At 45.0% G+C, this 72089-nt stretch overlaps 2 protein-coding genes and 1 pseudogene across 4 annotated transcripts; 1 reads left to right on the top strand and 2 right to left on the bottom strand.

Annotated features, from left to right (window-relative positions):
- The first annotated feature begins 6628 nt into the window (after positions 1-6628).
- Positions 6629-16559, top strand: ZBTB5 (zinc finger and BTB domain containing 5). 3 transcript variants are annotated; one of them, XM_088460100.1, is made up of 2 exons: positions 6629-6933; positions 14132-16559. In XM_088460100.1, exon 2 carries the CDS (start codon positions 14136-14138, stop codon positions 16236-16238), a length of 2103 nt encoding a protein of 700 aa, XP_088316226.1. In that variant the 5' UTR covers positions 6629-6933; positions 14132-14135; the 3' UTR covers positions 16239-16559. The 3 variants fall into 3 exon arrangements, with proteins under 3 accessions (XP_088316226.1, XP_088316224.1, XP_088316225.1); XM_088460098.1 differs by having other exon boundaries at positions 6629-6965; XM_088460099.1 differs by having other exon boundaries at positions 6630-6839.
- Positions 16560-34362: 17803 nt separating this feature from the next.
- On the bottom strand, positions 34363-68248 carry LOC148454917 (glyoxylate reductase/hydroxypyruvate reductase-like). The gene is made up of 9 exons (XM_088460056.1): positions 68065-68248; positions 51050-51180; positions 50730-50802; positions 50473-50589; positions 49194-49282; positions 38233-38337; positions 38006-38141; positions 36432-36562; positions 34363-34568 (listed from the first exon to the last, which is right to left on the bottom strand). Exons 1-9 carry the CDS (start codon positions 68151-68153, stop codon positions 34447-34449), a joined length of 993 nt encoding a protein of 330 aa, XP_088316182.1. The 5' UTR covers positions 68154-68248; the 3' UTR covers positions 34363-34446.
- Positions 63062-63180, bottom strand: LOC148454918 (5S ribosomal RNA; annotated as a pseudogene).
- Positions 68249-72089: the final 3841 nt, after the last annotated feature.

Below are 72089 nucleotides of genomic sequence, written 5' to 3'. Positions count from 1 at the left end.
CTGATAATGCTTTGGCTCCGGAGCACCGGTGAGAGGGTCTCCGGGCTGTGGCATTACAACCCGGCCGTTTTGGGTCTGGTGCTGGTTTTAAATATAGGGTGGACCCTACGCAATTTTTACCCCCCTATATTTAAAACCAGGGCAGCCTGGTGTTGGTTTCTAAATTATGGTAGAACCCTACACATTTTGTTCCCCGTAGTTTTAGAAACCAGGACAGGCTGGCAAGCCTTTGGCTGGTTAGGCTTTTGGGGGGGGGGGGGACCCTATGTCATTTTTTTTCCGATTTTTACATTTATTTTCTATATTGACAGGCACAAACATACATGGATACAGCGATCTGTGTATGTTTCTGCCAAACTCTCAGATCACAGGCAGGTGTATTTTTTTCACAAGTTTTTACAGGAGAGTTTTCCCATCTCATGAGAGTTAAGAAACTCTCTGCTTGGTAAATTCCAGAATCCTATCTTCACCAGTGAAAAGGTTCTCGAGTTTTGCCGATGGTGAATTGAAGAGAGTTTGCTAACTCTCCAGTATTTTCCCGTAGCAAAGGAGATCTCTCTCCCGAGTTTGACATTAGTAAATTTGAGAGTGGGAAAAAATGCCCAAACTCTCCTGAGTTTGCAAACTCTCCCAAACTCTCAGCTTAGTAAATTTATCCCCTGGAGATGAAGCAGCGGAGGTACTGCTCCAGGGACTGATTGGCCCGCTCCGTCTGTCCGTTGGACTGTGGATGGTACCCTGATGACAGACTGATATTGATACCCAGACCAGCACAAAAGCACCTCCAAAACCGAGCAACAAATTGGGTACTTCAATCTGAGACAATGGGGTATATTTACTAAAATGTGGATTTTTAGAAGTGGAGATGTTACCCATAGAAACCAATCAGATTCTAGCTATTATCTTGTAGATAATAGAAGGGCTAGATAAATGTTAAGTAGAATCTGATTGGTTGCTATGGGCAACATCTTCATTTCTAAAAACCCGCACTTTAGTAAATATACCCCAATGTCTGACAGAAGTCCATGAAGTCTGAAAACATGTTGAATAAAGAGTATCTGAAGACAATTTGCTTAGGGGAACAAAATGCACCATATTCGAGAATCGGTCCACAATGGTCCAGATGACCGAACAGCGAGAAGATGGCAGATCCACCACGAAATCAATAGCGATATGGGTCCAAGGCTTAGAAGGAGTAGGCAGAAGACATAACCGACCAGAAGGAGTAGTTTGGAGAACCTTGTTCCTGGAACAAATGTCACAAGCCGCTACAAATTCCCGAACATCCCGAGACATGGACTGCCACCAAATAGAACGAGATTAAAGTTCAAGAGTCCTGGTGATGCCTGGATGTCCAACAGCTTTGGACAAGTGGAAGTCATTCGGACTGTCTTACGAGACTTCTCAGGGACAAACAGCAATCCTGGAGGCTTTTCAGGAGGAGCTTCAGACTGACATTGCCTAAGGGAATCAGCCATGGTTCTAGTCAAGGCTAGATGAATCCAGGAGGTCGGAATGATGGTTTCTTCCATAAAACTAGGAGAATGAGTGATGGGAAAGCTACGTGACTGGGTATCCGCCTTCAAATTCTTGGAACCTGGTCGAAAGGAGATGACAGATTTGAAGCAGGTAAAGAACAGGGCCCATCGTGCGTGCCTAGCATTCAGCCTCTTGTCAGTCTCGATATAGGCCAGATTCTTGTGGTCCGTCAGGACAGAAACCACATAGTATTAATGCCGTTCAGTCACTAATTTGCGGTGCAAGTCGCTTTAGAAAGAATTGCTTTCCAGTCTAATCTGTGGTTCCAAAGCACAAAAGTTATTTATTTAAAAAGGGGTAACACGATGTAAGTTTAACAATTAGAGTAAAAAGCAATGAAATAAAGAATGAGTACAGCCGATACATACTGGTCCGCACTGGTCCCAGTATACAGTCATCAGTCCTGAAGTCTGCGGTCGCAAAGAAGATGTCTGTACACTAGGGTCAGGACAAAGCCTATATACCTTACAGGTTTCAGAGTTAACAAAGGGTCAAATTGACAGGTTTTCATTGGTTCTTGCTTCTGGTCAATCTGGTCATTGGTCAGTTCATATAGTATCATCAGGGGTATGGCTCAGTCTACCAAAAGTCACATTGTGTAGCTTCCCGCCGAAGACGCATGATGCGACTTCTTTGCCGATAGAAACGGATGTCTGCAAATAAACAGGGATTTAGTATGATACCAAACATGACATGTCCACTGTATTGTGAACCTTAGATCTCTTTTAAGTACATCTCACATCATAATTATTAGCTAACAATACCTTTAATAACTCTGGTTATTATCTATAATGTGGGGGAACCATTTTATACATATGCATTCGCATATGTGCGTCTGTGTATGTGTTTGTGAATGCATGTGTGCGGTCCCATTTGTGCGCATTGGATTGCACCGACGCAAAGTAGCGTCCATGTAACTCGTCATCAGACTATAGACGACTGTATAGTCAGATAATAATTGTAAAGCGATCATACCCAATTATTTGACTTTGACATACATTAAACCACAGTAATGCCCCTTATTCATTAAGCCACAGCAATGCTCCTTATAAATTTATGCTACAGTATGCCCCATATACATTATGCCACAGTAATGCCCCTTACACATTATGCCACAGTAAGGCCCCTTTTACATTATGCCACAGTAAGGCCCCTTACACATTATGCCCCCCCCTCCCCCTTCCCCTCCCCTAGTTGCTGCCCTGGCTATGCACATGATAATGTTGCAGAGTAGAAAAAAAGGCCAGCACATCCACAAAATAAACAAGCCAATTTATATCAATATAAACAGATCCATATAGTGCAAAAAGGATCGAGTGAAGTCAATTCAATATAGCAGCATATGACATACATGCCTACTCTCCCGAAAATCGAGAGACGCCACCACAACCCCGGAAGGGTATCCATATCTTCCGCAACCCACCCACTTTCTAGTGAAGTGGGCAGGATGGGGAGATTTTACCATGAATTTTCATGTCCGCGAGTAGGGGATGGGGCTAAAATGAAGTGAATCGCATCATTTAGCCCCGCCCCCTACCCGCAGACCCGCAAATCACGGCGTTTCCCTGTGGTGGGTCGGGGCTTAATTATGTATACACTCTGGACCTCATTCAGAGTCTCTCGCAAGATGCGATCGTTTGCTTGCAAAAAGGGGCCGGGTGTGCAAATCAAGCGACCGCTCTTTGCGCTGTAAGGACGCCCTCTATGTCTAAGTGAGTGACGGCAGTTAGTGTACGCTGGACTATAAAACCTCCCACCTGTCACTCGCAGCACACGTAATCTCCGGGAAGAGTCTGATTAATCGTGGACATCGAGGGCCATCGGAGCTGCTCGCAGCGCTTGGGGTTGACCTAACCTACCCCAAGCACTGCGAGCAGTTCAGGCTAAAAAACAACCAAGTCACGTGTGCAATGACGCTACTTTGCTAATTATGCACACCCATTAAACGCCGTTCTGACGGTCAGACACGCCTGCGTTCGCACATCCACACCCCCGTTCACAAGCACCTTCCCCTGTTACCACTCACAAACGGCACTATCTGTCACTCAAAGCAGTGACCTGAAAGTGGCTTGCGAGCTAATAAAATCAGATTGCAACGAATGACTTGCGCACGCGCACTGCGAATTATACGCATGCGCAGATGTGCGATTATCGCTCCCAGCGAGCGAGCGTGCCCTAGCGAGACACTCTGAATGAGGTCCCCTGTCCCCCAAAGAAGTCAACAGAAGCTCCTACCCGAGCTTCTCCCGGGGAGGAGATATATAAAGTCAGCAAGTATGGCATATGATAGTATGTCAAGTCCAGCATATGGCACATAGCAGCAATTTATCAGTAGTGGCAAAAGACCAATACTTATCGGCTTATTAACAGCAACTTTCCCTCATGGAAGCTGAATCAGCTCGACGGCTGTTTCGGTGTGTGTAACCATCATCGTCGTCAGGAGAATAGCATATATACAGTATGTGCTACTTATTCCGCTCTAGTAGAGAAGATACCAACCCAGCGAGTGATCACTGGGACCAGTGGTGGCTCCAGAGGTGGCTCCGCAGCGCAGTCCAAAATTCAAATAGGGGAGCCACACCACCTGCGTTTCCAAACACAGCCAAACATCGCCAGCTGGGAATCACTGGCAGTTAGTGTGGCTCCCCTATTTGAATGTTGCCCAACCTCTGGAGCCGCCACTGGCCGGGACTAGGAGAAGCAGATAGCGAGGTGCTCAAAAATTACGTCACACAGTCGCCCAGCAACACTAGCTGATTCAAGCACGCTGTCGTCTGGCAACCACTCACACGGCCGTGGTGCTAGATACCTGTGTCCCGGCAGCACCAATACCCCATTTAATGCCATGTTTTAGGGTGACTGCTTGTAGTATGCTGTCTAAGAAATACCAGGTCTTTACAGATCTTATAAAGGAGTTTTGCATTGTTTAAATTCTCGGAGTGCCGTTGTTTTCTTGAACCGCTGGACTGTATACACTGTAATGGAGATGTATAAGTGCAATTGGGCGCTCCCAAATGTAAGCAAGCCTTTAGGACAAAAAGGTTTCCCTGGTAAAAACTGATATAATTGTAGAAAAAAATGGGGGTTTTGTCCTAGGTGGGGCGCTACTTGGATGCTGTCACACTAAATAGTCAAAGAGGTCTCAAGATAAATACATGAAACAAAAACAGTACAAAACCATTAAGGACACAGGGGTCCAAACAATGAGGAGGATGATGATGTCACACTGAATGTTCGAGATTTGTACATGAAACAAGCATTATTGCACATGAAACAAAAACATTTATTGGGATAAATAAAAACCATATAGGACACAAGGGCCCAAACAATGAAGGTGATGGTATTAGATCTCAACCTTAGGTTGATAGCAATAAAATGAAACAGTTTCACATCGGGGATCAAATTCCCAAATCACAATGTTAAAATGGTAAATATAAATAAAAAGTAATTGCTGGTATGTGGATAGATGCATAAACTGAGGAGATCCTACCCGACAGGGAGTGGGGGAGCCAGCGGGTGTTGGCTGCAGGATCCCGGGTTGCCCTGCAGTGGCTCCAAGCGCTTAAACCCTGCCAGGGAGGAAGTCCTGTGATGAATGAAGAATCCTGAAGTTGGCACAGATGCAGATTTTCCGACGCGTTTCGTTGCCAATCGTCTCTTCTTCAAGGCTGTTGCTGCCACTGTGCCTGATGTCCCCTTTTATAGCGGTTAGTTTGATGAGGTGGGTGTGTTTAGGAAATTATTGCTTCACTTCCGGTCCACGGGCTTTAGGTGGACGTAGGTGATGTCATCATTCCTGGCCGGAAGTGTTCCGGTGGCCATCTTGGAGTAGGGCGATTCATAATAGAAGATTAGTGGACGCCATTTTGGAAGGGATTTCTTTCATGCTAAAAAGACCTATTTGAACTAGGGATGTGCAGGCTCGGATAGGTTCGAGTTTGCAAAAGTCCAGGAATGATGATGTTCGTCCATGTAAGATGACGTTTTGCCTCTTTCTGAGTTCCGTTTTTTTGGAGGGAAAAATCCGAACTCCACGTGCAAACTCGAACCTATCCGAGCCTGCACATCCCTAATTTGAACAGTCTGTTTTTGATGGAAAAAGGCGCCATATTGGTGTCCAGTTTTTTACTCTATATATTCCGACGGCCATCTTGATGAAGTCTCTTACTCTCAATAAGTGTGGTTACCGGAGGAAGTTGTTCCTTTCTTCCTTAATGGCAATCCTTAATAAAAATGAAGTACTTTATAAAAGAAGAATGAAGTGCATTGAAAAAACCTTATTCGATCTTGTTCCCTGTGGCTGACAGTCTAGGACTTGATATTGAAAAATAATGTTGTTATTTTCATTTTCTTTATTTTTGTAAGATATCTTCATTTTGCATACCTCCCAACATGACCCTCTCCAGGAGGGACACAATGCTCTGGTCCTGGACTTCCCTGGTAATTTATGATTGGTGTAGGCTCCAGAGGTGGGGCTGCAGCACAGTCCAATATTCAAATAGGGGAGTCACACCAACTGCCAGTGAGTCCCAGCCAGTGATGTTTGGCAGCGTGTGACATGACAGTTGGTGTGGCCCCCTATTTGAATTTTGAACTGTGCTGCAGCCTCACCTCTTACCAGGGAAGTCCAGGACCAGAGTATTGTGTCCCTCCTGGAGAGGGTCATGTTGGGAGGTATGATTTTGAGAGTGTTCAAATAATTGGATGGTTTTCCTCGTGTTGGATACCTCATGAGAAGTGTGACATCATCATCCTCATTGTTTGGACCCCTGTGTCCTTAATGTTTTTCTACTGTTTCTGTATACACTGTAAACCTCCATCAAATAAACATAAGAGAATGATTTCAGTAGTTTATAAGTGTATTCTATGTTTAAGTATGTAATTTACTTTAAAAAAAAAATAGAAACATCAGTTAACATCGATGTTCCAAAATCAATCTTTAGGACTAAACAATGTTTTGTATCCAATGTTAAAAAAATCGGTACTTCCAATGTTTTCTTTCGATGTCCCATCCCTACGAATCGCGACAGAACAGAGGGGAAGTGACCAATCAGGGCGCGGCGTCGCTCCGTGCTCCTGTCCTTGCTGCGGGGACCTTGCTATGGGAGGAGCCTGGCGGTCGCCCCCTCCCGTCTGCGCCGCCCCCTGTCTGCTGCTCTCCGCCCGGCCCAGATCTGCTCGTCACGTCCGGCAGCCGGAGAAGGAGGCCGAGCTGAGGCCAAGAGCACCAGCACCCGGGGGAGCTGCCAGACACAAAGAGACCGCTGTGTGACCGAGGCCCTGTGCCGGCGGCGACACAGGTGAGGAGAGACGTGACTGCCGAGCGCTGGAGTGACAGCTCCTTCTGGTCCTTCACACCGGGGAGCCGACACCACCCCCGGAGCCCTCCCCCCGGTGTGTTTACATCCCTCCCCACAAATGTACATGTATGTAACGCATGCTTCCTCACCCGTGTGTCAGTGCAGCCCCATCGCAGACCGTGAGCTCAGTAACACAGCGGCACAAAGCCTCGTAGATCAGATTCCTGCCGGCCCCGATCACTCCCCAGGGGCTGCTGTGTGACATGCATCACGTGTCGTCATGTGTTTGGGCTAAAACCTAATAAATCCACTTTAAACCGCTCACATTATTTCATTATGTTGTCACAGCATGATGCATGTAGTCAGGGTTGAGGAATAGGTCATGCTGCAGGTCACTGCCATGTACTATGTGCAGCCCTCGGGCGGGCAGGTAACAGCATATAACCAATGTCTCCCACGGTGAGAGCAGCAGCGACGGAGCTGGGGAGTCACCTCTTCTTTCTGCGGTGCCAGATCTCCAGGTTCCACACTTTGGTTTCAGTCATCCATCACTTTAAAAAGCAAAGTAATATTTCTTCCATGTGACTTTATATTTGCTGCATTTCATTGTCTGACGAGTGTAAAAGCCAGATTCCCCCCCCCCATACTAATGAATATGCCACTGGTATTCATCATTACTTAACCCCACCAGCTTGGTCCAGCGATGATCTCCCTCCTCAGCAGCATCTTCTCTTCTGTTGCTGGCAGCCTACCACTGCCAGGGGCGGGTTTCCGTGTCATGCGCATGACACTTTCACCCGGTAGGGACACGACAGTGCCTGGAAGGCTTTGCTGAAGCCGGATAGGTTGCTGCCAGGTTCCCGTTCCCATTGCCGGCACTGGGGACAGAATTTCTAGATGGTGAGAGTGATGCAGTGACAAGCAGCAGTAATCTAATGGCTGGTACGTGCACACTAGATGATATGTCGTCCGATCTGGCCGTATTGGACGACATATAGGGCACATCATCTAGTGTGTACCCTCAATTAATTGACTAAGCGCGCTCCTGCACATAGTCATCGACGGTTCGACACCATTAGCGAGGGCCATGCTGCCGAATGCCAGTGTTTGTTAAATATTGAAAACATGCCATAAACCCCTATAACGAGAGCTAAAGAAGTTATTTATCATTGAAAAATGGGTCCCGTATGTATAGGATTTAGTAGATATATTTAGTTTGGATCCGGCTGTGTTTGTGAGAGTATTTATTATTTACTAACAATTTCTTATATAGCGCAGCATATTCCGTTGCGCTTTACAATTGTAAACATTAATAGAACAAAACTGGGTAATAGACAGATATATAGGTAGGAAGGCCCTGCTCGCAAGCTTACAATCTATAGAGTAGTATGGATCCTGCTGTCTATGGGCATTTAGGATGAATCCAATTTTCACTCTCACCCCCAGTTGTTAAAACAATTTTTACTTATTCCCACAGCAAATTGCTGAATTGTGAATGTTTGAATTGTGAGTTACAACAGACTAAAAAAATGTAAAAATAAAGTAAATGAATTCAGCAAACCCATGGATCTGTTGTAAAGGTGTGAATAGACAACTAGTGCAAAATTTTAAAGGGTTATGGTCATTCAAATAATTTCCCTGTTTATACTTGTATATTGTAATAGGTTTAGATTCATGTAATCAATGTTACAAGCCTAAAACCTAAGGTTTGTTGTTAGTGATGTTTCCTGATCTATACACTCACTTGGCCTTTCCAGGCTACCTATTCTGCAGCCTAGGGGATTAGATGACCGTGACCATTATGCCTGCACTGTTGTTACAGGCTTCAATGGCTGTAGTCCAGGAGAATTAAAAACAAATCCAAAAATAAAAATGACCAATAACCACTCAATATTTTAAGATACTGTATATCCACTATGGTAGTGAAGAAGTCTAGCAGAACACATAACTGTTCATGTAGCTAATAAAGACATATAGGCGCTTCCCAGGCAGCCGTATCAGCACCTTAGTTAAGGAGCATTGTTTATTATGATCAAGGTGGTCAGTAACTACCATCCACTAGCATCAGCAGTAGCTACCTGTCTCCATACCTTCCTGATGGAGAGCATCAACCTTATACTCCGGTATAAAGAATTCCTATACAACACACTTGCAAGACAACATCTGCTAAAAAAAATAATTGGATGCTGAAAACATTGACAATATGTATGGAAACAATGGAACTTGTTAGACTCATAAGTCATGAAGGGAATTCCTAGTATATGATCAAATGTCACCTAGTGATCTACAAACATTTTCCAAAGGGTTTGAAAAAGCAATGTAACACTCAGTTGCTGATGTGCAAAAAGTTGCCTGGAGCGCATTGCTGAAAATTGGATGAACCTAGCAGCAGCAAGTGACAACAAGAAGCGTGATGGTGCACGGGGTAATGAGGCAGACTCGGGTACATCACAATCTAGCATAGAGACCACCAGCCTGCAGGAACAGCTGCTAGGAGAACTAGATTAAACAAAAAAATAAAACAAAGTGAAGACTTCTCAAAAACTTTTAGACCACTGGGGGAATGCAGTGGCAAGTGCCCGCTCAAGTGCTGTGGCCAGCCACAGATACTGCATTATGCGGTCTTAGATTTGCAGACACAGCATTGCCACGTAAGATGCACTGGCATCTGTGTTCTCAATGCCAATTGTACCACATAACGCAACACAACATACAAAAAGATAATCATACCATCCAAACTTATGTTTGGCTTGTCAAGCTGGTGAAAATATATTACCACTTTGACACTAGTTAAAAGCTATGGGGAGTAAGTTCAATCTGTGTGCTGTTTGTAATATATAAATTAAATAAACAATTGTAGTATACAGATATCTTACAATGGGTGTATTATGATATGTAAACTTTCATCATGTAGACAATGATGAAATGTCGACATGTTAGAATGCCATCATATCGTCCCTGGTAGCCCAGCGGTGCCTTACCTGCTTCCGACGGCTGCTAGTTAAGCGAGGCTTCCGGATCACGGCAGTCATGTGATCATGCAGCGTACCGGTTTGTATTTCACTCATAACCCTAACCTTCCCCTGCCACCCATAGCCTACCCCTAATGTCAACATCACATGTCAACATTCTGACAATGTTTACATTTTAACAATGTTGACATTGTGGTGTCGACATTATGAATGTTGACATTGCATGTGTCATCCTAATGACTACATCCCCCTTACAACTGGGAAAGAGCAAAAAAGTCACAAGTGAGATGTATAAAAATATAGTTTAACCCCTCCACTTTAAGGGGTCATTAAACATGAACACCCCCCATTAAATATTGTGCAGGGAATACCAAAGAATTGACACCACCATCAACAAATACTTGCTCCGCTGTTTCTCTGGAAGGAGACTACACATGAGCCAGTGAACAGCAGAAGGAATGAAGACTGGTCAGCTACTGTACCTCTTTGAACTCTCAAACCTTCCACTCCCACACCTCTCTGATTATTCTTCACAAACTAATGCTGAACATTGGAGCTCCTTTTCTATTGCTGTGGTACCTCAATTCCCCACAACACTATAGTGGAACCCAGCTGCAAGACCACATCTTGATCCCTAGGTTATTGGGCCATCACTTCAGAGTTGCTGAGATCAACTTGAGAAATCTGATTTTCATATGGACACTTGTAGGTCACTTGTAATCAACCTGTAACATTTGCTAATGGGAAACCTCCATAACCAGTTCTTACCAAATACTCATAGTTCTCTGTTTTAGAGTAGCCATACTTGCACTTAGATTTTAGTAAGCATTCTTTCAAGGCAACATCTCCAATGTCTAATTTTGAGTTAGGAAGTATGTTAAGTTCCTGGATTGCCAGGCTAAATGCAGCTTGTCTCTATGGTGGGGGTATTTGGAATTTCCACTTACATTCATGACATCCCATTGTGAAATTACTAGGGCAACCACAGAAGACTTGAAATGGTTACCATCTACCACTCTGCATTAATATATTTAGGTGAACTAGATCTTATGGTACATGGCTAGCTATTAATGTTGGCACTAGGAGACCTTTAGGCGCCTTCCAATGGTTAAAAACCTAGTACTTTATCTGTAATCTTCAGTAAATACAGATTTGGTATTCTACTACTCTGGAGAAAAGTAACTAATGTTAAATTAGTGAAAGTAAATAAGCCTGTTGCATGAAGGTAACATTTGCTAGATATGTGTTTACTTTTGCAGTATTTTTTTTCTTTTGATAAGAAAAAAAACATTTGTCCCAATGCACTGCCAAAATAATACCTTATCCATGTAGAATAAAATATAAAAAATGACTTGCTTAGCATTTATTTTATCTATACTAATATAAGAATAAAAACTGGGCTTCTATGCAAAGCAATACAGGTATAACACCTCAAATAAAGGAAAATGTTGGCAGAAGCGATTTAATCGTGGGCAACAGCTAGTTAGTAAATATTAAATAACGTGTAGCTGGGGTAAGAGAATAAATTACTGTGCAAGGCATTTTGGTTTGGTGTGAAGACCATCAGGATCCACATTGAGTTAAATTGTTTATACCATAACTTCCTGATTTGGGACCTCAGGCCACGTTAATTAATTGGTGGATCAACATACAGCCATGGCCAAAAGTTATGACAATGACTCAAGTATTGGTTGTCACAATAGTCTCCTGCTTCAGTTTTTATGATGGCAATTTGCATTTACTCCAGAATGTCATGAAGAGTGATCAGATGAATTGCAATTAATTGCAAAGTCCCTCTTTGCCATGACAATGAACTTATACCCAAAAACAACATACCACTGCATTTCAGCCCTGCCACAAAAGGACCAGCGGACAACAGTGATTCTCTCGTTAACATGGATGAGAGTGTTGACGATGACAAGGCTGGAGATCACTCTGTCATGCTGATTGAGTTAGAATAACAGACTGGAAGCTGTAAAAGGAGGGTGAAGCTTGAAATCATTGTTCTTCCTCTGTTAACCATGGTTACCTACAAGGAACACGTGCAATCATCATTGCTTTCCACAAAAAGGCCTTCACAGGCATGGATACTGCTGCTTGTAAGATTGCACCTAAATCAACCATTTACCGGATCATCAAGAACTCAAAGAGAGGTTCAATAGTTGTGAAGAAGGCTTCAGGGCGCTGAAGAACGTCCAGTAAGTGCCAGGACTGTCTACTAAATTTGATTCAGCTGCGGAATCGGGGCACCACCAGTGCAGAGCTTGCTCTGGAATGGAAGCAGGCAGGTATGAGCGCATCTTCACGCACAGTGAGGCAAAGACTTTTGGAGGATGGCCTGGTGTCAAGAAGGGCAGCAAAGAAGCCACTTCTCTCCAGCAAAAACATAAGGGACAGACTGATATTCTGCAAAATGTACAGGGATTGAACTGCTGAGGACTGAGCTACAGTTATTTTCTCTGATGAATCCCCTTTCAGATTGTTTGGGGCATTTAGAAAAACACTTGTCCGGAGAAGGAAAGGTGAGTGCTACCATCAGTCCTGTGTCATGCCAACAGTAAAGCATCCTGAGACCATTCATGTGTGGGGTTATTTCTCGGCCAAGGGAGTGGGCTCACTCACAATTTTTCCTAAGAACACAGCCATGAATAAAGAATGGTTACAAAACATCCTCCAAGAGCAACTTCTCCCAACCATCCAAGTACAGTTTGGTGATGAACAATGCCTTTTCCAGCATGATGGAGCACCTTGCCATAAGGCAAAAGTGATGACTAAGTGGCTCGGGGAACAAAACATCGAAATTTTGGGTCCATGGTCAGGAAACTCCCCAGACCTTAATCCCATTGCTTTGATTGACAGCATGCCAGGGCGAATTGCAGAGGTCTTGAAAAAGAAGGGTCAACACTGCAAATATTGACTCTTTGCATAGACTTAATGTACTTGTCAATAAAAGCCTTTGACACTTATGAAATGCTTGTAATTTTACTTCAGTATACCATAGTAACATCTGACAAAAAGGTCTAAAACCAATGAAGCAGCAAACTTTGTGAAAACCAATACTTGTGTCATTCTCAACTTTTGGCCATGGCTGTGCACATATTGTACTAAAGTAGTTTCTATATTACAGAAGACTGGGCCCCTCTGCATTATATACCTCCAGTTTCTGTTGCCATTTTGTCACTATTTCTTCAAAGACTATAATATAACCGTTAATTGAACTGAAAACCCATATCCAGATAATATAAGTACAAAGAAGTTATTGTAATACAATCTGTTTGCAGGCTGTTTTGCAATTTGCGCTTCAGTAGCATTGTACATGAGGTGCAAATAGCTGTTTCTATTGCAAAGCAAACATTTCATGGGTGTGGTGATGCTTGTTGGCTGGTGACATCCAAAATAAAAAATGTCCATACCACACATCACCGTCACATACTTAATAAGTTCATAACTAGCTGTTGTTACAATATACTTTCTTAGCCGCACAATAGGATAATCATATTTCAGACAAGTACAAAGCACTCCTTGCAGTGCAACATGGTATGTCCAAGTAAAGGCGTTAAGGTGGGTACACACTAGACCATATGTCATCCGATCCTGAAGATCGACATATTTGGTACATGGTCTAGTGTGTACCCATGATATGCGCACTCCTGCAGGTCGTTAGCGACATCGCCCAATCGGCCCTACTGCAGTGCTGACAGTGGATGTTGCTAACGATGGTCATGCTGCAGAAAGCAGCATGGCACGTCCCTCTCCCCATCAGACCTGGCATCGGCAAGTTTGTATGCACTTGTCGCACGCCGGGTCCCATCGCCGCTGATATCGCGCTGGGTACACATCGGCTAATGTGTACCCAGCTTAAGTTATTGGGCATTAAAGGTAACTTTCTCTAGTAATGATTCTTATTGCCGGCTGTATGGGATCATCATGTCACCTGTTGCTGGAACCTATTCTTGCATTGCCATCTGGAAGTTAGCCTGAACATTCAGATCAGTACAGTTTGGTATCGGTGATCTGACCTGATCACAAGGTGTGTGGAACCATTACACTAGCGTTATTTGAATAACGCATGCCTTATGATAATTGCTTTGGTGCTGCATACGTGTGACCTGGCTAATGGTAGTCGTGATTTGTTGGGACTAGCCAGCCAAAAAGAAAAGAGCCTTTATCCTGTGCAAGATCTGTATAGATGTGCTGCAAGTGTTTTTCAGTTACTGCTACTCTGTGTATTTTAGCATAAAAAATTACTGGAATTTTAATTTTTATACTGTTTTTTTTTTGTTATCATTTTGTACTAATGGCATATTCATTTCTTTTCAGGACCATGGACTTTCCGGGACACTTTGAGCAGACCTTTCAGCAGTTAAATTACCAGCGTCTCCAAGGCCAGCTCTGTGATTGTGTAATAGTAGTGGGCAGTCGACATTTCAAAGCTCATCGCTCTGTGCTAGCTGCATGCAGTACACATTTCCGAGCTTTATTTACTGGGGCAGACAGCGACCAGAGCATGAACATGATCCAGCTGGACAGTGAGGTGGTAACAGCTGAAGCCTTTGCTGCTCTTATTGATATGATGTATACTTCCACTCTTATGCTTGGAGAGAGCAATGTGATGGACGTGTTATTGGCAGCATCCCACCTCCACCTGAATTCTGTAGTGAAAGCATGTAAGCACTACCTGACTACAAGGACATTGCCCATGTCTTCACCCAATGACAGAGCTCAGGAGCAGAGTGCACGAATGCAGAGGTCATTCATGCTTCAGCAACTGGGATTAAGCATAGTGAGCTCTGCCTTGAATTCAAATCAGGGTAATGAGGAACAGCAGCAGAATTCAATGAATTTCTCAGCACGAAATAACATGGTGGAGCAAAGGGCCACCTTTCCAATAAGACGTCTCCACAAAAGAAAGCAGTCATGTGAAGAAAGGGCTAGGCAGCGCATGAGAACATCCATTGAACAGTGTCTCATAACAGATGTTACCAACGAAAGTGCACAATCCATCGGGAATTCTCGTGAAGAATATTTTTCTCCTGATTCACTAAAAATGTCAGACAACATTAAATCTGACTCTGCAACAGACAACCACGAGGAGAGCACACTCATGTTTGACCAGTCGTACAACACCCAAGAAGACACACAAGTACCCAGCCAGTCAGACAACAGTGGGGAAAACATTATTTCCATGACGTCTCAAGCGAACCCAGTTGAATCCAGTTATGGTCAAGACTCTGGTTGTGATAAGACAATGTATTCCTCTGAGACCCATGATATTACAATGGATGAAAAAGACCACATGAGAGTCATTGTTAAATCTGAGCCTCTGAGCTCCCCTGAACCTCAGGATGAGGTAAGTGATGTCACATCCCAAGCAGAAGGAAGTGAGCCGGTTGAAGTAGAAGGTGTTGCAAATGCAGAAAAGATTGAACTAAGTCCAGAAAGTAGTGACCGTAGCTTTTCGGACCCCCAGTCTAGTACAGACAGGGTAGGGGATATTCATATTTTAGACGTGACTGCCAATTTGGAGCACAAATCCTCTTTTAGCATTTCTAATTTTCTTAACAAGAACAGAAATGGCAACCTCAGCTTAAGTCAAAACAGTGACGATAGCATTCCAAATACAACCAGTGATTGTAGAATGGATGGGGAAGTGTCCTACCTAGTGAGCCCGGAGTCAGGACCCAGCAGTCACTTGTCTATGTCTCACATGGACAGTTCTTTTGGTGATGGTCCAGATTCTCAATTTGCTCGTCCTATGCAGGACATGAGTATACCCTGTGGTCAATCCCCAAATTATCGTGGAAATGATCCATTCGGAATGGAATTCTCTAGATCTGGGTCAGGGTTTTACTCTATGTCAAGATCTATCATGGGAAACACAAGGGGCAGAGCTTTTAACTTACCAAATTATCGTCGTATTGCCCCCAAAATGCCTATTGTAACATCTGTTTGCAGCACTAAGGTACAGGATAACTCCAGTTCCCAATATATGATGAATGGGGCAAGTTCATCTTATGAAAATGGAAACACATCTCAGCAAGGTCCACCACAGTTGACAAGGGCATCTGCAGATGTACTTTCAAAGTGCAAGAAAGCTTTATCGGAGCATAATGTGTTGGTGGTAGAGGGTGCCCGCAAATATGCCTGTAAAATATGCTGTAAAACTTTTCTGACTTTAACAGACTGTAAGAAGCACATCCGGGTACATACAGGTGAAAAGCCGTACGCCTGCCTGAATTGTGGAAAACGGTTTAGCCAATCCAGCCACTTATATAAACATTCCAAAACTACTTGCCTTAGGTGGCAAACTGGCAACCTTCCGAACTACGTTGCTTTAACATTAACACCACCTCACAAAAAGACTTCTCCAAGACAAACTAATATGTCATGTGATGTACAAGCATCTCCGTGTACTTTACTAAAGTAGGAAGACTCAGACTGTATGTGAATGAACAAGCAAATGACTTGCGGACTAAACTCTATCGTCTTGAAAAGAAAAAAGTACCTTTTAATTAAATATTTAACCTCTCTCTGTTTTGAGGTGCAAGTACTTAATTTGTTTATGTATGTTAATGTAAAATGAATACTAACATGCTGAATTTTGCCAGGCATTTCTGTACAGTTGTGTAATCATTGAATGCATTTTTATCCATTTTTGGTAAGTATTCCTCAAGTAACTTATTGAAAACAAAGTTTTTCAATTAACCAATATTTAAGTCTTGCCAATAAAGGATCTCCATTGCCAGTGTTCATGTTTACTGTTTTACAGATTTTGAGTGTTGACTTGTTGTTGTTTTTTTATTACTTGTATTTAACAACATTCACTTAATTTTTATAGAGTTGCTAAAACTTTAAAATAACTCGGCTATGATCAGCTGTCATTGATTTAGTTCCTAAACACGTTGGGATGACTGCTCATCAACACAACATGCATTACTTAGTGTAGTCTATTAATGGTCATACATTTCTAATGGCACTTCTGTACATAGAGCACTTAGGAGAGCTGTGGTAGGAGATAAAGTGAACGGAGATAAGGTACCAGCCAATCCGCTCTTAACTGCCGTCTCACAGGCTGTGTTTGAAAAATGACAGGCTGATTGGCTGGCACCTTATCACCATTCACTTTATCTCCTAACACAGCTTAGTAATTGGACCCCTTCAGGGGTCTATGTACTAATCGCAGCACTGCTGCGAATATTATGTACCTGATTCACCGTGGATATTTTAATTTTTGAATAAAAATATCCTGGCTATGTCCTACGTGGAACTCGCAGGGACAGCGGTTGCGGTAACTGCTGTCCCTGCGAGTTATATCCCCAGCATTTAGGAGAAGTTTCCACAGAAGTGAGAGACTTTTGCGGGGGAACCTGACACTTTGCATGCGCACAGCGTCAGCTTCCGGAACTGGCTGGAGGCGAGATCTAAAGACCTCTCTCCTGCACCTTGAACCCTCATAGGCTTACAGTAGTTTACATCATCTAAAGATGGTGTAAACTACCGGTGTTAAAGCTTAGTTTTTTTTTTTTTTGGTGTTTAGTACATTGGGGTGAGATCATAGTCCCCATTGATAATAATGGGGACTGCGATCTTTAGTGCTAATTATCACTTTGCCAGAGATTTCTGTGAAATCTCCTTCATAAGTGCTATTAATGGGTACACTACAGAAACTGCAGTTTGCCTAATTTTATGTAAAAAAAAACAGCTTGTTACACAGTTGTCGTCGCCGGCACTTTCCTGCAGCATACTTGTATAATATGCATGCACAGTACAGATCAAAGTGTACACAATTTACACTTTGTAAAATATTTTACAATCGGCTACGGGAAATTTATCAAGCAATGATCACTTTTTTTTTTTGTTTTAGTGAAAAGGTTAAAACTGCTGTCTTCCATTTATCAAAAAGGTTATTGCAGAGGAATAATTGATTAAAGCAAAATGGTTTACTGATGAGCAGATTGAGTGCATAGAATCTGTAATGGCCATGTGTGGCATCTCGGCCCATGCACACGCAAGTAACAACTCAGGCTCTGATTCTGAGATTTGCTGAAAATGTATCATAAGCTGGGCATACACTATACAATTTTCTGTCAGATATCTGTCCAATCTGGAATGAAAACCTGGTAATGTATGGGAGCAAATGACAGTTGATCATATAGTTTTAAACACTGAGATAAGGACAAAAAAATTGTTCAACTTGGTTACATTTGTGTGTTTTAACAAATTTGTCTGAACAACCATATTTGGCTATTTTCCAGTGTTTGTGAGCAAATGGACGATTGTCATTTGCTCCCATACATTACCAGGTTTTCATTCCAACAAGCCAACTTGGACAGATATCTGACATAAAATTGTATAGTGGATGCTCAGCTTTAGTCGCAATGCAATATGACTAGGTCGCACCAGCAGAGTGCTGAGTAATTTGAGATGAGACATCTGTATGTGACGGAATCTCTGAATCTGTACACGAAGTGCTACAATGTAGCGAACGCAGCCTTTTTCATTCAAAGTTCCATTGTGGTTCATATAAAGTCCTAGGGCCTGATTCAGAGCCGGACGCAATTAGCGCTCGCTCGTCCTGAAAATAGGGGTGGCTATTCAAATGAACCGTTCGCTGTTTGCGGCCTGTTCACGCCTCTAGGTCTGAACGAGCGAACAAAACTTGCGGTCGTTTTTTAGGAAACTACGCCCCCTGGCCGCTCGCATCCTACGTCATGTCCGCTATTTATTAGATTAATCGAGTACATCGAACAGGGTATGAACTGCTCGCTATTCTTGTGGTTGGTTTTTGCTACCACAATTTTGCGAGCAGTTCTGGCTTAAAAAAAACCCAGTGACGTGGTCAATGACGCTGCTGTTTTAAATATGCACGCCCTTAAAACGCCCGTTTTGACCTTTAAGCACGCCTGCGATCGGATCTCCACTCCCCGTTTTCAAGCACCTTCCCCTGTTACCATCCACATACGCCTCATCCTGTCACTCAAATTAGCAGGCATTCGCTATTTTGCGAGCACATGAATTTCGACCGCACTGACTGGTTCACGCATGCGTATAACGATCCGTACGCATGCGCAGTTGGGCAAACATTGCTCGGAGCGAACGAGCTGCCGCTTACGAGTGGCTCTGAATCAGGCCCCTAGTCTCACACAGATATACATGCATTTAAATCAGCAGTCTGCTCATGCGTCATAGTCACATTACCTTGTGACTTAGATGCTTTTTTTTTGCCCACAAAAAAGCATCTGCCACCCAACATTAGCAGAGTAGTATAGGAGTTGGTGGCTCACTCACGCCAGCCCAGTGGCGTAACTCCTGGAGACAATGGAGTCATTTGCCGCCGGGCGTCAGCCCTGAAGGGGGCACCTGGCTCCATTGTCCCCGGAAGCTGCATGGGGAAGGAGTGCTGCTGATCGGCGCTCCACCTCCATTGGCGTAACTACGGAGGGTGCAAGGGGTGCGGTCGCACCCCCTGCACCCTCCATTTGCCGGGCGCCCGCTGAGTGTGTTACCAGCGGGCGCCCGGCTCCTATTCAAACCCCCGGCGGAGCTCCCTCCGTCTTCCGGGTCCCGCAGTGTACTATGGGAGTGACGTCATAACGTCACTCCCATAGTGCCGGGGACGGAGCTCAGGAGTGAGCTCCGTCTTCCGGGTCCCGCAATGCACTATGGGAGTGACGTAATGACGTCACTCCCATAGTGCCGAGGAGCGGACGTCGGGGATGGACGGCAGCAGCACAGGAGCGGGGATAAAGGTAAGTGTTTGTTTGTTTTTTGTGTGTGTGTGTGTGCGCGCGCGCGGTGGGGGCCTCACTACTGGGGGCAACTACAGGGGCCTCACTACTGGAGGTTCTGCATAGGGGGACCATTACTGGGGAGCACTACATAGGCGGGCGCTGCTTAGGGGGACCACTACTGGGGGCATTATATAAAAGGAACTGCATAAGGGGGGCAGCTGGGGGGTGGTATATTTTAGTTTGGGGGGGGGGGGCACCAACATTTATCTTGCCTCCGGGCACCTGGGATGAAGTTACGTTACTGCGCCAGCCATATCGCACTGTGTGGCGTATTGAGGCTAGATGTATGAGGACACATCTGTAGGTATACAATAATCTGGCCGCTTTGGCAATTTTTGTCTAGTTGCTCCACTTATTGCAAAGTTTGTACGCCACACCTGGAGCTGACTGCAGAGAAAGTGATTGCAGTTCACAAACCTGTAAGATCGGCTCCTGACAGAGTGTTGCACAATGTTGATCGGTCACAATGAGCCCATGTCATGCAGCAAATGCAGTGTATATAGATGACAAACTGCATGTAAAAACATCACCTCACCCATCTTTAGAAATAGATAAGAACAATATTTGTGTAATGTGTATACAGGAAATCTGATGTTCTCTGGCTGGTTTCAGCAGTCAAGGGCAAAAAAAAAAAAATGGATCATCCCTCTTATTTTTCAGGTGTGTACCTTGTTTAATTATGAAAAGAACAGCTACGTTTTTCAGATTAAATACATTTTCCAATGTGTCAATGATACAACACAAATGCACGAAGTATTGATCCATTGTAGACCGCAATTGCTGTGTTTTATTATTTTTTAACAGGCTGTACCGAGACTTGTAGTTCAGATTGGGTAGGATGGCATTTGATCTTTACCCTAAAATGGCAAGTAATATAACTACAGATATGTCCTTACACATCTTTGCTGGAGTCACGCTAAAAAGACCCTCTTGGCGCGCCAGGCCCCGTGAGACAATAGCGCCGGGCGTCTTTTTTGATGAAAATATGTCTAAGCCACAATGCGATGTGACTAAGAAACCCCGGCAAACACAGCTGATTAATTTGATATGCGACACTTATATTTGTGTGCGACTGAGTCTCTGTATACAAAGTGCTACATATACAGACTCGGGTGCACACAGATATAAAAGTGTCACAAAAAGATGCTCAGCTCTAGCAGAGTAGCACAGGACCTGGCAGCTCACTCACGCCAGGCAAGTCGTGCTGCATGGCATATTGAGGCTAGATGTATGAGGACACATCTGTATATGCAAGGTAGTGCAATGTGCAAAATCCATCAAAATGAGAAACCAATGACTCAGTTGCACAACAATCATCAATAATAAATAATACTAAACATAGCTGAAAAGACAAGTCCATGATGCAAGACTTCCTACTTAGCAGCAGCACATGGCAGTGCAGACTGCTGGTCAGCCAAGAGGTAATGGTTACTCACACGTTCAACTAACTAGTTTTATGTTATTGCTGCAGCTGTGTCTTTACAGTACACTCATTATGGTTATAACAAGGTGGGTTAAAAGAAGTTGAAATATAACATTGTATGTAAAGTTGCATAAAAATATTATCCTACTAAATTAAAGTGTGAAAGGTTCAGCATCACCCAAGGTATTTTGATTTGAGAATGTAAATATAATTTAACTTCTGTTATAAATGATAAGTCGTATACAAAAAGATAAAGACAAAAAGGACTCCTTGTATGAGGCACACTCCTGATAAAAGAAAAAAGAAAACAAAAAGAGAATCCAATGTATAGAAAAGGAATTACATTAAAATATAACCTTTATTGATTCAATTCTAAAACCTAACACAGACCAATGGACAATAGTCAATCAGCAACCAATCAATACTGAGACAATATTAAACCTGCAGATTTATCTGCACATTAAATCTTATATACATGTACCAAAACCAGTCCATATAATATTCCCTGAGCCAATATTCTAGCTACAGCGGCTGGTTAATGAGGCATGAATTATAAGCATACATATTATTGAGTTGATAACATTCAATTGTTCATAGAGGTATGCATCCTCTTATACCTTGGCAAAAATATGACAAGACAAATAAGACAATACAGTGTAAACACAACATATTTAAAAAGCTGTACACCAAACCCATATATCACCTTATATTAATTCAATGGTATCGGACAATAAGAGGCGTCCCTCTATTTGGAAAGTATGGAGAATATACAGTAATATACAGTAATATCTATATAGATGTGAAAGGTAAAGTATGTGTACTTATGGGTCAGATTCTGCTGTTCCACGTCATATTAATATAGAGGACGTGGAATGAGTTTCACTGGCACCTGACACACGTGGAAACAGTGCAGCATGCTTCTACTGTTAGTGTCAAAATTACTGTGAGAAACCTGTTGCTCCAAGCAGCGCAGGAACTCACAGCATAGACATCTAATGAGAGAGCAGGGAAAAAGATTAAAGAACAATACCTGACAAGAATATTCTCCAAATGGGTGTATGGTGAAGGGGTCCTCAGTGCTCACTGGGATCCCCCAGCTGACAATCCGACGCGCGTTTCGCCGGAAGCGGGCTTTCTCAAAGAAGCTGTCTCAGTGTAAATAGACAGCCGAGTGTTATAGTCCCGGTTGTTGCATGATTGGTCTAATTCCCTAGACGGACAGTCAATAACAGCCAACCAGAGTTGCACTAGAATAGAAGGCGGGATTAAGTGCCGTCATTGTGTTGATATAGTAAAATCTATCCACATCCCTAATTACCACGTATCGACTGGTTAATAGAGTGTCATAGCCAGGGGGCGTGTTCACTAAACCAAAACAAAAACAAATCCCCACAGCATGTGCAGCCATCGGTCATGTAATAAAGAGAAAAAGGTATCAGTCAAACGGTTGAGTTTTCTTTCAACCAATGTATCTCCCCCCACATATCTCCAGTATCACATATGTCTCATACCATCTCCAAAATTCATAACAATGTCTATTCCCTATATAGTGTATAACTATTAATCTACACTCCAATATACTATTAAGAAATAGATTCTAATAATTATGGATACATGGTATAATGTAATAAAAAAAGGTGAATACACTAACAAATAAATAATACATGTGAAAACATAGAACAGTATTATACTGTCAATTAATAAATAGATAAATAATGAATAAATATGTAAATAAATAAATCATTATATAGACATATCATTAAATTATAATAGGAGTAAATTTAAATACAGGGGACGTGGTTAGTGTTGTAAAAAAAAATATAATTATAATACACCCATAATAACAATGTACATATATTATAATATTTAAGAAAAATTAATTCAAATAAATACAATATCATAAGAGCAAATTGATAAATAATAAATAAGGTGCCATCGTGATAACCCACCTAAAAATATATATTATAATGGATACAAATATATATCCTGTTGCATATTAAATGCCACATATTAAAATAACCAAATAACCATATACTCAATGGGGACATTTACAAAATTCCAGATAATCAATGATGATAATGATAATATTACAGATACAGAGTAATCAAATATAGTGCATTGATACAGTGAAATGGAATATATATACACATGCACACATACATGCACATGCATACATATGCAAGTGTACACATACATACATTACATACACATATTATATATATATATATATATATATACACACACACACACCTATATAAGTGCCAACTAAGTGATATTTAAAAATGACAAATAATTAAGATCATAGTTCAGTATGTGAAAGCTATAATAAAAATGTGAACGTGAAAAATCAAAGTGAATAATAATGTGATGCAAAAATGTGAGCAATTCAATAAACATAGAATGAATGTGTAAGCTCAAATCATAAAATACAGTGAAAAAAATTATTGTGATGTAATATTTATTGAAACAATATATAATATCCATACAAAGCAATATTTTCATATAAACTATCACCCTAGTGACTATTTAACATACATCCTCCAGGATAAGCTAGATAATATTATGAATAAATTGATGAATAATGACATATTGCAATATGCAATAATTAAGAGATTCGATTTAATAGAATGGATGAATTTAAGTATTCAAAAAGGGACTATAATTCATCATTTCATTCATCCCCCGTGCACTGACTGTATCCAGTCTAAACGTCCACTCACATTCCTTTTTCAAAAGTTCTTTCGTTAGATCCCCTTGTCTGGGACCAATAGAAATTTTTTCCAAACCAAAAGCTTTTAGGTCTTTCCAGGATCCATGACGACAAGAAAAATGCCTAGCTACTGTTGTTATCTTTTTCATTCTCTGTGAATCCCTGGCCACATTCTTTACGTTCCCAATATGTTCTAAAATACGCTGTTTTAGTGGTCTGGTCGTCATGCCGACATATCTTTTGTTACATGAACACTCAAGGCAGTATATTACAGCTGCCGTATTACAGTTGATGTAATGTTGAAAAAAGTGTTTTCTACCAAATCTGTCCACTATCTCCTTTTTATTATTCATCATATTGGGGCAAGCTTTACAATGTCCACATGCAAACGACCCTGTTATTTTTGGCTTTTTTAAGGGTTCCATATTGAAGTGGCTGCGGACACATATGTCCCTTAAATTTCTAGCTCTTCGCCAACTTATTTGGACTTTGGAGCCCAAACATTGTTGAAGATCAGGATCTAGCATCAATATATTCCAGTGCTTTTGAATAATAGCTCGTATAGATTGCCATTCCTGGCAGAAATTGCAGATAAATCAAATTTTATCAAGGATTTCCTCCTTATTATTAGTAGGAAAGATTAGTGTATCTCTGTCAATCCTAGAAACCAAGTGGTATGCTTTTTTAATAGACCTGTTACTATATCCCCTATTTTTCAATCTTAAGGCCAACTCTTCACTCTGTCTTTTAAATACTTGGTCATTGGAGCAATTCCTCCTTAGTCTCAGATATTCTCCCTTTGGCACATTAAAGATTGTTGGTGGGAAGTGACTGCTGTTGTGATATAACAGGCTATTAGTGGCAGTAGGTTTACGATAGAGATCTAACACTAAATTACCTTGATTATCAACAGATAATTTAAGATCCAGAAAAGTTATTGACTGTGCTGATCTCATATGTAAACCTGAGATTAAGGTCGTTCGTGTTCAGTTTTCTCATAAATTCATGAAAACTCACCTCTGGTCCGTTCCATATGACAAAAATTTCATCGATATATCGGATCCAGAGTGATATCGATGAATTAAATGATAAGTCTACTGAATTATCAGAAAGTAGGGATAATTTAGTTGATTGTCACTTCTTCCTGTTTGGGAACCGCAGGTCAAGAATGAAGCTTTGTAGGAAACTGGACAAATACAGGCAGCAGGGCTTGTACTTAATCTAGCTGAACATTTTTACCTGCAAATGTAATTTAGGACAAGGTTGCACACTTGGAGAACAAACTAATGAACGAATACTGTGGTCTTCCACACTCAATTTGGGCTTCACTTTGAAGACACAATTGGAAAAAATCTTCATCGCATTTCTACCCTCGAAGCACAAACAAGAGGGTTTGTTGACTACCAAAATCTAAAGCCCCCAGGATATCATTCTGAAATGTCACTTTCATCATGTCAATGAGCACATACTTAAATAAGAGCAATATATTCTCTGTAAGCATCTCAGGAACCGACTTACCAATATTCTGCAACAACTTGTCCGCCCAATGTCTTCATTCTTCTCTCCTGCTCCAGAAGTTCCACATCTTAATCATACATTAGCAACAACCCTTAATCAAGAAGCTGCAACTATCTGTTCCTAGCATTAGCCATGATCTCATCCATGGCACACACAGGTAACTCTCCTAATAAAGCAGAAAGTCAGTTCGCAAAAGTCTTGACCTTTTTGATTTCTTTCTTATCAATACTACTATTTAACACTCCAACAACAGTGCTTTGTACACTGGCGAAAATAAAATACACTTCCAATCTAATTTCTGCTAAGGCTTCTAAGCACAAACTAATTAATAAGTTACTTTGTATTTCAGTGTCATGTCTATATGGATGAAAACTATTCACTACTCCATTGCTTTAGTAGTGTTGTAGTGGATAAGAGGCGGTGAGGTAAATGGCTGGGGAGGCACTGGCTAGTATCAGAGCCAGACATGCAGATACATATATGAACCAGAGGGTGCATGTGAGTATTATACAAAGGTGCAGCAGTATATAGTGGAAATGTGGTGTTTCAATCAGGGATGTGCGGAAAAGGTAGACAGGGGAGGCAGTGCCTCACCTGCCATACACTTTTTACTCCAAAGTTTTGACTATAAAATTTTTAAAGAAAATATATATATGTTCTTTGTATAATTCTACATTTTTATAGTCAACTCTGGAGTATACCCAAGTATGACAGGAAAGGCTCTGCCTCACCTGACTGCACATCACTGATCCCTTATTGGCGGTAATCACATTTCCGGTAATTTTGTAAAAGGAATATCTGCCATACGTCACTTACCTTGAATAAAACTTCCTAGGGGTCAAACCAATTAAGTGCGACGGGTGTGATGAGCCGCTGCAACGGCACTGCATCTTGCACCCTTTGCTACCAGACCTGAGCCTAAAATCGCATGAATTAGCTCGGAGCCATATGGGGCTACAAGTAATATTGGCCGAATCCGGGCTGCCGTAAAGTGCGGCCACTCCCTCGATGACTCGCACATGCAAGATCATCGCATCTAACAGGATTGACCCCTTAGAGTGTCAAAACGCATAGGAAGTGTGACCAGGGGACTACAATATCGACCAAGGTACTGTATGCATTTTAGCCCAGTGTCGGTGATTATCCAGGTCCCATCTATCTTGCCTGGTAACTGCTGTGCGATTCATATCCACCTTTATCTGGTACAGAGATTATCCTTATTTGTTTTAGTTATTTTCATTGAGTTTTACCCATTATTATTATTAATTTGATATACTGCACCATGAATGTATCATTGTGTTTGGAGCTGCTATTCTTTATGCATTTTTGGATGGTTGGATAAAGATACATTTATATGCCGAATCCCAGTTCATGCCATCCCCAAGGTCTGCTTTCACATATTTGGCAGCTTTGGGCTATTTTCTGATATCACGGCTGTTTACATACACCATTACTCATCACTTTATGCACTAGTGGGGTGGATTCCATCAGTATTACGCTATTATTCCCCCTTTTTTTTTTTTTTTTTAATATGTTGCCTGATGATACACCGGAACAAGTAACCTTATGGAACGGAGATGCATTTGAGAATTAATTTTGCTATGACTGAGCCATATGTTGCAACATTTTATAGCGCTTATTTGGTCATTCCACTGTTTTGCGTATTGGAGTGTGGTGACTTATTGGATTGATATCATGCTGCTTTAAATTGTAAAAACCATAGATTTTGGTTACATCTTTTGTTTTTAACCATTGTAATATACCTTTCCTTTTCAGAACTTTTACCACCTTTATGGACCTACATAACTAAAGGTCTTTCTGTCATTTTGCCTTTGATATCCTCTTACCACCTCAAATTGTATCTTTCAAAAGCTGAACTATTTATCTTTCCACCACCTAACGCTATGCCTCAGGCTTGCTGCCCAGGTGTCATTTTTGAGTCAGAACTGCCCTTTAAGCAGCCTACACATGGTACGATCTGTACCACCAACGTCTTGAAAGATATCTTTCAGTGAAGTCATCCTGCCACATCTCTGAACAGGCAAAGATGACAATATCGTGCAAGTTGGCCTGCATGTACAGACAATCAGAGATATGGTTATTGTTCACTGCATAAAAATGAACTATACATCGTTGAATTATATGGTTATCGGTCATAGTTATCATACCATGTGTATGCACCTTTAGCCCCAATATACAATAGATTTCTAAATCCTCATACATGCATCTAGGAAATATTATATTATATATATATATATATATTTTTTTTTTCTTATTTTATACACACGCTGTTTGGGCCTGTCAGTTTTCCTGTTCATCATAATTCTCACTTGTAGCTTCCTCTTCTTTCATCCCCATGAGGCCATGGCCCTTTTTTGGGTGCGCTATCTTATGTCCCTATTTGAAAATTGGGGGGAGCACCAATGCTCCTTCTGGCACAGGGCACCAAAAAGTCTAGTTAAGGCTCTGATACACACACACATATATATATATATATATATATATATATATATATATATATGTGTGTGTGTATCAGAGCCTTAACTAGACTTTTTGGTGCCCTGTGCCAGAAGGAGCATTGGTGCTCCCCCCAATTTTCAAATAGGGACATAAGATAGCGCACCCAAAAAAGGGCCATGGCCTCATGGGGATGAAAGAAGAGGAAGCTACAAGTGAGAATTATGATGAACAGGAAAACTGACAGGCCCAAACAGCGTGTGTATAAAATAAGAAAATGTGTGTGTGTGTGTGTATATATATATATATATACATATATATACACATATATATACATATATATATATATATATATATACATATATATATATACACACACACACACATATATATATATATATACACACATACACACCTCAGGTCAGTAAGAATGATAAGTAGTTAGGTTATACCAACGTTTTGGAACTTTTAATGTTCCATCGTCAGGTGTCGATGGAACATTAAAAGTTCTGAAACGTTGATATAACCTACCTGCCTACTCATCGTTCTTACTGATCAGAGTGCCGCCGCCACAGAAGCATATTGTGGGTCTCCTACGTGTGATCCTAATCGGAGGGCACCGTTGTGCTTGGTCGTATTACTTGGAGAACCACCCTTTCTGGAATACTATACAGTATATATATCATTCGCATTGACCATCAAAGTTCTCATTTTACTGAGCTTCCCATAAACAGACTTTTATCCCTAGAATCTATTGTAAAACAGAGCAACTCATCTTCCTAACTGAACATTCTTCTACTGCTGCCCTGTAGTCACTATATTGGATGGCTGTACTTTAAAGAATTATAAAGGGGTGTGGCCTAACTGCCAAACAGGGTGGACGTGCTTCCCTGCAGCTCTCCAGATTCTCCCCTAAAGTAACCTGTTCCTGCTGACCCCCACTTTTCATTTGGGTCTTCTCCCCCTGCCTGGTCCCCCCGCTACCCTGCTGACACCCTATCCAGGCTCTGGAAGTGACTTACAGCTCCGGAGTCATTGAGGCCTACACCACCTTCAGAAGCACCGGCCTGGATTTTGGAGCTCTGCAGATCGGCGCTGACGCGGTTCCCGCCGGACATCACCACGACCTCCCTGTCTCCACCGTATCTTCACTGGCTGGCTGGGGACCCTGTAGAGGTGATATATACCCCTGGGGGACCCCTGGAGACATCCGCGCCCAGAGCCGCGAATCGTGGGCAGCTGCCATTTTGCGTGTGGGACACGCTGGGCTCCCTGCAGTCTCAGACCAGCCTGCCCTGGCTTCCTCCCTCCTGTCTTACCTGGTTCTCTGCTGCCGGCTGCTCTGTGCAGGTTACTGAAGACCTGCCCTCTATTACTTAAAGTCTGGGCCCCCTCTCTTCTGCTAACCTCTCCCCCTGGTCACCTTGGGCTGTTGCAGATTGCTGACAGCTGGAGCCCCTGACGTTCCTGCACGCTGTGGAACATCCATTACCTCAACCCACTGAGTACCTACCTGTCTCCTGCCTCTCCAGCTATTCCTGGGACTTGTGGTGCCACAACTCTGTTACATCACTCTGGGCTGATTGTGTGCCTCTGACCTGTACACTCCATCCTGTCAATTTTACCTAATTTGAACTTTCACCTTTGGGATCCCCGTCCTGCAGGCTACAATGTGTACTAACTGAAACCTCACACCCTCCCACCCCTAATAAATACACAGGGAGTTTTTTTTTTATTATTATTTTATTTATTTCTTTTTTATATATACCTACGTCCATAATGCCTAGAGGGAAGAAACCTTCTTCAGGTGACCTCACACAATACCTCATGAAACATAAGCACCTGCCTGACCCTAAGGAAGTCGTACCGGATTCGGCTCCTGACCACTCTAACTCAGAAGAAGACAACCTTTCTCCTATTACTTGTAGAGATTTCCTTATCCTGTTTAAAGAACTCAAAGATGTAAAAAAATCTGTTCAGACCCTCCATACCATGCAAGGAGAAACCTCCGCTATTGGTTCTAGAACAGACCAACTGGAACGTAGAGTCGAGGAGGTGGTTACATCACAACAGTCTTATGATGCCGATCTCACACAGCTACGCCATGATGTTGCCCAGCTCCAAGAAGACCAAGATAACAGAGCCCGACGTAACAATTTACGCATCAGAGGTATTCCTGAAGATATTGAACTCCCCCCATCTTGATCTGTCCCTCAAAGGCCTGTTTTTGCAGTTATCTCCTTCTACCCCGGAAGATCACCTGCTCCTCGACCGAGCCCATCCTGCACTCAAACCGCGCTCTCAATCTTCTTCTCAACCTCGAGATGTTATTCTACGTATGCATTACTTTACAGCCAAAGAGACTATAATGAGGGAGGCCCCACAAGCTCGCTTCGGTCACCTTCAGAGATGCAACTCTCCAGATTTTCCAGGATGTTTCCCCCTTGACCCTTGTTAAACGTAGAGATTTTAAACCTCTCACCAACCTGCTTCGTAGCCACAACATAAGATACCGTTCGGGCTACCCCTTCCGCATTTTAATATGGCATCAGAACCAGTTACATGTGGCTCGATCTCTCCTTGAAGCTCAACCTATTCTTTCAACATTGGGTATAGACGAAAGCTTGCCCCTACATCCTCCGCCCCTCTTCCCCAAAGACCTCGACAGACGACGACTCGACGCCCCCCTCCATTAGAATGGTCTACTGTTCCTGCATTCTCCAAATCTTCCACTCCGACCTCTGAAACCTGAGTCCCTCTGAAGGTTTACTGTTGTATTGTTTTTATGGTCTCATGGTGAGGCCCCTCAACTTTTGAGGACTCCCTCCATTATGGATACTTACTATTGATATCTCGCTCTATGTTCTTTGCAACTCAACTTGTTTGGCGTTTTTTTTTTTTCCCCTGTCTCTATAGAGGTTTATTTTAGTTATATCTTTCTGAGGTTATATTATAAGGATTATAGTATGTATCTTTATGCATATTCTGACTGTTCGTTCAGTACTACCCTACTGAGATTATGTTCAATTGTTTGTACATTTATATTTATATATGTGCAGACCTTGTCTATTCATATATGGCTAGGCCTTTTTTTTTTTTTCTGTATATTGTTTTACATGTTTTTTGAATTCCCTTCCCCCTTTTTTTCTTTTCCTTCCCTTTATTTATTTATTTTTTCTACTCCACCTGTAAGATACTGCATTTTTCTGTTTTTGCTTAGTATATTTAGGGTATATGGGAGGGTTCTACCTTCTCCCTATGCCATTATTGAATGTAAGCGGCTCACCCTTGCCGCGCCCCTCCAGGGTCTTGTACCCATTTGCTGACCTATGTGCTTTTGTAGTGCATAGTTCCCCTCCCCTTTGTCAGCACCCATGGCCTTGGACTTTTGTCCCACTTGGCCAACCTACCTCCCATTTCCCTCTCCGGTTTCCCTTTTTTCTCAAACGGGCCATTCCTCTTCTTCCTATATACTCAATGATGTGCTTTATGTCCCAAACCCTGCGATCATTTGGGATATCGGAAGACTTCCTGTCTGGTGTCATGGCCCTTTACTCTAACCCTTCCGCTACAGTCTCCATCAATGGCGTCCCATCCGACCGCTTCCCTATCTCAAATGGCACCAGACAGGGCTGCCCTTTGTCCCCTTTGATCTTTGCCCTGGTGATAGAACCTCTGGCATCCCTAATCCGATTGAATCCCAATATCCAGGGGTGCAGGTTGAGAATATCTCTTCCAAAGTTGCCCTTTTCGCTGAATATATTTTGCTCACACTCACCCAACCTCGGATTTCTTTACCCAACCTTTATCACCTACTAAACCGCTATAGTTACTCTCTGGGTATAAGATTAACTATTCTAAATCAGAAGCCATGCTCCTTCATATTCCTAATCGAGACGTGGATGCCATTAAATCCTCCTACAATTTTAAATGGCAACATAGGAAAATCAAATATCTTGTGATCTTCCTGACATCCCATTACGAATTATTATATAAGGAGAACTTTCCACAGCTTTTTACAAAGCTTCAGGCGGATCAGACTTCCTGGAAGCGGCTTATACTTTCATGGCTGGGCAGGATCATAGCAATCAAGATGAATGTTCTCCCTCAATGGCTCTACCTTTTCCAAACCCTCCCGGTGGCAGTTCCCCTTACTCTCCTTCACAATATTCAGAAATGTATTAACCAGTTTATTTGGAATGGCAAACCCCCTCGCTTATCTTCGACTATCCAAAAGAAACCTATTTCCAAAGGGGTAGAGGACTCCCTGATTTTAAACTCTACTACCTAGCCTCACATTTTTCTCAAATTGTTTCCTCCTACTCCCCTCGTGGAACGACCTCCTGGCTTGATATTGAATCCAATAATATCAATTCCCCAGACCTTTCTTCCCTGTGGGGCCTCCAGAGGAAACATCGTCCCCCCTCCTCCAACCACCAACAATGAAATTCCTTTTACGGATATGGGCTTTATACTCATTTAAATTTCTATCGCCACCCCTATGTCTCCTCTTACACCCATATGGCATAACCCCAATTTTCCCCCGAGTTTGCAGGTGGCCCGCATGAAGTCGTGGATACAGGCGTCCTTTAAATTTCCTGCTGATTTTAGTTCACAGGGGCTTTGGCTTTCCTTCTCAGACTTACAAGTACAATGTCCAGCCCAACCCCTAAATCCCTTTGAATATTTCCAAATACGGCATTTTTTAGGTTCCCTGCCACAAACCCTGCTTCTTCGCGACCTCACCCCATTTGAACGGCTCTGTAAACATTGCCCTATGTCTAAGGGAATGATCTCTCAAATCTACAATATCCCCATTGATGCGGTTCTCCCCACTAATAAATCCCCATGAATCCTCCTGGGAAGCAGACCTCGGCCCTCCACCTGACGTAGAGGCATGGGACGACACGAGACTGGCAATTGCTAAACCTCTATCTCTACCCGCCTTAAAGAAACTTCTTATAAATTATACTACCGCTGGTATTATACCCCGGTACGGCTCTCTCCATATGTATCCCTATGCTTCACCCCTCTGTTGGAGAAACTGTGGCCTTCAGGGAACCCTAGCCCATATCTGGTGGACATGCCCAGTCCTCGAACCCTTTTGGACCTTAGTCCATACTCTTGTGAATAATATATTTGACAACCCGATTGCGAAGGACCCATGGACCTTCCTTTTAAGTTTCCCCCCTCCTGATTTTAATAAGCGCTCTGTTAAATTGTTATCCCATATTTTAGTTGCTGCCAGGAGTTTGATTGCTCGCAACTGGAAGAACCCTCTTCCACCATCCCTCTCTGCCCTAAAGTTGCAAATCAGGCATATAGCAGAGATGGAAAATATCACTTACTATCTTCATGATAGAGGTCATATGTTCTCCCAAGTCTGGGCCCCATGGCTCTTATATGATGGCACCGCTCCACCTTTGATCTCCACACCAGCTACCCATATATGACTCATGCGCATTGGATGGCTCTCCTCCCTCTGCTCTGACCTCTAAGTGGCAAACTCCTCTAACTAGCTGAATACTTTTCTTGTACTTCAAGCGGCACTTTCTTCTTCTAACGCTTTCTGTCCAATATCTGGTATTCTTTACGATACCTTATTTCTCTTGGTAGTCCTGTTTCCCACCTCGTCCCCCTATGCCTTCCCCCCTTCTACCAATCCCCTTATATGTTTTGGTTTATTGCCAATAATTTGATTTAAAAATAGTTCATTTGTAAGGATTGTTCTGTTTATGTCTTCCATATCTGTTTTTGTGAGCTTCCTAAACAAAGAATTGAAAAAAAAAAAAAGTATAAAATACTTCTTACATATAAAACGATTAACAAAACTACACCAATTTACATCTCTCCATATCTTAATATCTCCCACTTCACCAAGATGTGCACTTCCCAACCTCACTAATTACTTGTTTTAATTCTCGATCACGGAATGTTTTCCAGACTGCAACTATTCTATGGCGTATTCGCCTAGTATTTCCTTCTGGTCTGCAAACCTTTCCTAAAAACTAGGCATGTGCAGGCTCTGATAGGTTCGAATTTTCCCGCCAAGTTCGGATCTCAGAAAGAGGCAAAACGTCATCTTTCATGGACAATCATCATCATTCCTGGACAAAAGTCCATGGAAGATTATGTTTGTCCTCTGAGACCCGATTTTTGGCTGGAAAAATCCAAACTTGGCGAAAAAATATGAACCTATCCAAGCCTGCACATCCCTACTAAAAACTCACCATTTTAGGCAAGCTTGTCAACCTTCTTAGGCAAGTCTACCCAATTACCACCCAAACTTATTACCTTTGTATCCTTATAGAACCTAGAGAGCATTGCTGTATGGCTGGACATATAACCCAATTTAACACTTTTTACCATTGAAATCTGGCTACCAATAAACAATCTATGACATTTACCATCCTGTATTAAACTGCTATGTATCTATAGATTGTAAGTGCGTGCGCAATCTTATCTTTTTGTCTGTTTTGATAATAAGTCTACTTTTATTACTGTTTGCTCTCAACTGTAAAGCACTACAGAGTATGATGGTGTTATATAAATAAGTTTCCATAAAAATAAATCACACAGAAAACTCCCCATTATTGAATAAAAGTACACTTTGTAGACAAATTCCTTGAGCTATGAAGAAAAAAGTTGCATCTAGTTATATTGCAGATTTAATATAGAACTACAAATTAATCTACATCTAGAGTACACGCATATTCATGGATTCCAAGTCATGTCCTCAGAGTGTGAGCTCACTGGGCATCTCCTCTCCGGCTAGGCCTCTCAGTAGATTATTTACTGCAAGCACAGACATGGCGTTTCTTGTACTATAGGTAGCACTTCCAATATGTGGTAAAATAACTGCAAGAAAATAATGAAGCAATGTTTCCAGCTGTTTTTTGTTGAAGTATTTTGAGGCAGTTTGACACATCCATAAATGCAAGACGACACATATTAAAAGTTAAATCTAAACCCAAACAATACATACACTATGGGGCCTATGTACTAAAGCTTGATGAGAGAGAAAATTGTGAGAGAAAATGTATCAGCTCCTAACACTCATTTTTCAAACACAGCCTATAAAATGTAAGTTAGAAGCTGATTGGTTGGTGATTTATCTCTCATCAAGCTTTGATACATAGGCCCCTATGTCTCTTAATTAAGAGACGTGTTTAGCACCACGATCTTACTGCTCAACTTTGATAAACAATTTTATTGCTCTATTGGGCAACCTGCTCCTTCTACCATCTAATGACCTTCCTGTGGCTTCTCTTGTATCTCCATTCTCCTCTTCACAGCCCTGCCCTACATAATGACGTGAGTGGGCAAGTCACTGGATCAGCACTCATCTCCTGAAGTATAATGTGCTGCTGTGAACATTCTAAAGCTCGATTTACCTACAGGTTACGCGATCCACATCCACACTTTAAAACTGGTCATATGCAAGTCGAGTAATATATGAAGATTGATAACAAAATTGTCTAGTCATACCTGCCTTAAAAATTAAAATTCAAAAGGGGCACAGTTATTAAAGTGGGGCAAAGGAGACTGCATACAATAGCCTCCATTCAGAGAAAGTGAGAGTGTGTATTTTACACTCATCTACAACATCTCAGACTATTAATGTTTGGGTTCAGTTTTTACCATTACCTGGGTCTGACCTTTCTATTCACAAAAAGGTATTGAATTCAGTACATCAGATAGCTTCAATTTTAATGATGGCAACTTGTGGGGGCTAGGATTGGCATAGTGTCTACATCAGTGCCAAGGGGGTGGAGCATGCGAGAGCACGGTGAAAATGTGCACTGTAAGCAAAAGTATGTAGAAAATCATTTTGCTATTAGCTCACCGGTATGTAACCACTATGGCAACATGGTCATTATGCCAACATTGAGAATGTCGATGTTAGGTTTAGTACTAGGGTTAGGCTGCTGTTAGGGTTTAAATACTGCAAAAATGCTATATTGACATTCTGAATGTCAACATTGCGTACCACACCCATCTCCCCTATAACAATGTGTCTATTATGCAAATCAGACTTCATAGACATATTTTTGTCACTTTATGGGGGGAATTCAGTTCAGCATGATGATGAATAGCCACGGGAGGGAGCTCTCGCAGCTATTCAATTCAAAGCACTGTGTGCCTTGTCGGGAAGCAGGGAAGTCAGAGCCTTTAGCCGCCCAAACAGCGCGGTGTATCGAATAGCTGTGGGAGCTCCCTCTCGCGACTATTCAACATCGCACTGAATTGAATTCCCCCCTAAGAGAGAGAAACAAAAAATGTAAGCTTTTTGGGAGCGTTTCAGTTATTTTTTAAGGCACTCTAATTAATAGTCATCCAATGTTGCAATTCAATGTTTTTGGGCCCCCATTAAATATTGAGCTTGTCGAATCTCATTAGGCCGTGGTTAGACGCATAAAACGTTTAAATTTCCGGTTATGTTGCCCAAACAGCAGTTTGGGCTCCTAAACCACGGACTTATCGCACATTTCTACTCTCCTCCTCAGGGGCTATTGCACCCGAATGGAGCAAAAATTTAATTGCTCCATTGGGCGCTCAGCGCTAACTGAATCGCCCCCATTATTGGTTTTATTGCACCAATATTTGGCATAAATAGGGAATTTGTTTTTAACTTGGACAAACTACTACATAATAACACTACTATAAATTCATAAAAAAATTAGATTTGATTAATATGGTGAAAAGCTATAAAATACATACCACAATTCTTCAGGCTGAGCAATGGGTGACTTGTGGGCAGGGGTTCAGGAGTAGTTACATCTAAACCAGCAGCTGCAATCTGCCCACTGACCAGAGCCTGGTACAAGTCTTCCTGGTTCACTACAGAGCCCCTGAAACGTATCAAGTGGTCAGTGTCAGTGTAGCCATGCAAAATAGTGGTTCAGGCAGACTATTTACAAAGCAAAACCATGTAACATTTCTACTATCTAATCAGCAAAAGTACACATTTATAATTTATATGGTTTTTTCTGGAAGAATCTAGGCCTCATGCTGCTTTACATAAAATACCGGCTAGGGTAATATTTGGTGTGTTTGCAATTGAGCATAGAGGAAGAAATAATATTGAAGTCAAGGACATGTGTCACAAATTTGTAAAGGAGGGAGTGGGATCCACATTGTTTAAACAAAAAGGCCATACGGGTTCCTTGGTGTGAGGTCCCATTTACAGAGCAGGGTCACCACAGAAGAAGGGGCAAGGGGCTGTGTGCAGCAGTAATAGGCTGCACAGCTCCTGTCTTTTGCCAGCACAATGAAACCACTGGGACCACCTGATTAAAGGAGTTTCAGTGAGGTCAAATACCAGCCGCTGCATACTGGTGGTGATTTAATAGCGTTACCAGGCAAATGCAAGTAGGCACCTGACAATGGGCTTTGAGATTTACTGTACATGGAGCCTTCTATGTTCAACATTAAACTCTACCACTAACAAATGTAAAATAATAGCAGTGTTTGTCCTTACATAATATACATTTCTGTATCACTAATACTGGATGTTTCATACAGCTGTGAATAAGTATATAAGACATTACTAGCAAATAGATATGGTAAGAGTGCTACTAATTTTCACACACAAAAATTATTAGCTCACCATTTGTGTAAGTTATGCCAGTAATTATACAATCTATGTAATAACTATACCAAGAATATACTTCTATTAGGACAGTAGACTACACTAAAAAGATGACATGTTATTGTTCATTAGTCTGGTCTGGCCATCTAGTACTGTGGTGGGTATGTACATTCATTTTGATTGTTGCAAAAGGTTACCCTTAAAAAGGTGAAATTAAATTTACTAGCCGTCCTCTGGCGATTTTCATGGATAATGTATTAAAGAAAGTCACTTTTGCTCACAAAATCCTTGTCTCTAGCTTTCCTTCAACTTCTCTCTTTAGCTCTTACAATGAATAAATTAAGTAACAAACATATGGTAGTGATTAGCTGATAAAAATCGGGGTTTACTCAAAGTTTGAAATAAATGCATTTTGATAACTTCTTCCAAGGCATACTAAACTAATGAACAGATTATATTAAGTTCATGCAGCCATTAAGTGAGAATCTCAGTCATATGTAGTGACCTGTTAGCCCAGCAGCACAGATGAAACGGAGAGCACAGATTGGTAAGTGCAACTAGCAGTGTAGTGTATAAAACACCTGATTGGATGGGAGCTACAGCCAATTAAATCATGATAAACAGCTATGTTTGCTTTTCAATTGTGAGATTCATTTAAAGCAGGTTCTAACACAAGCTGAACACTTCACAAATATTTACTTACCGACTTATGTTAATAAAAACAGAGGTTTTTTTCATTCTGCTAAAGAAATTCTTGTTGCAAAGCCCTTCAGTCTCAGGTGTTAGAGAGCAAGAGATGATAACAAAGTCAGAATCCTCTGTAAGTTTTTCACACGACACTAAAAGAAATAACGCAGCTAGATTGTTATTCCTCAATATAGCCATCATCAGTGGTGACTACATATGGAGGACAAAACACATCTGCAGTACCATATTCAGCATTAACCTCTGCAGCTTGCTCAGGCCTGGGCTGACGTCCTGTATATAAGAACTTTGATACACCAAAAGGTTTAAGGCGTTGGGCAATAGCCAATCCTGAGGAAAGTAAAAAATAAAAGTTTTATTCAACGGGGCTTTTAACATGAATTCCAATGAAGGGGATTGTATGAACAGCAACATATAGTCTTTGTCCTGCACATGTAACCTAGGTATAACATTTTAAACAGTGATAACGTAGAAGTTAAGCAGCAGAATGTAAAACAAGAGATATGGTAAGAACTTACCTTTGTTATCTCTGTTTCTACGAAGTCCATAGGGACCACAGGGTGACCTTGGGGGGTATAGCTGGATCCTCGGGCACCACGGAGTTAAAACTTTTAGCTGCTCCCAGGATGCACTTGGGTCCATCCTCCTCTATACCCCGCCCCCGAGCCACAGGCACCTCAGTTGGTAAGCAGCCAAGGCCGGAGGAGGAGGCGAAACAGAGAGAAGGAAGACTGAAACACACGAGAACCATACTCACAGAAATGGGAGACGGAAAACCGGTGACCAGTCACAGAGCCCATATGAAGCCAGGTGCGGGTGCCCTGTGGACCCTATGGACTTCGTAGAAACAGAGATAACAAAGGTAAGTTCTTACCATATCTCTTGTTTTCTACTTCAGGGTCCATAGGGGTCCACAGGGTGACCTTGGGGATGTCCCAAAGCAGTCCAACTAAGGGCGGGGACGCTCCTGTGCTGATAGGAGAACCCAGCGCCCAAAGGATGCATCCTGAGAGGCAAAGGTGTCAAACGCATAGAACCTCAAAAAGGTCTGAATGGAAGACCAGGTGGCCGCCTTACACAGCTGAACAGCAGAGGCGCCACGGCTAGCAGCCCAAGAAGGGCCCACAGACCGAGTGGAATGAGCCTTAACAGAGGCTGGAACAGGTAAACCCTCCTGCATATAAGCCTCAATAATAACAGAACGAAGCCAACGGGCTAGAGTCTGTTTGTTGGCAGGCCAACCCCTCTTGTGAAAACCAAAGAGGATAAACAAAGAATCCGACTTCCTCACAGAACTAGTCCGGTCCACATAAACCTGTCTAAGGAAGCCTCCCCAGCCGAAAGATCAGGCGACTCAAAGGCTGGTACAACAATTCCCTGATTAATGTGGAACCTGGAAACCACCTTAGGCAGGAAATCAGTACGAGTGCGAAGCACCGCTCTGTCCTGATGAAAAACCAGAAAAGGGGGACGACAGGAAAGCTCCCCCAAATCCGAAACCCTCCTGGCATAAGCAATTGCCAAGAGGAAAACCGTCTTAAAAGTTAGCCACTTGAGCTCCACTGACTCCAAGGGCTCAAAAGGAGGATCCTGTAAGGCCCGAAGAACCACCGCCAAATCCCACGGGGCCACAGGTGGCACAAAGGGAGGCTGGATTCTTAAAACACCCTGGAAAAAGGTGTGTACGTCCGGCATAGCAGCAATCCTGCGCTGGAACCACACCGACAGAGCAGACACGTGCACCTTCAGTGAGGAAAGACGTAATCCTAAGTCCAAACCCGACTGAAGGAAAGCCAGAATACGCGAAACCTGGAACACCTGGGGATCATATTTTCTGGCCTCGCACCACTGAAAGTAAGTGTGCCACACTCTGTGGTAGATCCTCGCGGAAGCAGGCTTGCGCGCCCTCAGCATGGTGGTAATAACGGAGCTAGAAAAGCCCCGAGACCTCAGAACGGCTGTCTCAAGAGCCACGCCGTCAAAGATAGTCGACCCAGATCCAGGTAAAGACAGGGCCCCGGAGACAACAGGTCCCGCCATTGAGGTAGGAGGTACGGAGCGTCGATGGACAGGCTCCGCAGATCGGAGTACCACGGCCTTCCGGGCCACCAGGATCAGTGTGCCTCCGTCCTGCTTGAACTTGCGCAGGACCAGAGGCAGCAGAGATATCGGAGGGAACAAGTAAGCCAGGTGAAACAGCCATTTCACTGACAGCGCGTCTATCAGACATGCGCCTGCGTCCCTTGTCCTTGACCCGTACACGGGCAGCTTGTGATTGTGACGGGACGCCATCAGGTCCAGCTCTGGCAGCCCCCACTTGTCCACGAGTAGTTGGAATACCTCTGGATGAAGCGACCATTCCCCGGGATGCACATCGTAACGGCTGAGGAAGTCTGCCTCCCAATTGAGGACTCCCGGGATGAAGACTGCCGAGAGAGCTGGAAGATAGCGCTCCGTCCAAGCCAGGACGCGGGACACCTCCGACATCGCAGCTCGACTGCGAGTCCCTTCCTGGTGATTGATGTACGCCACCGTGGTGGCGTTGTCGGACTGCACCTGAACGGCCCTTCCGTGAAGAGAGGTGCCGGACGACTGCAGGGCTATGTACACTGCCCGCAGTTCCAGGATGTTGATGGGAAGAATCGCTTCCTCCGCCGACCAACGACCCTGAAGTGACAAGGAGCCTGTCACCGCCCCCCAACCCCGGAGACTGGCATCTGTCGTTAGCAGAACCCATTCCGGGATCCAAAAGGGGCGCTCATCGAGGAGATGAGCCGTCTGTAGCCACCAGGCCAGGGACAGACGCACCTCCGAGGACAACACCAGCATCTGAGAGCGGATCCTGTGTGGCAATCCGTTCCATTCTGAAAGTATCACCTGACATGGAACTGGGCAAACTCCACCATGTCGAATGCCGACACCATGGACCCCAAAACTCTCATCGCTGAGTGCACCGACACTCTGCCACTGCTCAGACAACTGTGAATCCGCAGCTGTAAGGAGGAGACCTTCTCTGGAGTCAGAAAAATCCGTTGCTGACGAGAGTCCAGCAGGGCCCCCAAATGAACCATCCGCTGTGATGGGATGAGGGAGGACTTCTTCCAGTTGATCAACCACCCGTGCGCCTGTAGACAAGCGACCGTCAGGTGGAGATGCTGGATCAGTACCTCCGGGGAGCTTGCCAGCAAGAGGAGGTCGTCTAGATAGGGTAGCAACCGTATCCCCTGGCTCCGAAGGTGAGCCGCCATCACCTTGGTAAAAACCCTTGGTGCCGTGGAGAGGCCAAAGGGTAGAGCCCCGAATTGGTAGTGGTTGTGGAGAATAGCAAACCACAGAAACCGTTGGTGCGGTGTTGCTATAGGCACATGGAGGTAGGCGTCCTGGATATCCAGGGAGACCATATAATCCCCCGGTTCCATCGCCAGAATGATGGAACGCAAAGTTTCCATCCTGAATTTGGGAACCCTGAGAAACCTGTTCAGGGACTTCAAATTGAGGATGGGGCGATGAGAGCCATTGGGTTTCTGCACCAGAAACAGCATAGAGTAATACCCCATCCCACGTTGAGATTGTGGTACGGGTATAATGACCCCCGCCGTCAGCAAGGCCTCTATGGCTTCCTGAACCTGCAAGGCCTTGGTTTTTTCCTGAGGACTTGTGCAAAAAAACTGGCGAGGCGGCCTGTGCCGAAAAGACAGGGCATACCCCTGGGAGACCACTTCTCGCAGCCAGGCATCCGTGGTGGTATTGTGCCAGCACTGGGCGAATTGTATAAGTCGGCCTCCCACTCTGGGGTCCCCCAGAGGGAGGCCCGTCCCATCATGCAGAAGGCTTATCTTCTTGCTTGGAAGAAGGGCGCCTAGCACTCCAGGCTTGCTTCTTTGGCTTTGAGGCGGTCTTGGTTGCGGACTGCCTCGGGAAGGACTGACCCTTTGCCTTGCCCTGAACCCGAAAGGAGCAAAAGGCCGAGCTCCGGACCTTAGCAGGTGTCGTAGCTGAAGGGAGTTAGGCTGACTTGGATTTTGCCAGGGTATCTACTATTTTGTCCAGGTCCGGACTAAATAGTAACTCTCCATTAAAAGGTAAGGCCTCCAAGCCTTTCTTTGAATCAGCGTCTGCTCTCCAAGACCTCAACCACAAGGATCTGCGAGCAGACACTGCTGCCGCCGAAACCCTAGAGGTCAGCAGGCTAGCATCCAAAGATGCTTCTCCAATGTAGGAAGCGGCATCTCTCATCTGTCCTAACAACGCCCTCTGGACATCCGGAGCTTCATCCGTAAACGTATCCTCCAAGGCTTTGGCCCAACCCTCAATGGCCTTGGCCACCCAGGAGATGGCCATGGACGGCCGGGCTACAGCCCCTGAGAGAGAGTAAATAGACTTTAGACAAGTCTCCACCTTCCTGTCCATAGGATCCTTCAACGAGGATATAGACGGCAATGGCAAAGTAGCACTCCTGATGAGGCGTGTTACATGGGAATGAACCGCAGGCGGAGTTTCCCATTTCTTACAATGCGCCTCCGGAAACAGATAATTGGACGCCAACCGCTTCTGTGGCAGGAATCGCTTACTGGGCGTCTGCCAGGCCATCGCCATGTGATCCGTCAACTGATCAGACAAGGGGAACGCTGCAGAAGTAAACTTAGCTTTTTTAAAACTAGGATACCTTGACTTGGGAGAGGGTGCCTCATCCTCAATCAGAAGAATGGCCCGCACCGCCCTAACCAGAGCTCGCACATTGATGGAAGACTTAGTGTCTACCTCCTGGACTGAGGCATCTGAGGCTGAGTCATCCTGCACCTCACCATCATCCGAGGACCCCTCAGAGTCCGAAAAATGCGCAGCCTGCGCCATAACTGTGCGTTAAGACGCCCTGGAGGGCACGTCACTGCGCAACATCGACTGAAAAGCCGAAGATGCTGCCGCCAAATCTTGGACAGTGTGGGAAAGCGCATCCACCCAGGGTGGAGGAGCTGCCACAAGAGCCTGAAACGGCACCACAGCCTGCTGTGCCACAGGGGTGGACTGTATATCCATTGGCAACCCCGCATAGGGACCAACAGGCTGAGACCCCGGGGGAGTCTGCAATAATTGTGGGACACCCGGGGAATGGGGGATGGTAGGCTGGGGCAAAGCCCTAGTAGGGACGGCAGTCGGGACCGACAGACGGTCCGCGATGGACACCAGCACCTGGGAAAACATTGCCCATGGTGGCTCCTGCGACATAGGAGGTTTAGACGTACCAGGGACCGCCTGGCACCGTCCGCACAGGCCGTCCTGTGACAAATCCTCCCTATCCACTCCTGCAGAACAGCGCCTGCAGGAGAACAATACCGGAGCCACGGAGTGCTCAATCTCCTCCTCAGACATGACAGACTATATAATTAAATATACAGTTATGACATAGGAAGAAAACGTCCAGCACACTGGTAAGTGCGCACAACAGCCCACAACATGGCCCTGTGTAGCACACAACTGTATGTGACGGACCTCACAAATACGTGATCTATATAAGTGAGGTCAGTAGAAACACCCTTCCCCCGCACACCTGTAGGGCTTGTAGGAGAAGGAAAGGGATAGGTATAGACTGACAGTAAGTAGAAATTAGCACAGACAGGCAGCACTAGCAAAAGTCACATACCATGCAGGAAGATATACTCACTGCACCTTTCCACTACAATCAACCTGCCCAGATTCAGTGTCTGGGAGGGCTATAGTGCTGTGTACACTGTCCTTTTGCAGGGGAGAGGTACACAGGGGGACCGGTCCGCGTGCTCCCTGAGAGCATCTGCGCTGCCACTGGAGAAAATGGCTGCTGGAGACCTCAGAGGAGGTGGCCGAGTATCTGCAGCTCAGCGACGCCAGACTACTAGCTGAAAGGCGCGCTGAGCTGAGGGGAGGAGCCTCTAGACAGGGAAGGCTTCCTCCCCTGGCTAGCATATTAACCCCCGGGTTGCCGGCATCCCGCTTGCCGCGTTATTCACCCTGGTGGTCTAGTGGTCTGGCGGGGTATGCCTCCAATGGAGGGGGAGCCCGCCGCCACCGCTAGCGCCCCTGGTCTGTCCCCTAGACCGGGGGCATGGGACTGCGTTTAAAAGGAACCCGCGCACCGCATCTAATCAGCGGTGCGCGGCTTACCTTGATCTCCCCGGCGTCTCTGGCAGCAGTCCCGGGGGAAACCAGAGTCCGGCTAGTACAGATTCTGGCTTCCCCCGCCGCGATCCCCAGTTCAGTACTGGCGTCGCGGCGCCAGCAGGGAGAAGGAGCGGCAGCGTGGGCGTCTGTACAGACAGCCCATCGCTGCCGATCTGGAGAAAAAAACTGTAGTAAAAAAAAATAAATAAATTTTACTAAGTTAAAAAATGAAAAGCTTTAGGGGGCTACTCCCCCTGCAGTGTGACCCGACTCCGGCCGGGCACCAGCTTAAACTGAGGTGCCTGTGGCTCGGGGGCGGGGTATAGAGGAGGATGGACCCAAGTGCATCCTGGGAGCAGCTAAAAGCTTCAACTCCGTGGTGCCCGAGGATCCAGGATCCAGCTATACCCCCCAAGGTCACCCTGTGGACCCTATGGACCCTGAAGTAGAAATAGCATTAAAACAAAACTTGTTCACCTCTCCCACATCGCAATTAGTTCTCATGAACTTGCTTGGAAGACATTGGAGAAACAATGGATGGGAAGAGTTGGGCCGATATATTGAGATGCACCTCCTTCACCTCTATCCAACCAAGGACTACTTTAAACCTGACACATACTCTGCTGCAATCTGCTGGCAGCAACCCCATCTATCCCTGTAGTTATAAACAGAAACCTGAACATATATCCTATGGATACAAGTCAATCACACAAAGTCTGATAAAATCTTAGAGCCTCGGGTTGCTCACCATCAGCTGGGTACACACTGAGACTATGTCTGCACGTTTTATTGTTTCTGGCCGAATCGGAACGTCATACTGGCCACATCGCTTAGTGTATACGGCCTATGTGCGTGCTCCCGTGGCCGCTTGTGACATCATCCGATAGCCCAAGTGGCCTCGTTGCAGGTAATGAAGGACAGAACGAGGTATTGTTCAGTCATTCATTACCTCGTTTTGATGTGTACCCATGACCCGATATTTGGACAGACATATTGGCTGGGTACATATCGCTCTGTGTGCACTCAGCGTTCGACTTCACCTGGCCTCCTAACAAGCCCATTTCATCAACAATCACGATTTCCATTAGTCATCCTAGACCAATTACCAATCCTCTGTGAAGTTTTCATCCAAATCCATCCAGTGGGAGGCCCAGAATAGGCTTCCTTCACTGCAGTGGCTTCCAGTGCCTTTGTGGAGCCAGAAGCAAGGACTGCCGCTCGTAATTCCTCGTAAGCGAGGATTCGCTTGACCCGACATCTCCGTGCTTCCGGTTGTAGTCCGGGCCCCAGCATCGCTGCTAGCAAGCTCTGCCGTGACCCGCCGAAATCAACAGAGATGTTACTGGTGTTGTGGCCTGTCGGAGGTAGACGGATTCACAGTGCATGCTTCTTAATTCAGATGCTCAGCACTGATAACTCAAAAATCTAGAAAATAAAAAAAATAATAAAAAAAAAAAAAACAACTTAGGACTGCCTGAGCAGTCCCCCGATACAACAGTGTGTCTGAATCCTGCCGCACCAAACGAACAACTGAATGCCTGTGGCCAGGGTATACATAGAGGAGGACCAGAGGTATCCTGAGAGCTGCAAGGTTTAACAGTTTGGTGCCTGGATCACACCAACCACATAATCCCCATGGTATTCCTGTGGATCATATGGGAAAGATTTGTGGACTGCACAACCTGACTATATATATATAATGGGAGGTGCTACCTGATGAGACTAATTGCAGGCACAGAAACAGACATTCCTGTGGATCCCCATGGAACCTGAAGAAGAAATTAAAACCTTTTGCCAAAAATGGGTATCTGGCTATCCTATTAGCCGACATTTTCGCTGGTGCCAATTCTGGTATTGCAGTTACAGCAATATTTTTTCGGGACCCTGGAGCAGGTGATGCAAAACGCCTATTTTTGCCTAAAAATGTCAGGACTAGGTGCAGAAACGCTGGGAAACCCTCCTTAATGACTATTTAGGTAAAAATGATTGTTTAATTAGCTTAATTTGGCCAATAATGACATGTCACTTTTGGGGTGAAAAAGCAAATAAAAAGGGGTTTAAAGTAGTGGGACAGGGGTTTAAACATTGCTGTAGGCAGGGACAGGTGCATTTTGAACACTTTTTTTTTTTTTTTTTAAAGTGTCCTAAAATTACTCAAAAATATACTTACATCCATTTCTGTCATTATTTCACGGTTTTAGAAAAATGCTTATAACAGCCATCTGACAATTTTAAAATCACAAAAACTTTGGATTACGACCACACTTCTATACTGTTACCCAATATTAGTTTACCTTTTTTTGGGGTACGGGTTGATTTCCCCATTTTCACCTGTACATATCTCCTGACATCCATGCAAGAATTATTGTGCAAATTGGTTATCGTCTGTTTTGCAACAGGATAGCCCGATAAACGGGAGCAAGCATAGCTGCGATAAGTGACATATTTGGGCGATAGCTGCAAAAAGATTTCAATGGCGAAAACTTTTAGTTTTTGCATCCAATTGGATATCCCCTTGTACATTTTTAGTAGAGATGGGCGGTTCGGTTTTGACACTGTTGTATTCGCCAAATTAGCGCACGTTCCGATTAGTTCAGATTTCTTTATCGACTGATATTTTTTTTCTTCTTCAAATGATGATATAGAAAGTTTATTAATGATACAACCTAATATTAAGTTGTGTGTAAGGCTTCTAAAGCTGACAAGTTATATAGAACTAATTGGATTCATTAAGAGATGAGGAAAATTAATTTTCCTTGTCCTGCATTTGGCTAAAAAATTTCACCAGTGGAATTTGGTCTATGTTCTGTGCATCCACCCTGTCAATTTGGTAATCACATTCCTATAAACAAAAACACATGCAAAAGGCTTGCGAAAAGAAAATACACCCCTTAACACACCGTGATAAACAGAAGTGAAATGATCAAAGCCAGGAGATGAACACACTGCACCTGCATTATCTGACTTGCTGGCAGTGAAGAAGTGTCCTGGTGACTCCCTGATATGATCACCCCCCCCCCCCTCTCCCCCCAATTGGACTACAGCGAATCAAGGAGGAGTTTTTATTTAAGAATGTTATACTAGGCACACAGATGGCCAAGTTTCAATCCAAAATTAGCCTCTGCTCCCAATAGAATGTCCCACCCAGTTTATGAGCCCAGGGTACGTTTTCCTGCTATGGTGGAAACCAGCCTACAGCACCAGGGCTAGGAGGATTTGGAGAGAGGAGAGCAAAGGCAAAACAGGTTGTTTTTTTTATTTGTTTTAATTAAATGTATTACACACAGGGCCGGACTGGCCATCGGGCAATTTTGGCAAATGCCAGAAGGGCCACTGGCCAGATGGGCCAGTCTGGATGTCCATAGGCATGCCCGGCAGCTCTGCCTCCCGGGCGACGTCACTATGTTGCTCGGTCAGCTAGTCATTGCGGCAGAGTCATTGTGGAATGACGTTATGACACGGACGTGTAGTGACGTCACTCCGCGGCACCCGGGCATGATAGTGCGGCGGGGGGAATCTCAGAGGAAGGCCGGAGTCCATGCACCTTATGTTGCCTGGCATTCAGGGCTGCCCGGAAGTACTGTATTAAGAGGAAGGAGGTTCACACTGGCGTGAGGAGCAGAGGACGAGGCGGCATTCTCATGGTCATAAAGGAGACCAGCGGCGCGCGTAGGAGGCGGGGCAGCCAGCAGCACTCGGTTCGGAAGCAGTCTCCCTGGGGAGAGGTGAGTTGCTGGGGGTCACTACTGTTTGGTATAATGTATTATGGGGGCATTAATGTTAGGCCATAATGTTATGGGGGCATCACTATTTGGCCATAATGTGTTATGGGGGCATTACTATTTGGGCATAATGTGTTATGGGGGCATTACTGTTTGGGCATAATGTGTTATGGGGGCATTACTGTTTGGGCATAATGTGTTATGGGGGCATTACTGTTTAGGCATAATATGTTATGGGGGCATTACTGTTTAGGCATAATATGTTCTGGGGAATTACTGTTTGGGCATAATGTGTCCTGAGGCATTACTGTTTGGGCATAATGTGTCCTGGGGCATTACTATTTGGGCATAATGTAGAAGGGGCACTACTACTGCAAGGCATAACGTGAATAAGGGACACTACTGTGTGACGTAACAGGAATATGGATCTCCTATGTGAGACGTAACATGAATATGGGGCACTACTGTGTGACATAACATAAATATGGTGCTCCATTGTAGGACGTAACATGAATAAGGGGCTCCACTGTGCGGGGTAATGTGACGAAGGGGCACCAATGTGTGGTGTAATTTGCATTTGGGGTATGATTGTGTGGTTTGCCCCTTCCCAGCGAGTCCGTAACTGGGTTTTTTTGCGCGCACAGGCGGCACGCACTCTCCTTGCTCCAGTTGTGCCTGGCGGCACCACTGCTCTTTATGTACGCAGGGAACCAACATGTATAATTATGGCTCTGCTTTTGTGTGCACAGATGTGTCGTCCTCTGTGTTCAGCACCCCTGCCCTAAAAAATTCCTACAGTAAACACTATCTAATCCTCTAAAACTGCTAAGCTAGGGCTTGGTCAATAGGGAAAATGCTTTCCCTTTTCTTTGTGTGTGACTTCCACCATTGAAATTCCAGCTTTACCTAACAGAACCAACCAAATGTCTGACTATGGCACGTTTGAATCTCCTGCGGGATGAGCTCTGTTGTGTGTATTTTATTACAGAGAATGATGTTCACTTGCATGGTGTTCTGATATTAATTATATTTGTAAATGTATAAACTAAGAAGTGGGAGGAGTCAGTAATAGTAAGGGGAGGAGTTTATGCCAGGAAGGGCCTGGCATTTACAACACGATGTGGGCCTGTGTGTTGTAAATGCCAGAGCCTATTTTTAGTCCCAGTCTGGCCCTGATTACAGAGCATTGTATGGGGGGCTGATAGAGGAAAAATAGAATTTGCTTAAATAAACAATTTAGGAAATCCTGAAAACATTGCTTTTAGAAATATGCTGCTGTAGAGATACAGGACACAAACTCAATCCAAACTGAGATTTACAGATATTTACCTATTCTGCCTAAACCAATAATTCCTACGGTGCTGTTAGACAGTCCATAACCACACATCCACATTGGTGCCCAGGTCTTCCATCCTCCACTATAAAGCAAAAGCAAGACTATAATTAAAAGAAATGAAGTTTCCATAATCTAATTAAGATGTATGGCTCAGTTTTGATTCATACATAATTAAATAAAATAAACTCAAGGCACTTTATTGCTTAGGAGATTTACGTGAAGAAAATACATACTGTACATACTGGTAAGGTACTAATAACAGCAGTACAAAAGGTACAAGGTACCGTAATCAGGCTTAGCATGGCCTGCTGGGATGTCGGCGGGAAATCCCAGGTGGGCCCCCGGACTTGTAGCTCCGCCCCGCGGGTGGGCGGGCCGAGCCCACCGCATTTCATCTACAACCCAGCCAGCCAGGAAGCAGTTGCAGTCAGCTGGTGAATGATTTTAATCTGATACCATTATCCTTCTTTGTGTGCTGACCCCCATCCCCCCAAACCCAAATACATTTGTAGCTCCTCCCACTCTTGAGTGTGGGCGTGGCCAAGCCCGCTGCACTTTATCTACAACCCAGCCGGCCAGGAAGCAGCTGTACTTACTTTAATATAGTGATGGAAGCTCCTGCCTGCTGGTGAATGTTCTATTCTGGTACCATCACTATGCTATGTGTCCTGACCCCCTCCCTCCTGAACCTGTAGTTCTGCCCACTCCCACGGGTGGGCAGGGCCAAGCCAGCACTACATACACCAGCCAGTCAGGAAGCAGCTGCACTTACATCAATACAACGGTGCAAGCTGCAGCCAGCTGGTGAATGATTCTATAGTATAACCACTGCTCTGCATGCTGCCCCCCAGACTTATAGCTCAACCCACTTCCACTGGTGGACAGGTACAAGCCTGCGGGTGCCATCTGTAACCCTTGCCTAACCTTAAACCCCCGTGGTGCCTAAACCTAACCCTCTCCTCTCTCTCCCCCCTCTCTCTCTGTGTAGGCTGCTGTAGTCCGTGCGCAACTCACTGCAAATAGTATATGGGGCAGAGAAAGTGCCATAAAATAAGTTACCAGCAGTAAAACCTTTTAAACAAAATAAGCAACATTAACAATCACAAAATCCTTGTGCGCACAATCTATAATCTGTCTTCTCAATTATGCAGAATCTCTCTTAATTGCCCGCTATTACTTTACAAGTGTATCATTGTGAAGATCACTGAGCCAGAATCGATATTGGGAAAAGAGATGGCAACTTAAATATTACCATGATTTTCAACCACTCACCTTTTAACTTCTTGCACGGCTTCCGGGAGGCGTCGGCAGGTGGCTAACAGTAAGGCTACGCTTAGTTCTGCTGTGGCTTCCGTAAGGACATCTGGTGTGTAGCCCACCCTGATTTTACTGCACAGGACACAAATTACAAATCTCATTTATTTCAGTTACAGGACCCACAAAAGAGAGAAAGTCTAATCAGACGCTGGTACAAACAATCCCAATGAAGATATGGGAAACAGAATGGTTTACAGATATACTGTACATACCGCTTTTTTATTTCATCCATTGCTAGATGGTCAAAACCTACTGACAGCGTACTAATAACCTTGAGGTTTGGCCCTGAAAATCAGAATGAAATAACACTATAATTGTGATTCAAACAAAATATCTGTCACCGTTTTTCTATGTATTAGATAGACTAGAATGCTGTATTCTTCTGAACACAAATCTAAAAAAATATGCAAAAAGAAACAAGTCTGACTAGAGAAGATGAATAAATAAAATACCTAATACTGTGATTAATGTTAGATCAATATCACCACAGAACACCCAATGTTATGGCGCACGCAGCACAACTGTTGCTTACCAGCGGTGTCCAGGAGCTCTCGGTCTATCTTCTCTGATAAGAGACAAAGCAATCCATGCGCTCCTGTCACCCCCTTCATCAGCTCAGCTCTAGGTACAGGGTCATCTGACTCCCACTGCTGGACAGACAAACTACAAAGGGAACATATCAACTCCAGGTCTAGATAAACACAATTCACAACAAGGGGAGTTAGAAAGATATCCATCTATACGGACAAAGGGCTCAATTTACTTGTTGTCGATGGCATATTTCATTTCTTTTCACAGGGATTCTATAATTTGCTGCCGGAATTCACCCTTACCTGCCGGGGAGGTCCTGAGGTGTCCCCATCTACTGCAGAGTTATTAGCACGGTATTGGCGGTATGGTTCTGCACATACGCAACGGCTATCTGTGCAGGCACATAGTACTGCAACCAGCAAAGACTAGAACGCCAGCTATCTGTGCACTTTGCTAAAGGGATTATGGGGTCCATTTATCAAACTGTATTTGAGGTAAAATCTCCGAAAACACCAGTTTTCGTGGGTGTACCTCAAATCCTAAGTATCCCCCGGATGTATTAAGGAGGGACCACAGCAGGTATCTCCTATACCTGCTGTGATCCCTCCACTGCCGCTAGCAGCCACCACCCCCATAGGTTTCTATGGGGGATGCAAAGCTGCCAAATTTACCAATATCCAGAATGCGAAGCATTTCAGATATTGGCCCCCGCAGCGAACGCCATCTAAATATGGCGTTAGCCGCTGTAGCCTGTGGGCTACACCGTGTTTGAGGGATCTGCCGGAACCCTCCCTGTTTATGGCGGATGTGCAGTCCACGGGTTGGCAACTCTCCGGAGACATCGCAGGGACGGTCTCCTTTTCGGAGCCCGTGTCCCTGCATGTCCCAAATGATACATCCGGTCGATAGGATCATTTTTTGAAATGCGATCATGGGCGTTACTGGCATTCCCTGATCGCATTGCAAGAGCGATCATTGATAAATGGGCCCCTATGTCTCATTCTTAAAAATAGAGCCCTTAGTGGTCACGGTGGATGATTTCTCTATTCTTTTATTTTTTTTTAATGGGGTCATTAAATTCCCTACACTCAGTTTATAACCGATCCTGTTATAGCGATCAGTTTATAACCGAATCGGATTTGATCATTGCCCATTTACCTGGAAAATACTGATAAAACTCCTATTTTTTTTGCTCAGTGGGCATAAATTATGCAAAATTAAAGATTACACTTAATATAATGAACAGGGTTATAAACTGACTAAATAAACACCGGACATTTATGAAATAAACGTGAACAGTTTCTTCTATAGAGATGGTCAATAAAGAGATATAGTAATAAGTTGCACTCTGCAGCTGCTGTGGGAACTCCTGCGAATCTACCTGTATTTTTAAAGCTGCAAACATTTTGAAGGCAAAACCAAGCTGGTTTTGCCTTTAAAATGATTGCCCCTTTAAAAATACCGGAAGACTCGTAGGAGTTCCCACAGCGGCTGGAAAAATTGCAAGCTCTTAAGTCCCATGGAGTTCTATAAAAAACAAGCCCTGGGTTTCTATGCAAAGTCAGTGATCGCAAAATATGCGCTATAGTACGTTTTTACTCGATACAGGAGGTGAGGGACCCAGTTTTTAAAAATGACCGGGTCTCACAGGATGCACTGTGCGTGCCACAGAGTAGCCAACCACCGCTGGCGGCAAGTCAGAAAATCCTGCTCTGGAGTGTGTCAGCCAATGAGCACGCGCCTGCCCAGGCCTCGGCCCGCCTGAGAGTTGTTGGAGCAGCGTGTGCTGCTTGTAGTAATGGGAGGCTCAGGATGATCTTCCTGCCGCCCATGGGCTCTGTTTCTAGAGGATTCCCAGGTTTTCCCAGCATCCAGAGCCCCGTAGACATGCCTGGATGTGCGTGCAGCAGCGCACCATGCCCTGTGCCTGGGAGCAGCATCCTACTCCTCAGACTGAAGACCCTGCTGCTGCCCATGTCCCTACATTTGTAGATGAAATTATTCTCTTGCAACCTGCCTCCCAACACCATCCTGTACTTCAGCTGCCACACAGAAGGTACGGGGGCGGGGGCCATGGCAGGGGGATAGAAAGTGGCATGGGAGAAGGAAGCCTGACTTCCCAAACATCTCTGCTGGGTTGCCAGATGACAGCCATTCCCGCCAGGATCCTGTTTGTGGCATAGGCAGCAGGAGCGTATCTACCCATTGGCCAGGATGGCACTCGCCAGGAGCGCCGCCCGGCAGTGCCACCAGTAGCCAAGGGGTGGACAAGTCCCCCGGGCCCCACAAGTGTAAGGCAGACCGCAGTGAGAGAGGTCTGCTCTACACAGTTTAGAAACAGACAGCCGCCAGCTAATGAGAGTCTGCCTGACTCTCATTAGCTGCTGCGTCGTCCGCGGAGGGAGCCAGCTGGAGCCCACTCATGAGCTCTGTGTTCTGGCTCCTCCCGCAGCATGTGATGGGAGAGAAGTCATACGTTATGACGTCTCTCCCATACAGGAGAAGAGCAGGCCGGGACTCGGACAGCGGCGGTCGCGTCAGGAGCGGGGACCAGGTAAGTTAATTTTTTTTTTTGTGTGTGTGTGTAAGCCTGGCATGGGGGGGCACTGAAATAGGGGATGTCCGCTACTGGGGGCACTTTATGGGGGGGTGCCCGCTACTGTATTGGGGTGGCCACTACTGGGGGCGATTTATGGGGGTGGCCACTACTGGGAGCAATATAGGGGGGGTGGCCACTGCTGGGGGCACTGTATAGGGGGGCCTACTGCTGGGGGCACTGTATAGGGGGGGCTACTGCTGGGGGCACTGTATAGGGGGGACTACTACTGGGGGCACTGTATAGGGGGGGGACTACTACTGGGGGCACTGTATAGGGGGGGGACTACTACTGGGGGCACTGTATAGGGGGGGGACTACTACTGGGGGCACTGTATAGGGGGGGGACTACTACTGGGGGCACTGTATAGGGGGGGGACTACTACTGGGGGCACTGTATAGGGGGGGGACTACTACTGGGGGCACTGTATAGGGGGGGGACTACTACTGGGGGCACTGTATAGGGGGGGACTACTACTGGGGGCACTGTATAGGGGGGGGGACTACTACTGGGGGCACTGTATAGGGGGGGGGACTACTACTGGGGGCACTGTATAGGGGGGGGACTACTACTGGGGGCACTGTATAGGGGGGGGACTACTACTGGGGGCACTGTATAGGGGGGGGACTACTACTGGGGGCACTGTATAGGGGGGGGACTACTACTGGGGGCACTGTATAGGGGGGGGGCTACTACTGGGGGCACTGTATAGGGGGGGGGACTACTACTGGGGGCACTGTATAGGGGGGGGACTACTACTGGGGGCACTGTATAGGGGGGGGACTACTACTGGGGGCACTGTATAGGGGGGGGACTACTACTGGGGGCACTGTATAGGGGGGGGGACTACTACTGGGGGCACTGTATAGGGGGGGGGACTACTACTGGGGGCACTGTATAGGGGGGGGGACTACTACTGGGGGCACTGTATAGGGGGGGGACTACTACTGGGGGCACTGTATAGGGGGGGACTACTACTGGGGGCACTGTATAGGGGGGGACTACTACTGGGGGCACTGTATAGGGGGGACTACTACTGGGGGCACTGTATAGGGGGGACTACTACTGGGGGCACTGTATAGGGGGGACTACTACTGGGGGCACTGTATAGGGGGGACTACTACTGGGGGCACTGTATAGGGGGGACTACTACTGGGGGCACTGTATAGGGGGGACTACTACTGGGGGCACTGTATAGGGGGGACTACTACTGGGGGCACTGTATAGGGGGGACTACTACTGGGGGCACTGTATAGGGGGGACTACTACTGGGGGCACTGTATAGGGGGGACTACTACTGGGGGCACTGTATAGGGGGGACTACTACTGGGGGCACTGTATAGGGGGGACTACTACTGGGGGCACTGTATAGGGGGGACTACTACTGGGGGCACTGTATAGGGGGGACTACTACTGGGTACTATTACTGGGGGCACTGTATAGGGGGGACTACTACTGGGGGCAATGCAGCATAGGGGGGATTACTACTAGGGGCACTGTATAGGGGGGCTACTACTGGGAGCACTGTATAGGGAGGACTACTACTGGGGGCAAGGCAGCATTGGGGGGATTACTACTGGGGGCACTGTATAGGGGGGGACTACTACTGGGGGCAATGCAGCATAGGGGGGATTACTACTGGGGGCACTGCATAAGGGGGGGTAGGGGGGCGGCAGTACATTACATTGCCAGGGGCGCTTGGATCCCTAGATACACCCCTGATAGGCAGCTCTCTTCAGCTCAGGCAGCATGTGTGTCTCATATACAGTATATTCACTATTTGTGCCAGATCTGGTACATTATTCTAGGAAAGACATTGCTGCATCACAAAGCATACCACCTGTGAAGTGGGAGAGATGTCATCACAGCGCCATCGGGCGAACAAGCGAGACGGACAAAGAAGGAACCATCCGGCGCGATCAGCACATCACTGACAAGGTAGGCAGCTACAGATAGACAGCTCTCTTTTGCCACCTCAGTGAGGCGGACAGCTGGCAATATCGGAACCTTGATCTCCCCACACAGGACTATCAAAACATGTGCAAACAAAAGAGCTTTATAAACATGGATATAAACTAACTTTTTTTTTTTTATCTCTACAGGTATTGCGAACACACATTATTCATGTTTTAATCCAAAAAGCACATACTATTCACAAGCGCTCTTTGTTCCAGGTCTTAGATAATTTATATTTTAACAAAGCTGCTATTCTTAACCAAACATTAGCGCACTATTCCACAGAATAACAGTGGATGCACTCTGTCACTGTCTAATTGTTGCAGTTTGTATTTCCAAGCTGTTGATCGAAAATAGATATTTAGAAAATATAAAAAAGCATACCCTGGAATCCTGTTATTATTTATAATAGAGGTGGGACAGACTGTGGTGTCCTGTTATTATATAAGGAAGCAGACCCTGGTATCCTGCTGTTATAATACTGTTGGGGCAGGCTGTGGTGTACAAAGCTAGCACATGTTTATTATAGCAACTACTGTAAAATAAATAAATAAATTGTACTCTCACCATGTGCCCTCTGTTCCTCTTTCCCAGGTCTGTACCCCTTCTACTCTCCTGTGCCCCCTCTTACCCTCACCCCATGTCTGTGCCCCTTCTGCTCTCCTGTGCCCTTCTTAACCCTCTCCACGTCTGTACCCCTTCTGCTCTCTTGTGCCCTTCTTACCCTCTCTACATGTAGGTATCCCTTCTTACCCTCTCCACGTCTGTACCCCTTCTGCTCTCTTGTGCCCTTCTTACCCTCTCTACATGTAGGTATCCCTTCTGCTCTCTTGTGCCCTTCTTACCATGTCTGTACCCCTTATGCTCTCCTGTGCCCCCTCCTACCCTCACCCCATATCTGTATCCCTTCAGCTATCCTGTGCCCTTCTTACCCTCTCTACATGTCTGTACCTCTTCTGCTCTACTGTGTACTCTTCCTTCCCACCCCTGTGCCCCCTGTTCCATTCTCCCCATGGGGTCTATTCATTAAGCCTTGGAGAGAGATAAAATGGAGAAAGATAAGTCCCAGCCAATCAGCTCCTGTCAGTTTACAGGTGTTTGAAAAATGAGTTAGGAGCTGAATGGCTGGTACTTTATCATTCTCCATTTTCTCTCTCCCCAAGGTTTAGTGAATAGACCCCACATGTCATTCTCAGTGCAAAATATGCACTATAGCACGTTACACACTACAGGCAGTGAGACAAAAAATTGTGATGAGACCCAGAAACTGGAGTAGGACCCCAATTTTTTAAAGTGAGGGGTCCCTGGACCCACATTTTTGCTCGCTCAGCGCGATCACTGAAAGTATATGTTTTTAAAGAAGAGACTACAATTTTGAATAATTTTAATTGTAAGGCAGCCCAGTCCGAAAGGTCAAGACTTTACGCACTGGCTCTTTAGAGCAGTACATGGCCTTTTGACAAAACATAACGTTCCCACTAGGCTTTTTTAGCACGGTGTCGCGCCCTGCGCGATTTTACACTGTCAAAATGTGTCCTGACTTTTGGATGTGCCCCGCTGACCTTAAGTGTGCCCGCTGCGCTCTGCCTCCGGTGAACTTGGTCCCTCCCCGCACCAGCACACCCTCTTTCTGAAGTCTGTCCACATTTGACTGAAGAAGTATCCAGAGTAAGAAACAAGGGCTGGGTTTGCCTCTGCTCGCCGTAGCAAACCCAGCCCCCAGTCTGTCTCCAGATAGCAGGACTCAGGACAGGAGACGCCACTGAAGGGAGACCATATTAGCTCATCTTCATGGGGACTGGAAGCAGCTGATGGCTACAGCAGACAGATGGAGAGTAGCCCACCAGTCTGTCTCCAGATAGAAGGAGATGCCAGAAAAGAGCAGCCATTTAAGTTACCAGCTCCACAGATCAGCTTATCTTCCTGTGGACAGACTGAACGGCAATCACTCCTCCTGCATGTATCCAACTCTTTGAAGGGGGCATTTGGGGTAGTCCGAAAGGCATGTGGGTTGGTTAAATGCTGGGCGCACCCCCAGAGTGATGGAAATGAGGACGAGCCACTAGAAGACACCCCTCCATGCTAGCCCCCGCCACTTTTTCTACACTTGTGCCTAAGGCACGCGCAGGTAAAATGCGACCTTCAAAATTAAAATATGTCCTCCTCTGTGATCAGCACCCTGCTCTAAAAAAAATCTTTTGCAAGATCCCTCAGTGCAGCACATAGTGTTCACTCTAGCAACCTGCACCTGTCATAACCCGTGCAGTTCCTCTTTCCCGCCTGGGGTGTCGCTCTATGCTTTGGTGCTTCTAACACACTATGGTCTGTATCTAAGCAGTTTGTGGCATCAGCTGAGAAGCACCAGAGCAGAGAGCGACACTCCATACAGAAAAGAGGAACTAGATGGGTTGTGACAGGCGCTGGGTGCTAGAATGAACAGTAAGAGCCTGATTCATCGCAGTGCGCGAACTAGTCCGAGCGATCGGGAAGCGTACGCTCGCCCAGCATAGACAGCCCAGCTGAATGAATGACAGGTCAAGCCGTTTGTGGGTGGTAACAGGGGCAGGCCATTAGAAACGGGGGAGTGGATCTTCACGCCGTTTCAGAGGCGTGCATAATTAACAGGCAGCGTCATAGCACACGTCATCTGGTTGAATTATACACTGAAGTGCTCGCAGTGCTTGTGGTAGTATATAGTCAACCGCAAGCGCTGCGTTCACTTACGATGGTTGCATACACTTCCTGGAGATGACGTGCTCTAGTGGGCGTCTAAAGACAGTCTGGTGGGCGTCTGCATACATAGGGTGATTGCACACCAAGACATAGTGGGCGTGCTAATGCCTTGCCGTGCGATCGCCTGCCTTGACGTCACTTAGCCAAATTTGCATATGCTGGGAGCGAGCGTACACATCTAGCGAACGGTCTGAATCAGGTCCTAAGCACATCTGGAGAGCTGACAGAGTCATGAAAGCAGGGTAAGAAAAAACTGAGTAAACAGTAGAATTGGGTGTGAATAAAACGACAGGAACTCTGTTCTATGCGACATTGATGAATTTGGATAAAAATCCATGATTCATGGCAACTTTTGCAATATTGTTGTATCACAGCAATATTGATTTACAGCAAAGGAAAATAAATGAGATCACCCCCATCACCCCTCAGCTGGCAGCAAATCTCAAACCAGCCTGGGCTGGTTTCCGATATATCAAGAAGACGACAAGCATTGGGCTCTCTTGCCATAGTGAAACCATCCCCAGGTCAGCACAGGACTGGTGCAGCATTGGACAGAAGGGGAACCACTAGGTTTGTGATGTAGCCATGCATGCAACAAGTTCAACCTGGGGCTGTGGGTGCCGTGATACAGTAGAAGTTTGATGGGGTCATAAATAGCCCCAGTACTATTTAGCACGTGGTTGGTAACCTCTGTGAAAATAACAGTAGAGCAGCAGCGTTCCTAGCAATAGACTGGAACACTAAACACTGGTGACAATGCTTTCTACAATATACAGGGTTGCTGATTTATTCAATCAATAACCAACATGTGCAGCAGCAAGACATTTCTAAACTGGGCAAATCAATTGCTCAGCTTTAGTTTTTTTTTTGAAGAAGTGTCTAACTGGCATCACAAATATGTGAAGATAGGCTCCTTTATTCTCTCCATTACACGACTTTTTGAACGATCCGATCAAAACCAGGAGACTTTGGATGCATTGTTCACAAAGTCGTGTAATGGATAGCCGGCAAGGACCAGTGATGCGCGTGCACACTGGGTCCTTGCCGACCCAGACTATCTGCCGAACATGCTGGTCAACCTAATGACGCTTGTCAGGTTCCACATGTTAGCAGATAGGAGGTCGGTCTCCTGCACTGAATGATGTCCAGTGAACGCCGTTCAGTGTGGGCACCGCACCCGGCGACCTGAAGGACTGAACGCTAGACGTTCAGTTTTTCAGGTCGCGTAATGGATAAGCCCCTTAAGTCTCAAATGGTTATAATTTGTGGCCACCACAAATTATAATGAATAGGCCCCTTAGTGAAGGCTAGATGACAGATTTGAATGAGGGAGTTTTGTTTTTCACTGTAAAAATAACTTGGTAAAGAGACATAAGCACAATGTAGTCATTAGGGGGTCTATTTACTAAGCTTTGTTAGGAGATAAAGTGAACAGTGATAAAGGTACCAGCCAATCAGCTCCTAACTGCCATTTTTCAAACACAGCCTGTGACATGGCAGTTAGCAGCTGATAGGAGATAAGGTACCAGCCAAACAAAGCTTAGTAAATAGAGCCCTAGGTGTCTAATTAAATTTTGGGAAAATAGAGCAACAAGGCTGATCTCTGCTCAACAGATACATACACAAGCCGCATGCCTCCCAATGTTTTGGATGCTGAAGTCGGGAACCCTGCGCGCGCCGAAGTAGCGCATGCCCAAAAAGGGGGCATGGCATCGTTCCAGCTAGGCCACATCCTTGTGTGATGCATTTGGGACGTGTCCGCAAGTCATGCCCGTTTTAGGTGATGCTGGGGGCGAGTCCAGCACTCCGTCAGCTTCTGGGCTGCTCCTAGCCCTCTCCCTGCACTAAATGGATTCAGCGCGCATGCGTGCAGCATTATGGCACTGCTCTCTGCTTAGCAGAGCTGCTGCGGTGCCTGAGTGTCATTAACCTCCTGACTACGGGACAATACGGCCTGCGGGTGGAACAGCGCCCGGAAAATGGGACTGGCCATTTGGAATCAGGACAGTTGTGAGGTATGAAACCACACATAGGTGTGACAAGTGCTTCTAAAGAAGGGCACACAAGACATCACAGCATTACAAGGTCTATGACATTCATTTTTATTCAGTAATTGTTTTGACCTATAGTACACTTATAACAGAGAGAATAAAGGACAAGCAAAGTCCTAGTGGGTTATCACACTGAATAAGCTCAATTAAACCAGATATCGACAATCTCCGTATAACCCTGGGCTAGTTGCCATATTGGTAAAGATTCTCTAAATGCCAGAGAAGTCTGACAATATGACAAATGTGAAAGACAGCGAAAATATATGTGGAAGCAATAAGACGATAAAGAAAGTCAAAGGACACTCAGATTAAAAGAAAAAACACTGACTTACAAATTGAATAATATATATCAAAATGAGCAAATACTCAGCCTCTCAAGGTCAATGGTTGTGCAATGAGCACAAACAAGAACAAAATATCTGCACTAACACTGCCTTAAAGGCCCCCACACATCAGAACGATATCGTTCCAACCAGCCAACTAGTTGGCTGGTTGGAATGATAATCGTCTAGTGTGTGGGAGCAAACGATAGTCAGCCGTTTGCTCCCACACGCTGAAAAACGGCCAGAAACGGTCGTTTCAACTAGTTGGTGAAAATCAAACATGTTTGATTTTCACCAACTATCGTTCTAGTGTAGGGGGATAGTTCCCCCCGACTGAGCGATAAGTAGGCGGACACTGGCCGGCAGTGTCCGCATACATCCACTAGTGATGTCAGTGGGGCCTCCCCCAAACGGCAGGCGTTCCCATGGGAACACCTCCGTTTGGGCTGCCATCCCCCCGGCCCGCCTTCCAAACGGGGCGAGCTGTCAATCAACATCGACAGCTCGCCCCCTTTGGAAAGAGACCCGCTACGACCGGCACTGTCGGTCGTAGCGGGTCTCACGCATGTACACAAAGGAGCCGGCTCCCTCGTGCGCATGCGCACTGGACAAACATCGAGGCAGCCGTGCAGTCGTAGACCGTACGGCCGCCTCTGAATGAAGCCCTCGATCTCTAAGACAAACAAGGGTAAGGAAAACCATTTAGTCCTGCAACTAGCCATGTGTAGCAAAGCCTTACCCTTGTTTGTCTTAGAGATGATGTCTATAGTACCACTCGGTATGTGAGGAATTGCACGTTAACTCAACGCCATGGTCTATATATGTCATTTTTGTGTAATTGGTCTTTGAGGTTAAAGGGACGATTTATCTATGTTTCTGTTTTTGTGATACTCCAACGGGTGCAGTGTGGATCCAATAGTAGATTTTATATGTTCCTAGACGTAGTCTATGTTTCCACAGCAGTTACCTATAGCGGTGCGCCAGGTGACTTTGGCCAGGTGTGTTAAACGCTGTGCACTGATCTTCATTAATATGTTACTTTTGAGGACAGTTGGGCGCTTGATATTTACAATGCGCACTTTGTATTTATTGTTTACATAGCGCTGTGGTCTGCTTAGCAGACCAGGGAGACGCTGCCAGGTTTCCTGGAAACCAGGTCACGGCTGACTGACGACATTTCGACGAGACGCAGGCCCCGGCGTGGGCGCGCGCTGCCCGGTCTGCAGCAGACCAGGGATCTCCTCTGCCTATTTAAGGTAAGACAGTATGCCTAACGTGTTTGTAAGTTTACTATTTATGTGCTGTATGTTGGCTGCCTTGAAAAAAGAGCTGTTGCTCTGAAACGTCAGCAGTGTATTGTCTAATACAGCTTGTTTATTATATTTCAAAGCCTGGAGTGCCGCAGTTATATATATATATATATATACACACATACACAGTCAGGTGCATAAATATTGGGACATTGACAGAAATTTCATATTTTGGCCTCTATTCACCACCACAATGGCTTTGAAATGAAACAAACAAGATGTGCTTTAACTGCAGACTTTCAGATTTAATTTGAGGGTAACTACATCCAAATCAGGTGAACGGTGTAGGAATTACAACGGTTTCTATATGTGCCTCCCACTTTTTAAGGGGCCAAAAGTAATGGGACAAACTAAACAATCCTAAATCTAACTCACTTTTTAATACTTTGTTGTAAATCCTTTGCAGGCAATTACAGCCTGAAGTCTGGAACGCACAGACATCACCAAACGTTGGGTTTCATCCCTGGTGATGCTCTGCCAGGCCACTACTGCAAATGTCTTCAGTTCCTGCTTGTTCTTGGGGCATTTTCCCTTCAGTTTTGTCTTCATCAAGTGAAATGCATGCTCAATCGGATTCAGGTCAGGGGATTGACTTGGCCATTGCATAACATTCCACTTTTTAGCCTTAAAAAAACTCTTTGGTTGCTTTTGCAGTATGCTTCGGTTCATTGTCCATCTGCACTGTGAAGCGCCGTCCAATGAGTTCTGAAGCATTTGACTGAATATGAGCATATAATATTGCCCGAAACACTGCTTTTGTCATTATTCACATCATCAATAAATACTAGGGAACCAGTTCCATTGGCAGTATAAAATTACCTACAGCACCTGGAATTCCCAGGTCGTCTCCCATCCAAGAACTAACCAGCCCCAACACTTGATAGCTTCCAAGATCACATGACATTGGGCATGTCCATTGTGGTGTGGCTGTAGGTATTCAAAAACATTAAACCTCTATTACTTCTTAAATCAAGTAAATTCATTGATACATTTTACATCAATTTTATCAATGTAATAGAAAAGACTGCTATGGCAGTATAAAATTACCTACAGCACCTGGTATTCACAGGTGGTCTCCCATCCAAGTACTAACCAGGCCCAACAATGCATAGTTTCCAAGATCAGATGAGAATGGGCATGTCCAGTGTGGTGTGGCTGTAGGTATTCAAACCCACTAACTTTAGACCTCTTTTACTTCTTCACTCAAGTAAATTCATTGATAAGTTGATAAAATTATATGTAAAATGTAATAGAAAAGTATGTTATGGCAGTATAAAATTACCTACAGCACCTGGTATTCCCAGAAGCTCTCCCATCCAAGTACTAACCAAGAGCAACACTGCATAGCTTCCAAGATCAGACATACCTACAGCCACACTACACTGGACATGCCATACATGCCCACGCCATGACACTACCACCACCATGCTTCACTGATGAGGTGGTATGTTTTGGATCATGAGCAGTTCCTTTCCTTCTCCATACTCTTCTCTTCCCATCACTCTGGTACAAGTTGATCTTTTGTCTCATCTGTCCATAGGATGTTGTTCCAGAACTGTAATGGCTTTTTTAGATGTTGTTTGGCAAACTCTAATCTGGTTTTCCTGTTTTTGTGGCTCACCAATGGTGAACCCTCTATATTCACTCTTGTGAAGTCTTCTCTTGATTGTTGACTTTGACACATATACACCTACCTCCTGGAGAGTGTTCTTGATTTGGCCAACTGTTGTGAAGGGGTTTTTCTTCACCAGGGAAATAATTCTTCTGTCATCCACCACAGTTGTTTTCCGTAGTCTTCCGGGTCTTTTGGTGTTGCTGAGCTCTCCGGGTGTTCTTTCTTTTTAAGAATGTTCCAAACAGTTGATTTGGCCACACCTAATGTTTTTGCTATCTCTCTGATGGGTTTGTTTTGATTGTTCAGCCTAATGATGGCTTGCTTCACTGATAGTGACAGCTCTTTGGATCTCATATTGAGAGTCGACAGCCACTGATTCCAAATGCAAATGTCACACCTAGAATCAACTCCAGACCTTTTACCTGCTTAATTGATAATGAAATAACGAGGGAATAGCCCACACCTGTCCATGAAATAGCTTTTGAGTTGATAGTCCCATTACTTTTGGCCCCTTAAAAAGTGGGAAGCACATATAGAAACCGTTGTAATTCCTACACCGTTCACCTGATTTGGATGTAATTACCCTCGAATTAAATCTGAAAGTCTGCAGTTAAAGCACATGTTGTTTGTTTCATATCAAAGCCATTGTGGAGGTGAATAGAGGCCAAAATATGAAAATTCTGTCAATGTCCCAATATTTATGCACTTGACTGTATATATTTATATTTAAACACGAACAATTGTGTGTGTGTGTATAATATATTTATTCAAAACATGCAGAAGTAGGCAGGCAGTCTCTGCCTACTTCTGTGACATCACAAGTTGCACAGAAGTTGGCTAGTCTGATGAAAAAGTTGGCAGGTTGCCTGGTTGGATGAAAAGTTGGTTAGATGTGTGGGGAAGCATTTGAGTTGGACAGACAAGTTGGACGGTTGGTCCAGTTGGCTGGTTGGGCAGATAATCTTTAGATGTGTGGCCAGCTTTAGAGTCTATTAGGTGTTCAATAAATATACATAAGAACGTTAATCAGCAGTGTGGGGATCATCAATACATTTAAAAGTAAAGCACATAGGTGAATCATAGGAAAATCATAAGGCATTTATTCAGGGAATGGTACGGGATGTCGGCGCTCAAGATCCCAGCGGTATCATAACACTCCCCCTCTCCCTACCCTTAACCTAACCTCCCCCTCATTGCCTAAACCTAACCTCCTATTCCCCACACCCTAAACCTATGCTTCCCCCTAGTGCCTAACGCTAACCCTCCCCCTGCTACGTCTGATAGGTGTTGTGATTCTGGCGACAGCATTCTGACCGTCGGAATCCCCATGGTTGGGATATTGACCGCATCCCATGTTCAGTATATCCCAGGTCCAAGCATACCATATACAATCATGTGGATCGTAATATAATTACAGGAAACCAGATGTTGCAGGCAGAGCATGTATTCAGTATATCCTAGGTTTAAGCATACCAAAGAATAGTCAATAATGACGGTCTATGGGTTAAGTGTAATAGGCTGTGGCTTTGAGACATCGGGGAGTCCCATGCGAGACTGCCCAATGTCTTAAAGTACCAGTCACTTAAAGGCAAAATCAACCTATTTTTGCCTTTTAAATGACTACTACTTTAATATCGGACAGTCACGCCGATGTCTCAAACCTGCAGCCTATTGCATGTACCCCTATATCTGAATTGAGTGCTGCTAAACCACATAGGACCAAATGTATGCAAATAAAGCATATGTTAAGTATAAGCAGGATTTGTGCATGCCACATTTCATTTGTGAGTCACAGATAAATCACAAGCATAGATTCAGTATATCCCAGGTATGAGCATGTCATTTAGTTCACAAAAGACTGTCTGTAGCAGATAATGCAGGTTTTCAGTATTTCCCAGGACTATAATCAGGATATACTTCTTATACAGTGATGTTTAAATCAGTATACATCCATTTGTTAATACACATAGAAAACTTATCAAATGTATTAGTGCTTAGCAAATACAATGTTTAGCCTTGTGTTAAAGTAGTGGTATTGTACAGGTAATAGAGTGGAGCACTTATAAATCGCTGCCTCTGCTGTTCCCTGTTATACAAAGTAGTGTACAGTAAGTGAGAGAGCAGGCACAATGGCTCTCAGGAAATTAATAGAAGCAGCATCTGCTGTTAGGATACCTCCACATCTGTCTGCCTTGTTGCTACTGCAGCACAACACAACACAACACAGGGGGTGGAGCTATGATGACATGATTCAGCATGAACTGCGTCATCGCCCCCTCCAGACCGCCCACTTTCGCTCGCTAAGCGGTGTCACTGGGTGCTGCAAGAGGAGGCGGCGGCCTTTCTGGGAGTGTAGGCAAGTATGGTGCAGACAATTCCATCTGAGTAATACATGTACAGTACTGGCAGTGAGGCTGGATAGTAACAGCAGGTCACATGAGCCCATCGCTTATGGATACCTTGCTGAACACAGAGGATTTCCAGGTGAGCTTTATAAAAGAAGCCACAAAATACATATACTGAATGGAAAATACTGCTTTCCAGATGGACTTTTGCCCTCTCGATTATTTACAGGACTATAGGATTTCCTTCCTCTTACACTACATGAAGGATAGAGTGATGCAGGGTATACACCCGAGAGACCCAGGAGCCAGCCGACCGTCACGCAGACCAATTTGGTAAACATACACACTTACCAATCGGCTGCTCGATATGGCTGACCAGACATCACAACTGGGCAGGCATTTAAATTTGTCCGCCCATTGTCAACGGTTCCTGCGGCCAGTATAATAGGTCAGTCAGCGGGTGGCCCGTACACACTGGCAGATGCGCACAATATATCTGCAAGGCACATCATATCTACCAAAGATGTACGACCAACAAAATATATCTGTGTATGATGTCACACTAGCTGATGCACTGACCGTTCGTCGCTGTACGAACAAAATATCACATAGTAAGAACCAAGCACAAGATTAATACTCCTTTCACATCGCAAAAATAACCCGGGATATTGCCAGGTCGAGGTGCAGTTTAAATACGCCTCCAAAAAAATTCCTGGGTCTAGTGACAGTGCAATCGAGCAGTGTTGAATACGGGAACAACACGGGTTGAAGTGCAATGTGAACAGGTCCTACCTGGATCAAACCAGGCATTCCACAAACAACGCTGATTGGATGTTTCTGGGTCTCACTTGATGATGTCAGCATCCAGACACACAGGCAGCACACTGCAGACAACAGCAGAGGCAGCATTCCAGCAGTCTGAAAGCGGTTAATACCACTACTGTCATTACAGTGATGGCTAATTGGAGTGATGAATAAGTGAACTGTACACTATGCTGCATCATACTCTCACTGGCTGAATCAAACAGCAGTAAGCACAAACACTGACATGAACTCAGAGCTACACAGTGGTAATCCATCAGCCATGATTCCTGCAATACTGTGAGCAGTCCCCACCCATCCCATTTGTGACCTTATCTTTGTGGGCCTGAAAAAGTCAATTGTAATGACAGCCATAGTGTTTTACATGGCTGACCGTCACCCAAGTTCAGTGGGCCAACCCCGAAATAACCTGGGTCAAAGGTGCAGTGTGAAAGAGGACTGACTAGGGTCGCAGCCGGGTTTAACCAGTGTTCAAAATCCCGGGTTTGAGCAGGGTTTGCGATGTGAAAGGGGTATAAGTAGATCTTTGATTTATATGACTGCACCCGGTGTTTACTAATCAAAAATCAATTCGCATTTATAAGCAGTTTTTCCTTTTTAGTAATTTTCTTAAATGAATGGCGAAGGGTGTATATATAGCAAAGTGCTTCAAATACGATAACATCCATCTGATCTAGTCTAAGCTGCAGTGTTAGGGTATGCTGCCAGCAGGTCATAAGCAAACACTGCGCTTTATCACAAAGGGCAACTTGTGAGATGGTTGAGGGACACTTAGGAGGTTGATTCAAATCAATTAAGGGCAGCTCTCCCAGAGAGAGTAAATGATGCAGATCCCCCAACATGACCGCTTCCACCAGGTACAAGAGGATCTGTTCCTGGACTTCCTTCTTCATTTATAAATGACAGCCACCGATGGTGAAACACCTGTCTCATCAATTACCTAGTTCAGCACAGGTGACTGCAATCATACATTAGGTGGGAAGTCCAGGAGCAGAGCATTCTGTACCTGATGGAGATATGTTGGAGGGTAGGCTGACGTGCAGCTGCAACAACACATCGTGCCACTCGCACCTGAGTTTTATGTAATAACACAATGACCTGCACCCAGCTTCATGTTTGGATAACCATACAAATGATCACAAAACAAAGTTACACACACTACCAAAAAAAACATGTTAATGAATATACAGATTCACAGAGTAAACTAAGGACAATGCAGAAGTGCCCAGGCTGAAATGGCTACTCTGGATGAAAAGAAAGCTTACTTTTCAGCTTGGGATAAGAGTTTCTGCCCCTCTGGTGGAAGCCGTCTACTCACAAACACCTTCATTGCCGTCTGTGCGGCTGCTCTCATTGCCCGGCGTTGTGAGAAGGAAGAGACAGAGAACCAGGAGGAGGAGCTGCTGCAGCAGCCTTGAGGAGGTAATGATCCCTTGTAGGTCAATTGCACTACACTTCCACATCCATATAAGACCACAGCGCCATCTAGTGCACTTCACCATGTAATACAACAAAAAGTGCTACATGTCACTGATAATTTACTAAGAGCAGATTCTCACTATTTTCTTTTTTTTATGATAGTATTTAATTTGTGGAACTTTTGGTGAAGGTGTGTTACACAATTAGTGATCAATATGTAATGAATGTCATATACAAACTGGTTTATTTTAATTGTGGAGGACCAACAAATTATTTTGTGTACAACGGTATTTGTTCATCACACTCATATGTGCTCCCCTTCCGTTATGTCGGCCTATTTGCAAGTGAGCAGATATTTTGCACAACATGCTGACACTTGACAGTGATTTACTAAACCTTTCAAAGAGGGGGAAAAGTTACCCATAGCAACCAATCAGCTTTTACCGGTACCTATCATTTTATAGAATGTTCGTGATAAATGCTAGCTACAAGCTGATCGTTGCTATGGGCAACTTCTCCACATGTCCACTTCTCCACTCTTTATATTCAAAAGTTTAATACATTTCCCTTAATGGGGAAGATGTACGAAGCCCAGAAACGGTATCAGCGCACGTTATGTGCGCTGATACCACTTCTCCCCCATGTATGATCGGGGGTCTGGGCGCTAAGCGCCCCTGTCATCATCAGCGCTGCTATCTACAAGATAGCAGCGCCGATAGCCTGGGCCATGTACGAACGGTCATACCGCATGACCGTTCGGCCGGCTGTAGCTGTCGTCATCGACAGCTACAGCCTGGCGCTAGCCTATCCCCACAGCAGGGACAGTGCTGTCCATGCTGGGGCTGCTGCCGGCTCCAGGGCTGCACGTGGGGATCTTGCGATACTTGCGAGATCCTGCCGATGCTCAGTGGAGCCGGCCGGCACAGAGACCCAGTGCATCAGCACTAGGCTGATGCGCTGCTGTCTCTAGCGGGTAGCGCCAGAGGGGGGGTTAACGCTCCCCCTCTCCGGCCGATGAGATGTTCTTACATCTCATCGATAGTGCTTCCTGCTTATCCTTGGTAAAGAGGTTAAGCAGGAAGCGGTATAGCGGCACGTTAAGTGCCGCTATAATACCTCTATCCCAATATCCTCAAAATGTATGGTATACACAGCATGCTATTCCTTATAAAATATATAGGGCCTGATTCAGAGGGGGCGATTCAATTGTTTTCTTGGGCATGCTAATTAATGAGCACCCAGTTTGCTATTGAAATGTTCTGGGCGCTCATTAATTATCGCCCTCTTCGCCGACTAAAAGACGAGGTTTAGCCGTCTAAAACTGCTAAACCCATCTTAATTCCTAGTTAGGGTGTGCTATATGCGGTGTTTCAGTCACATTTCTGCTTGCGCACTTCTGAGTGCGTGCAGAAATGCCGGCGCCGGCGGCTATCGCGCCCCGACAGAGCAACAATTGAATTGCTCTGTCGGCGGTCTAAAAAAAAAAGCCGCCGGCAGAACAATTTACTCTCCCCCAGTGATGGACAGAATTCCGTCCATTTAAAATGCGAATGCAGAAGGTGGTGTTACACACCTCGCTGCATTTGCGTGATCCCAACGCTGCGACCCAGGTCGCAGCCTGGGGTCACCATCGAAACCATCACGACAATCAGTCGCATTTGTTGTCGATGTTCCATTGGCCAGGCTGCGGGAGCTAAAGCTTCCCGCAGCCTGGCCAGGTCCTGGCAGCTAGTGAGCCCAGGAAGGCTGTGTGCACCCACGCAGACCCTGGCCTCGACCCTCCCAGAAAACAGGGGTGACACGCTCCCGTTTCCGAGAACACTGCCAGGGAACACCCCCGCTCCACCTCCCAAACGTTGCACTGCAGATTGCAAAACAAGCATTCAATGGCATTACAGTGTACTAGCCTACTCCCAAAAGTCGGGTGCTGCTCCCGGCCCACCGCAACTCCCCCGGAATGGCCAGCAAACACCCCCCCTTCCCCTGCCGTGCCTGCCTGTGAAAGTGTGCGGTCTGGGGGCAATGCTGAATCGCATCATTGTAGCCCTGCCCCCTGCTTCAAAATGCCGGTAATGTCAGCACTATAAAGGGGGGGGCAGGGTCACGATTATGCAATTGCGCCGGCACACCCCCGTACCACCCACTTAAACCACCCCCACACCCCTTGCTGCACCGACCTGAGGGGGCTGCCAGGATGTCGGTAAGTATGCAGTGTATTCCACGCTGCGGAACACTTGTGGCGCCATATAAAGTGTAATAATCATAATTACAGTGAAAATCTATCAGCAACACTGACTGCAGGAAATGATGAGGAATGTCCTGCCAATTACACTGTGTTGACTGCTACAATGGAAATCTTCATGAAAAATTGGGATAAAAATAGAATGGTATGGCATGGAAAGCTGTGGCTGTCTAGTACTGGCCACAAATTATTTTTAAATTAATTTAGCACAGTGAGATTATTTGGATTTATTTAATGAGAAATACAGCCAGAAATATAATTTGTGAAATGTATGTATACTGGGCCTGATTCAGAACTGCACAGCGCTCGCAAGTGGGTCAATGGTCCCCCACTGCGCATGCCGGAGCCGGCGACCCAGCCAGCAACGCGCGCTGCGTCACTACGGGTCTCGTACCAAAACGGGGCGGCTGTCGATTGTGATTGACAGTTCGCCCCGAGTTGGAGGCGGGCAGGGGGGTGGCTGGCCAAACTGAGGCGTTCCCGAAGGAACGCCTGCTGTTTGGGGGCAGCCTCAGTTGTGAGCTTCCAGCTCTATTAGAGCCAGAAGCTCACTGGGGCTTGCGATGGACGAGACCCTACCACAAGGGTCTCGTTGCAAGCCCAATGGTCGCAACCATCACCTGGCCGCTCGCCAAAGCTGTGGGTGGTCACCCACAGCTTAGCGAGCGGCCAGGAGGCCGGTTAAAAAAAAAACAAAAACTGCCGCCCTGATTCAGAGCGAGCGCTCTGAAAGAGCGTCCAGCTCACTCAGTAGTGAGCTTCCGGAAGTTCACTGGGGCTTGCGATGGACGAGACCCTACCACAAGGGTCTCGTTGCAAGCCCGATGGTCGCGACCATCACCTGGCCGCTCGTAAAAGCTGTGGGTGGTCACCCACAGCTTAGTGAGCGGCCAGGAGGCCGGCTCTCAAAAGAAAATGCTGCCCTGATTCAGAGCGAGTGCTCTGAAAGAGCGTCCGGCTCTGAATCAGGCCCTCTGTGCCTAATGTAATTATATATGTAATAAAAATGTACATTTCTTCTTCAGGGTCCATAGAAACTACATTAGGGTATGTGGTTGGAGAGATCCAGGCACCAAACAGTCAAAGCTTCAGCGCCCAGAATGCACTGGTCGTCCTCCTTAAATATACCCCGTCCCCAGCCACAGGCATTCAGTTTTTTGGTTGGTGCTCAGCAGGAGTTCATTCACACCTTTTGAACAGGGGACTGCTCTGGCATTCCCAAGCTTTTATTTTATGATTTGTTTTCGTTTACTATTTTACTGGGTTAGCAGTGTTGAGCGTCCTAATAAGATGAATGCACTGCGACTCCTTCTACCTCCGCCGATGCCGCAACACCAGTAACGTCTCTGATGATTTCAGCGGGTCACAGCGGAGTTTAGCTAGCAGCGACGCTGGAGGTCCGCACTGTACTCGGATGCATAGAGATGTCAGGTAAGGCGATTCCTCGTTTATGGGGAATCGTGTGCGGCAGTCCTTGCTTTTGGCGCTGGAGACGCACCGGAAGCCGCTGCAGTGAAGGCCTGAACGCTCCCCCGCGTCCTCATTAGACCACCGGGACCTAATCGTCTAACGCCGGGGATCAGCAGTAGACACAGCAAGCATACCCGGTAGGTTGATGCAGCTAAGGGG

Source organism: Taudactylus pleione, unplaced genomic scaffold (assembly GCF_031769625.1).
Source record: "Taudactylus pleione unplaced genomic scaffold, aTauple2 ptg000967l, whole genome shotgun sequence".
Classification (NCBI taxonomy): domain Eukaryota; kingdom Metazoa; phylum Chordata; class Amphibia; order Anura; family Myobatrachidae; genus Taudactylus; species Taudactylus pleione.
The sequence above is the reverse complement of the archived record's forward strand: the minus strand, read 5'-3'. Positions and strand labels throughout refer to the sequence as shown.

What these genes read in the sequence shown, in the direction of transcription:
- LOC148454917 (XM_088460056.1), bottom strand. Translation starts at nt 68,153, where the DNA reads ATGAGAGCAGCCGCACAGACGGCAATGAAGGTGTTTGTGAGTAGACGG. An exon ending in CTCTTATCCCAAGCTGAAAA is followed by an intron (nt 51,181 to 68,064) that starts GTAAGCTTTCTT and finishes TTCCCTTTGTAG; the next exon opens with TTTGTCTGTCCAGCAGTGGG. An exon ending in GTTTTTATTAACATAAGTCG is followed by an intron (nt 36,563 to 38,005) that starts GTAAGTAAATAT and finishes GATACGTTTCAG; the next exon opens with GGGCTCTGTAGTGAACCAGG.